This window comes from Urtica dioica, chromosome 2, assembly GCF_054948205.1.
Source record: "Urtica dioica subsp. dioica isolate 48M chromosome 2, U.dioica_male_clone48M_v1_H2, whole genome shotgun sequence".
Lineage (NCBI taxonomy): Eukaryota > Viridiplantae > Streptophyta > Magnoliopsida > Rosales > Urticaceae > Urtica > Urtica dioica.
This window is the reverse complement of record NC_142757.1, coordinates 55717690-55787561: the sequence shown is the minus strand read 5'-3', so window position 1 is coordinate 55787561 and position 69872 is coordinate 55717690. Positions and strand designations below refer to the sequence as shown.

General features: G+C 37.3%; 7 protein-coding genes across 8 annotated transcripts; 5 read left to right on the top strand and 2 right to left on the bottom strand.

Annotated features, from left to right (window-relative positions):
- Nucleotides 1–3724: 3724 nt before the first annotated feature.
- On the top strand, nucleotides 3725–4280 carry LOC149405921 (acid beta-fructofuranosidase-like). Its single transcript, XM_089607903.1, has 2 exons — nucleotides 3725–4049; nucleotides 4276–4280. Exons 1-2 carry the CDS (start codon nucleotides 3725–3727, stop codon nucleotides 4278–4280), a joined length of 330 nt encoding a protein of 109 aa, XP_089464029.1.
- Nucleotides 4281–4546: 266 nt separating this feature from the next.
- Nucleotides 4547–8222, top strand: LOC149405920 (acid beta-fructofuranosidase-like). Its single transcript, XM_089630760.1, has 4 exons — nucleotides 4547–4610; nucleotides 5446–5690; nucleotides 5921–6927; nucleotides 7603–8222. The coding sequence occupies exons 2-4, from the start codon at nucleotides 5577–5579 to the stop codon at nucleotides 7886–7888; spliced, it is 1407 nt and encodes a 468-aa protein (XP_089486886.1). The 5' UTR covers nucleotides 4547–4610; nucleotides 5446–5576; the 3' UTR covers nucleotides 7889–8222.
- Nucleotides 8223–9296: 1074 nt separating this feature from the next.
- Nucleotides 9297–10843, top strand: LOC149405919 (uncharacterized). Its single transcript, XM_089606844.1, has 2 exons — nucleotides 9297–10340; nucleotides 10679–10843. Exons 1-2 carry the CDS (start codon nucleotides 9305–9307, stop codon nucleotides 10711–10713), a joined length of 1071 nt encoding a protein of 356 aa, XP_089462970.1. The 5' UTR covers nucleotides 9297–9304; the 3' UTR covers nucleotides 10714–10843.
- A 20398-nt stretch (nucleotides 10844–31241) lies between these two features.
- Nucleotides 31242–35181, top strand: LOC149405918 (monocopper oxidase-like protein SKU5). Of its 2 annotated transcripts, XM_089630726.1 has the most exons (10): nucleotides 31242–31600; nucleotides 31805–31914; nucleotides 32081–32351; nucleotides 32547–32685; nucleotides 33071–33437; nucleotides 33897–34265; nucleotides 34354–34432; nucleotides 34519–34718; nucleotides 34806–34931; nucleotides 35036–35181. In XM_089630726.1, exons 1-9 carry the CDS (start codon nucleotides 31445–31447, stop codon nucleotides 34903–34905), a joined length of 1791 nt encoding a protein of 596 aa, XP_089486852.1. In that variant the 5' UTR covers nucleotides 31242–31444; the 3' UTR covers nucleotides 34906–34931; nucleotides 35036–35181. The 2 variants fall into 2 exon arrangements, with proteins under 2 accessions (XP_089486852.1, XP_089486844.1); XM_089630718.1 differs by having other exon boundaries at nucleotides 31243–31600; nucleotides 34806–35181.
- Nucleotides 35182–40695: 5514 nt separating this feature from the next.
- LOC149405917 (uncharacterized) lies at nucleotides 40696–41412 on the bottom strand. The gene has a single exon (XM_089607902.1). It carries the CDS (start codon nucleotides 41410–41412, stop codon nucleotides 40696–40698), a length of 717 nt encoding a protein of 238 aa, XP_089464028.1.
- Nucleotides 41413–44920: 3508 nt separating this feature from the next.
- LOC149405916 (protein YABBY 4-like) lies at nucleotides 44921–47483 on the bottom strand. The gene is made up of 7 exons (XM_089604164.1): nucleotides 47110–47483; nucleotides 46843–46995; nucleotides 46600–46738; nucleotides 45699–45747; nucleotides 45514–45589; nucleotides 45306–45386; nucleotides 44921–45212 (listed from the first exon to the last, which is right to left on the bottom strand). The coding sequence occupies exons 1-7, from the start codon at nucleotides 47236–47238 to the stop codon at nucleotides 45138–45140; spliced, it is 702 nt and encodes a 233-aa protein (XP_089460290.1). The 5' UTR covers nucleotides 47239–47483; the 3' UTR covers nucleotides 44921–45137.
- Nucleotides 47484–63247: 15764 nt separating this feature from the next.
- Nucleotides 63248–65113, top strand: LOC149405915 (Pentapeptide repeat-containing protein). Its single transcript, XM_089601506.1, has 4 exons — nucleotides 63248–63407; nucleotides 63517–63718; nucleotides 64317–64617; nucleotides 64692–65113. Exons 1-4 carry the CDS (start codon nucleotides 63305–63307, stop codon nucleotides 64884–64886), a joined length of 801 nt encoding a protein of 266 aa, XP_089457632.1. The 5' UTR covers nucleotides 63248–63304; the 3' UTR covers nucleotides 64887–65113.
- Nucleotides 65114–69872: the final 4759 nt, after the last annotated feature.

Here is a 69872-nt window from a genome sequence, read left to right as displayed (position 1 = left end):
AAAGTTGATGAACTGAAATCATACGTTCACATGGATAATGGTGCTTTGATACCTTAAGTGGACCCAACTTTGAAGGTGGTAGATTTTGTGGGACCCATGACTTGAGCATCCAAAGCAAAAAAAGCAGTTAAACGTTTAAACCTAACAAAGTACCTACACACGAGCCTTGGTGTAAAGTATGGAAAAAATAAAGCGCACAAACAAAATTAACCACGTGAAGTAGCAAATTACTATGCCCTCTAAAGAAGAAATAGTTATTACAAACAAGCTCTCTCTCTCTCTCTCTCTTTTTTATTTATTTTTTTAATATCGCGTACATGTAGCTCCTTGCCAAAAAGAATCAAAGACATGTAACAAAGGACAAAATGGACAATTCGCTCAACAGTCTGTTCTTCATCACCTAAAAAAAACCTCTGTCTTGAGTTATGTCACTCTTAACGTGTTTCTCAATAATCAACCACTCGTCATCTCATCTTGTGTCTCACAAAGATCAAAAGGCGTGAATACTGAAGTATTCAAGGTCACACTATAATCCTAACGCATTCTTAGTTTTCATGATGGGTGTGAGTGAAAACTTGTATGTTTACTTTGTCTTTAGATAGTCCACTTTTTTTTGTGAGCGATAAGAGGTTGGATTTTTTTTTTTTCCTTCGTAATATTGTAACGATCACGTAACTATATAAATGTGAATCAAACACTCGATGGGTGTGTTGAGTGAACGTGAGGAAATCTCATATTTACTTGGAGTCATAGCTGAGATTCACAGATAGATTTAAGAAAACGGCACTGAATGGTTGATCATTTTGACATTTTGTTATTTACTTCTCTGCTCTTATTATTGTGCACCTAATCGTATAATTCATATTGTCACGATATTTGTCAATAACATTATTAGTGGCACAAACCAACTTACTGACATAAGACATATAGATTTCAGTTTTCGATGCAAACAAAACTTGGGTTGCCAAGTTTAATATTTTAATCCGATTGTAGTTTAAGGAGATACACGTGTTAGATCTATGTTATGCTTGTTAGGATTTTCAATCCCTAATTTGATCCTAATTCAATGCAAGAGAACCAAAACTAAAGATTTTAATAGCGGAAGCGTACATGAATCCATGGATTGAAAATACAAAAAAGTGATGGTCTTCTAATTGCAATTTGACTAAGAGTCTGGAGTATTCTTGTTGATGAGATACAAGAAAAGATCGTACGTACTGCTATCAGGGACCTACCATGTTATTAACAACTGTCAGGTAAAAACTAATAACTATTGTTTATTTCTAATTTGACCCCTCATCAAATTAGATTATCATTTATGATAGCCATATAATAACTTCATGATAAATATGTCTTTAAGTTAAAAACCTTATTCTAAATTAGACCACATCAATTTTGATTTAATTAATAATGATCCAACACATTTATTTAATGACATTAGTAGTACCAAAATTATTCTAAAAAAAAAATGAATAAATAACAGGAACAACGTGAATTAGGCATGATATGCCGAATCACACCGCGACCAAATGTGGTTCGTATTGATTCTCTCTCTCCAAAAACACCAATCGCCTACAACTTTACACTATTATTATATCAAGATGATTATTATATTTCACAAAGTTGACTATTTAATTCATGACTGATTGCTTTAAATTTGTTTTCATTCGTTTTCACGATCTTCTTTTATGCTAGTTTTGAGGGAAATAGGCTTGCATTCAAAGGCGGAGCCAGGTGGGGGCCAGGGTGGGCCAGTGCCCCCCCTCAATTTTTGAAAATTATTTTTTAGACCCAAATTTTTTATATTTTTTTTATAATTTTACCCCTAAATTTTACTAATAATTATGTTTTTGACCCAAATTTATAAGTTTTTTTTCAATAATGCCCCTCCTCAAAAATATTTCTCAAATTTGCCCCCCCCTTAATTGAAATCCTAGCTCCGCCACTGCTTGCATTGCATGTGGAAACTGAAAGAGCAGAGACATGTGGAAGAAAGAATATATGGCCAAACCCAAACTGGCCATGGGAAAATAATTATCACCCCAAAAATAAAGTATATGGCAATCTGGGTTTATGTTGTCATTATTATTAGATTTGTTTTCTAGTCAATAATGCTATTTTTAGCTATAATGGAAGGTGAAGGAGAGACCTAATTTTCACAATTAAACATTTGAATTTTTGCATCTCATCAATCTTAATTAGTCGTCACATGGGATGTGGTCTCAAACATTTCTCAACTTTAATAATGTTATGTTATATTATTTCTGAGAAAAGCTCATCACCTCCAATAATGCAATTGTTTGTGTGGTTGGATATGATCATAAACGTCAATCATATGCCACGTAATGCTGGCTTGGCAAAATGCCTTTTGTTCATGTCATTGGATTTAACTGATTGGCCCTGAAGAACACTACTAGTCAATTTTTCGATTATGAGTCACAGTTTTATAGCCGTGTCAAAATTATCCTTTTAATTTAGAGTTAAACTAATGGTGGAGTGTACAATACACATTTTTACATTCAATTATATCAAAATAAATCATTTATTTAGTTTTTTAATAATACAAAATGTATCCTAATGTTATTTATGGTGGGAGACTTCAATATATTAGCGTGGGTGACTTCTTCTTTTTCTTTTTCTTTTTTGGGTGGTTGAAAAGTCAGTGTCTTAGTAATTTATGTGTAAAGTATGAATATTTTACTTTTACATCAAAATCTCGTGGATGTATGATTGTATAAAGCTTGATTTTTATATTATTTTTTATACACGTTTTTTTTTTTTTTTTTGTCTACTTATTTGAAGGGGTACCAACAGCAGTAGCTCATTTTTATAAAAAAAAAAACTTAATAGTTAAATCTCGATTACGCTACAAATTGCTTTTTCGGACACTTAACATTTTTCTAGTATGTGAGTTAAAATCACACAGATATAAAAATCTTAACAAAGTTTAAGGAATTCTCCGTAAAAAAATAAAAATTGAAATGGTTCTAAACTTAATATGTGACGTACACCCTTACGAATTATCATGCCATCTTCTTTCTCAAATTGCAATGATATGACTTGCCAAACCAAAAGAAAAGAGCATGAAAAACACGTGGAACGTAGTAATCCACAATTATTCCCAAATTAAGAGGAGGCAAAATCGCCCATCAACTATTCAATTGTAACTTTTAATCAAGACCCAGAAAACTTGTAAAAAGGCACCCATCATAAAATGAGATTTGATAGTAAACATTTAAAAACAAAACTATACAAAAGCTAATCATTATGCCATGTTAACAAACAATAATAATTGCCACATACAAAAATGACAAAATAAATAAAATAATTACCGATCGTTTAAAGAGTTATAAAAAATTTCCAATTACGCAAATACTATGTATACGAAAATAATTGCACTTGGTATATTTTTTTTTTTTTTTTTAACATTGCACTTAGTATTGTGAATTCACCGTATTGGTTCATAATATACTAGTCTCTCTCTCTCTCTCTCTCTCTGGAATCTCTATATACACTTTTAGTTTGTGAATCCAAACCAGACATAACTCATATTTTCATTCTCTCGAATCTTAAAACTCTCTCTCTCTCTCTCTCTCTCTCTCTCTTCTCTATCTATATCTCTATCTCTGTACGATAAAAACCAACCACCATCAAATCCACATTCTAAAAATACATATAAAAGGTATATCCATTTTAGAGTAACAATCCGTTTCTTGGTTACGTAATGGTAGACTCGCAGCCACTTCTCTCCGGCGGGGCTCGTCCCCATCGCCGGAGTTTCATCGCCACCGCCGTGTGCGTCACTCTCGTCGCCGCCCTTTTCATCGCCAACGTGGCACATCAACAAAACGACAACAATAATAAACCGACGACACAACAAACAACGTCGCTTTCTCGAGGCGTGTCGTCGGGTGTGTCGGAGAAGGTCAACAGGGTGTTTTCCAGCGCCGGAGGAGTCACGCCGCCGGTGGAATTTCCGTGGAACAATAGCATGTTGTCGTGGCAAAGAACGGCCTTTCATTTCCAACCAGAAAAGAATTGGATGAACGGTAATTTTTTTATTTTTTTTTGTTGTTGTTAACATTTTAAGTATATTTGGGAGATGGGTCAAATGAATATTCTCAGCCATACACACACGATCTTGATTCATTGACAAAGGACAACATGCTTTTCGGGAGAATTATTGTCAACTTAATTAATTTATTATTATCGCTTGTTTACGTTGTTTTATTTCCTTATTTGTTTATGTTCAATTATCAAAATATTTGGTTCTAGACTAGTCGTCAGAGAAAGCGAGTCGACTTTTTGGGAAGAATTAAATAATGTGTAAAGACTGAATTCGACCAATCCCGGACGTAATTATTTTCCCTCTAATCACTAGTCCCTCACGACCTTTTTTTTTTAAGGAAATTCACTTGGCTTAATGCAAATTATATGTCACTGTAACTTTGACCTTTAAAATTACTATGTTAATTGTAATTGTGTGGTTAAGTTAAACTAATTTTTTTTTTTGTCTTTTTTTTTTTTTTTTTTTTTTTTTATCTGTGATCATCGTCAATGAACTGTCACTACTCTGGCCACGAATCCCTGCGCTGCTTCAGATCCAAACGGTACGTTAGTCCGTACCACCATTTTTTTTCTTCATAATTTCAAGTAACGTATTTAAGTGACAATTCATCCAACCAGATATAGGCCAAACTTGATCTTATATCAATATTGAAGCTGTTTTTTTGCTTTTGATGCCCATTTTTCTTCCATTGAAAATCACATGCATCACAATTATTAGACCCATCAATTCTATGTGGCCCTTCCCAACTACCCAAACGTGTAACATTAGGATCCCATACACATCTGTTAGATAATCAAGAAAATCTTAAACTTATGAGAAATTAAACTTATGTTAGATTATTATCAACCAAGTCGTATAGTATTAAATAAGCTTTCTCAAACTTATGTTAGATTATTATCGACCAAGTCGTATAGTATTAAATAAGCTACTTGTATTGAAGAAAAATTATACAAAATACCCATTTGAAATTAATTGATTAGTATAATAGTCAAAATTTCAAATTTTCAGCAAAATAATCAAAATTATGTTGTCAAAATTTTGTTTGACACCGAGATTAAAATTTTTGACGATTATTTATAAGCAATTTATCCGTTCAAAAAAATTAATCTTAGGATCAAAAGCGTTTTTTGAAAACTGATTATTGTACATTTTGACTATATCACTAATTTTAGACAAACTTTGACAATTTTACAAATTCATTCATTTAAATTGATTATTTAGCTAAATCATCCTTGTATTAAATAAGCAGGTAGTTATACGCATTTTTCTCTTAAAACAATTATTAAATAACAAATTTAAAACAAAACAAAACAAAGAAATCTATATAATAAAAAATGTTGCGCTAATGATCTTATCTGAAAAATTGATTTGTATAGGTCCGTTGTTGTACAAAGGGTGGTACCACTTATTCTACCAATACAATCCGAACGGGGCGGTGTGGGGTGACATAGCGTGGGGCCACGCGGTCTCCACAGACCTCGTCCATTGGCTTCACCTCCCATTGGCCATGAAAGCCGACCAATGGTACGACGCTAACGGCGTCTGGTCCGGCTCTGCCACCATCCTCTCCGACGGTTCAGTCGTCATGCTCTACACCGGCTCCACCAACGAGTCCGTCCAGGTAAATATGGGCATTATAACCGATTTAAAATTGACTGATCGGTTAATTTATGTTTTTACCGGCTATTTCATAGTTAAAATATTAAAATTAACGGTTAATTGGTTGACCGTTCAAAAAATCACTATGTCAAATCTCTTAACCGTATTGAATGGTTAACGATTAACCATTAACCGTCTAAAATGATTAAAGATTTAACCGGTTAATTGTTTTTTGTCCATCTTTATGTCTAGGTCCAAAATCTTGCCTACCCCTCGGACCCATCGGATCCTCTGCTTCTGAGCTGGACCAAGCACCCGGGCAATCCGGTGCTGGTCCCGCCACCCGGGACTGGCCCCAAAGACTTCCGCGACCCCACCACCGCCTGGCTCACCTCTTCCGGGAAATGGAGGATAACGATCGGGTCAAAGGTCAACCGAACCGGGGTCTCGCTCGTCTACGACACTGTTGACTTCGTCAACTACGAGCTCCTCCCGGGCTACCTCCACGGCGTCCCAACCACGGGCATGTGGGAGTGCATCGATTTCTTCCCCGTCTCGTCCACGGAGGACGTCGGGCTAGACACGTCAGCCAACGGGCCCGACGTCCGCCACGTCGTCAAGGCCAGCCTGGACGACGACAGGCACGACTACTACGCCGTCGGGACCTACCACGAGGGAAACGCCACGTGGATCCCCGACGACCCCTCGATCGACGTCGGGATCGGGACCCGCTACGACTACGGGATCTTCTACGCCTCGAAATCCTTCTACGACCACAAAAACAAGAGGAGGGTTTTGTGGGGGTGGATCGGAGAATCCGACACCGAGCTCGCCGACGTCACTAAAGGTTGGGCTTCTCTTCAGGGGATCCCGAGAACGGTGACTTTGGACCGGAAAACCGGCTCCGATCTCCTCCAATGGCCGGTCAAAGAGGTCGAGAGTCTGAGGCTGAGCGCCAAGGAATTGAACGGCCTGAAACTCGGCCCCGGCTCGGCGGTGCCTCTTGACGTCGGAACCGCGACGCAACTCGACATCGTGGCCGAGTTCGAGCTCGACCGCGAGTCCGTACAGCGAGCCAAAAACGGTACGGAGGACAACTTCTTGGGCTGCGGAGGAGCTTCCCGCCGCGGGGCTCTTGGACCATTCGGCATTGTCGTGTTGGCGGACGAACACCGCTCCGAGCAAACTCCGGTGTACTTCTACGTCGGAAAAGCTTCCGACGGGACTCTCAAGACCTTCTTCTGCAATGACCAGTCAAGGTAATCATCCAACTCCGAAGCTTGGAAATGAAGATGAAAAACTACCATTTTTTTTTAATTAATAACCAAAACATTGAATTTTTTATTTCCTTTTCTTCCTAAAACTAATAAGATTTTATGACAAAGTCAGTCTAATATCTCATGACTACTTTTTTTTTTTTTTTTTTTTTTTTATCAAATCTCATGACTACTTTTCGCCACAAAAATTATTAGTGTCGGAAGTAAAAAAAATATATTAAAAACACAATGTTTTCAACACTTTAGTAAAACGAAAAAAAACATTGAGTTTATTATTATTTATTTCCATTTTCCTAATACAAATTGACTCAATGCATTCTACAACAGATTTTTTATATTTAAAATTAAATATAACTATAATGATTGGGTTTAATTTTTATTTTGGGGCATTAAGCTCTCTATCCGGTACTCTTGTGAGTCTAAAAACCCAATTAGATTTTATGACGAAGTTGTCCGATACCTATGATGACTCTTTGGTTTTGGAAGAAGAAGAAAAAAAATAATTTTTTGTTTAGTATTATCAACGTCTTTGAAATCAAAAATATAAATTGAGTCACGCACTTGACAACATATCTATAACAAATTGGGATTATATATATATATAAAAAATAGTTTATAAAATTATTTGCAAGTAATATGGGATCACATAAAAAACAGGTCTACATTGGCGAACGACGTGAACAAGCAAGTGTACGGAAGCATAGTCCCGGTGACGGAGGACGAGGAGAAGCTATCGGTTCGGGTTTTGGTGGACCACTCGATCGTGGAGAGCTTCGCTCAGGGAGGACGGCGGTGCATCACAAGCCGCGTGTACCCCACCAAGGCCATCTACGGTGCGGCACGTGTCTTTGCCTTCAACAACGCCACGTCAGCCACCGTCACCGCCTCCCTCAAGCTCTGGCAGATGAACTCCGCTTTCATTCGCCCTTTCCGGAGCACCTAATCATATCATCACCTTTTTGCCGTTTTTCATTTTCCATTTTTGCCCTCTCAACTTCAACATTCAATGGTCATCATTTCTAGGAATTAAGGAAGAATTAAGAAGAAAAGAGAAAAAGGGTAATTCATATTATGTTTTTTTGTCCCACATGTTGGGAATCATCAGCCTAATCTCTCGTCCGTGTACAACAAGATGACTTGCAATATGTGTTTTGTATCATATCAATCAGTAGAAATGAAGTGAATGTGTCATATTGCTTGTAATGTTGGACCCGGAAACAGAGAGTTTTAAGAAATACAAAAAAACATAGCTTTGGTTGAGCTGTGTATTGGGCTTATTTTTTGTATCACTTTGTTGGCCGCTTGAGTTTGAGTTTGATCACTTCTAATTCCACGGGTCCAATGACAATGCCCACCATATTAAGAAAATTCTCATAAAATATGAGTGATGTTGAAACGACACCGTATTTGAGATATCCTAGACAAAGAGAAACGACACCGTTTACAATTAAAACAAACAAAACAGATAACTTACTGACCAAGTTACACAGAAATAAAAGAGAAATAACTCTTATCGTCTTGGGTTCTAATTATCTTCTCTAGTGTTAGAGAGAGAAAGTGATGGTATGTTTTGCTTAAGTTTGAGAAAATCTCCCCCAACTTTTGAGTTGAGAAGGTTTATATGAAGCCACGGGGCCTTGGAGACTTAAGGGGTTTTGGAAAATGTGTTTTGGCAATTAGGTTTGACTTTGACCAACGGTCATTCAAATGAGCCATTGACCGTAGTCTATTGAGGACTTCTTCAAATGGGCCATTGGCCATTGGGAAAATCTTCAGTTTGGCCATGAGCCATTGGGAAAATCCTCGGATGGCATATTAGTCATTGAACACTTCTTCGGATTGTCTCACTTCTTATTTTGTGATTTTTTTTGTTGGTATATGATAACGGGTTTGGACTTGCGGCTTTGATCATCTTTGTAAGACTATGATTTTGACTTTGTTCTTGATATCCGGGTACTATTTATCGTTTTTTAGTTGGGTTGTCGTTTTTAGTAACAAAAATGACAACATAGCACTTACAAATTATAAACAAGATGATAGAATGTATAAAAATGGATATATATATATATATATTGTAGAATTATTAGGGCTGTTATGTTTATCTGTTAGTATTTATCTGTCATTTATTTATTTCCGATATTATCTAGTTTGTTAGGTTGTTTCAGAGTTTATTGGGTTGTTAGTTTAGTTGTTTCGTTTCCCTCAGTAATAGGAGAGTTTGGTATCTACGATGTGTATAAAACTGATCATATGATCTCATGAATAAACATATCGAGAATTATCAATCTCTGTTTACTCTTCTCTAAAGTCTTTATGGTATCAGAGCAGTATTAAATAAAAAAAAAAAAACTCGATCTCCATGACCAAATACGGCCAACCTCACGCTCTCGCTTCATCATCCGAAACACCAGCCCTAAACACCTCTGAACAAACCTCACACACCATTACCAGCCATAGGTTAAATGGCCAAAATTACCTTCAATGGTCTCAGTCCGTTCAGATGTTCATCTGTGGCCGAGGAAAAGACGACCACCTCACCGGAGAAGCTCAAGCACCTAAGAAAGATGACCCGAAGTTCAGAATATGGAAAGCGGACAATAATATGGTAATGTCATGGTTAGTTAATTCTATGACCCCTGAAATTGGAGAGAATTTTCTTCTCTATTCTACAGCGTCAGAGATTTGGGAAGCAGCTCGAGTCACCTTCTCAGACTCGGAGAACACATCGGAGCTGTTCGAGACAGAAAATCTTCTACACGACTCTAAACAAGGAGAGGCATCCGTCACCCAATACTACACCACCCTAACCAGGTTGTGGCAAAAGATTGATGTATACGATCACCATAAGTGGAGCTGCCCTGAAGACTCACTCCTCTACACGAGAATCCTGGAGACGAAGCGAGTATTCAAGCTGCTGTCAGGCCTCACCAAGGAGCTGGATGAAGTCAGGGGAAGGATTCTCAGCATAAAGCCCCTTCCATCGCTGCGAGAGGCGTTCTCAATAGTCAGACATGAAGAAAGCCGCCGGAAGCTCATGATGACGAACCAGTTTGCCTCGGGGACCAGTTCACAAGATGTCTCAGCTTTGATGGCTCATGAGGAATCACAAGCCTTCGCTGCCAAGGCTCCATACAACAGGCAGAAGAAGGGCCGACCCTACTGTGACCACTGCAAGAAGCCGGGGCACACACGCGACACCTGCTGGGAGATCCACGGGAAACCAGCCAATTGGAAACCTTCAAGATACTCGAGGGAACCTGAGAGCCAAGCCAACTCAGCATCATCCAGTCCATTCAGCCCTGAGCAACTGGAGATGCTCTCATGTCTCATCAGAAAGGCAAGCCAATCCACCGACTCTGCTACTCCAGGTTCTTCAGGCTTAGTGGCACAAAGAGGTATACTACTTCGAGCTATCCAAGCCTTAACCGCATATCATGTGAATACAAATCTCTCAAGTGTATGGATTATGGATTCTGGAGCATCAGACCACATGTCCAGTAATCTAGATCTTTTCACCAATTATACTCCAAACACTGAGAAATTGTATGTCACTATTGCTGATGGCTCTCACGCTTTGGTATCTGGCACCGGATCAGTAGAAGTCTCCCAACAACTCACATTAAATTCTGTGCTTTATGTACCAAAGTTACACTGTAACCTCTTATCAGTCCACAAGGTGACTAGGGACTCTTGTTGCCTCACTATATTTGATGATGTTTCTTGTTCTATTCAGGGAAAGAATTCGAGGATGATGATTGGCAATGCTGAAATGTGTGGCGGACTCTACCTCCTAAAAGCCGGCAACACCTCCTACAACGTAGCATCCACGTCCATTCTGCAAAATAAGTTAGACTCTTCTAAAAATGATAGAGATATCATGATGAATCACTATCGTTTAGGCCACCCTAATTTTGTTTATCTCAAGAAAATGTTTCCAAGGTTATTTCTCAATAAAGATGCAAATTTATTTCAATGTGATGTGTGTCAACTATCAAAGCATACCCGTAGTTCATATAGCCCTAAGAAATATGCACCTTCTAAACCTTTTTCAACCATACATAGTGATATTTGGGGTCCCTCACGCATAAAAAATATAAATGGGGCGAGATGGTTCTTGTCAATTATTGATGATCACACAAGATTAAGTTGGGTTTACTTGATGAAAGAAAAATCTGAGGCTAGCTCAATCATTATACAATTCCATAGGATGATTAAGAATCAGTTTGCATCAGAAATTCAAATCATCCACTCAGATAATGCCAAAGATTATTTTAATTCCCAACTCAATCAATATTTCCAAACACATGGAATAATTCATATAAGCTCATGTGTACAAACACCTCAACAAAATGGGATAGCGGAAAGAAAAAATAGACATCTCTTAGAGGTTGCTAGGTCCCTTATGTTCACTTCACAGGTTCCGAAATATCTATGGGGAGAAGCCGTGTTAACAGCCACTTATCTCATAAATAGGATGCCATCAAGAGTGCTTAGGTTCCAAACCCCATGTGAAGTCCTCAGTAAGTCATTCCCTACAACCAAACTTATCTCAACAATCTCACCTAAGGTTTTCGGGTGCTCAGTATTTGTACACACATATGATCATAGCAAGTTAGATCCGAGATCTATTAAATGCATCTTTATTGGGTATTCCTCTACACAAAAAGGGTATAAGTGCTACTCACCCCAAAACAGAAAAGTCTATATATCCTATGATGTTACATTCCATGAAAATGTGCCATTTTTTAGCAACTCAGAAGCACAGAAAGAGACACCGGCCTACATCCCTCATTCAGCTCCACAAAATGATCCATTGAGTCTCCTAGACACGATACCTGAATCCCAAAATGACCAAAATGCAACCACAAATGGCCTACCTCCGAGTCCACTTCAGCAAGAGACCAACACATTTCAGCAGCACCAAGAGTCATCTCCGACTCATTCCCTACCTAGAGCAAACGAGATAAATCAAGGTAACATTAGTCCTAACTCATCTATGTCAAGTGTAACTGAAAGTGTGACAGATTTGGACATCCCTATTGCTTTGAGGAAGCCCACTCGTGCCTGCGGTCCTTACCGAATTCAAGACTTCGTCTACTATGGCAATCTCTCCACAAAGTACCAAGCTTTTGTATCCCAAGTCGATCAAGTCATCATACCAGAATCCATCCAAGAAGCAATGAAGAGTCCAGAGTGGAGACAAGCTGCAAATGAAGAGATATCGGCTCTTGAGAAAAACAAGACTTGGAGTATTACAAAGCTGCCAGAAGGAAAGAAAACAGTTGGCTGCAGGTGGTTGTTCACGGTAAAGTACAAATCCGATGGCTCCATTGAAAGGTACAAAGCCCGACTTGTCGCTAAAGGGTATACTCAATCATATGGAATAGACTATCAGGAAACCTTTGCACCAGTGGCCAAGCTGAACACAATCCGAGTCTTAATGTCGATTGCTGCTAATCTTGAATGGCCATTATTCCAATTAGACGTGAAGAATGCATTTCTCAACGGCACACTTGAGGAAGAGGTGTATATGGACTTGCCCCCGGGATTTGAAGATGAAAAATCAAGGAACCAAGTTTGTCATCTCCACAAGTCCCTCTACGGACTCAAACAAAGCCCTAGAGCTTGGTTTGGACGATTTACTCGAGTACTTAAGGACTGCAAATACACACAAAGCCACGCTGACCACACGTTATTCACCAAGCACTCGATACACGGGAAATGCACAATATTGAGTGTCTACGTTGATGATATAATCCTCACAGGTGATGATCAAGACGAAATTAGAAGACTCAAGGAAGTACTCGCGGCTGAGTTCGAGGTGAAAGACTTGGGCCAACTTAAATACTTCTTGGGCATGGAAGTGGCAAGATCCAAAATTGGAATCACAGTATCACAAAGAAAATACACCCTGGACTTACTCAAAGAGACAGGGATGCTGGGCTGCAAACCATCGGATATTCCTATGGATCCGACTGTGAAACTGAATAAGCGAAGCTCGGAGAAAGGAGTTGACAAAGGACAATATCAAAGGTTAGTTGGAAAGCTTATTTATCTGTCTCACACAAGGCCAGATATAAGTTTTTCAGTTAGCATGTGTAGTCGATTCATGAATGACCCATCCGAGGTTCACTTAGAAGCTGTAATGAGGATACTCAGATACCTCAAATCCTCTCCAGGAATGGGTCTACTCTTCAAGAAACAGAGCTGCCGTGATATACAAGTCTTCACCGATGCGGATTGGGCTGGATCCAAGACTGACTCAAGATCAACATCCGGAATGTGCTCGTTTGTTTGGGGAAATCTGGTAACATGGCGTAGCAAAAAGCAGTCAGTGGTCTCGAGGAGCAGCGCCGAGTCTGAACTCCGATCGTTAGCCCATGGTGTGTGTGAAGGAATTTGGTTGAGAAAACTACTTGACGATTTGAAGATCTCAGTGGATGGTCCAGTGAAAATGTTATGCGACAACAAATCTGCCATTAGTATCTCTAAAGATCCAGTTCAACATGACAGGACGAAACATGTAGAGATTGATCGTCACTTCTTAAGCGAGAAAATTGAAGACAATATCATCTCAATGAACTATGTCTCATCTCAGAACCAAGCAGCAGATATTCTCACTAAACCACTGCCAAGACAGCCCTTCAGTGATAATTGTTTCAAGCTCGACTTAATCGACATTTATCGCCGAGCTTGAGGGGGAGTGTAGAATTATTAGGGCTGTTATGTTTATCTGTTAGTATTTATCTGTCATTTATTTATTTCCGATATTATCTAGTTTGTTAGGTTGTTTCAGAGTTTATTGGGTTGTTAGTTTAGTTGTTTCGTTTCCCTCAGTAATAGGAGAGTTTGGTATCTACGATGTGTATAAAACTGATCATATGATCTCATGAATAAACATATCGAGAATTATCAATCTCTGTTTACTCTTCTCTAAAGTCTTTATATATATATATATATATATATATATATATATATATTTCTATTTAAGTACATATTGGGTCATTCTGATTTTTAGTTTTTTTTAACAGATTTTAAGCTTAATTAGTGCAGATAGTTTTATATTTCATGTAGGAAAAAGATTCCTAATTCGATTCCCTTTATAATATTTACTTCCAAAAAAATAAAAAAACTAGGATTATAATTATATTTTATCGTTTATAAATACCTAAATTTCTTAGGCCCTTTAATTAAATCTTATTGTTGTTACGTTGTTTTGTTGGCTCTATTTTTTAGTGCAAGTAGTATGGAAAGATGTCGGATGTTATGTTTCATCTTCTGGATTGACATCTTTCCTCGTGTGTGCAGACAGTATTTCAGGCAAGTTTCCAGTTTCGACAGATTGCTTCGCTGGTGAATTTTTGCTGAGTTATTGCCTTGCTGCTGTCTTCATTACAAGATATCTGCCTCGCTGGAGCCTTCATTGCAAGATATTCTCCGCTGCTATCTTCATTGCTCGAATATTCTCTTTGATGGAGTCTTTACATTGAGATATTCGCTTGAGGCCGGGTAAGGAAACCCGAGATATCTTCCAGGATTGTCCAGCTGCTATAAAAGCCGTGTGCTCTCCCTTAGCAGCTTCGACACTTTTTGATCAAACACTCAGAGCTCTTAGACGTGCAAGACCGGCGGACTGGGAGGCTGTGTGTTTTGGTTTTAAGTGGTGTACTCTCTCAAACACTATTCTACAGATTGAGTGTATGTGAGTTTTGGGTTCTTGTGCTTTTCGTGATTGAAGGTTCACGTGCTTCTGAAGACTGAAGGTCAACCGAGCCAGGAGGTTGCTCGAAGGGTGGAATTGAGACGGAGCTCAAATTCAGGGGGAGTCCCTGTCTAGGTGATCACTGGTAGTAATAGTCTCTAGGTTTTATTGATTTGTTGATTGTAATCAGATATAACCTTGTGTGTACTATTGACTACAAGATAGTGAAAATCTTTTCCACTGGCAGCGTGCCCCCAGACGTAGGTGTGTTTCACCGAACTGGGTAACCATATCCTGTGTACTTTATTTCTGCACCTTTGTTGTTTATCCATATCTGTGTTCAAGCAAGTTGTCGGACACATTGTCAACACATTGTGTGCGACATCTTGCCCTTGCAACTAATCAGAATTTCAATTGGTATCAGAGCAGGCACCTTGATCTCTTAGGTGGTTTCCTGTATTTTCTTTCTGATTGCCTATTATGGATAGTTCCCGAGAAGGAGGTTCTGTCAATCGCCCTCCAGTACTCGACGGAACCAACTATGGATATTGGAAGGCACGCATGACCGCCTTCTTGAGGTCCCTGGATAGTCGAACATGGAAAGCTGTGATACATGGGTGGGAAGCTCCTGTGACTACTGATGACAAAGGAGCCCGTACTGGAACCAAGCCGGAAAAAGACTGGACCCCCACTGAGGATGAGGCTGCCCTTGGTAACTCCCGTGCTCTCAATGCTATATTTAATGGTGTTGATAAAGATGTTTTCAGGTTGATAAATACTTGCACTACTGCCAAAGAGGCCTGGGAAATCCTCGCTGTTGCCTATGAGGGAACTACAAAGGTCCGGGAACAAAAACTTCAGTACCTCACAACCAATTTCGAAGCTCTCATGATGCTCGAAGACGAAACTGTCGCTGAGTTCAACGTTCGCATTCGTGATCTCGCCAATGAATCTTATTCTCTCGGAAAACCCATGACAGATGAAGATCTTGTTCGAAAAACCCTGAGAGCTTTGAGCCCCAGATTCAAGATGAAAATCACGGCCATTGAGGAAGTTCATGACCTAAAGACGTTGAAATTCGACGAATTAATGGGATCCCTCATGACGTTTGAACTCTCTCTTCCTAAGGTGGAAAAGAAACAAAGAGGGATGGCCCTCAAAAGTTCTGTCCATGAACCGAGGGATCAGGTATATTCAGACTCTGACAATGATATTGATGATACTATTGCTATGCTTGCAAAAAACTATGGCAGGGTCATGAAAAGACTTAATCAGATGAATGGGAAAAATGTCTCACAAGATGTCAAGGACAACTTCCAACAACGTTTCCAGAAAAATACTTATCCTCACAGGAATAGTAAAGGTGGTGAACGATCTGGGAAAGGCAAAGGCATTCAGTGCCACGAGTGTGAAGGATTTGGACATATTCAGAAGGAGTGTCCCAACTTCCTCAAGAGACAGAAAAAGGGATACAACGCTACTCTTTCAGATGAAGAAGATGAAGAGAGCGACTCAGATCAGATAAGTAATTTTGTAGCCTTTACTGCTTCTGTTCATACTCATGAGTCTACTAATGAATTTGGTGAGTGCTCTCAGAAATATGTTCTTGATGATGAACTATCTGACGATGCTATGAATGAAGCCTACAATACCCTTCATACCAAATGGGTTGAGGAATCTCAGATTCTAGACAAACAGGGTGCCCTCATCCTTACCCTGACTGAAGATAAAGCTAGACTTCTCGAGACTATTGTGGATCTAAAGAAGGAAGTCAGTCGTCTGAACGGCGAACTCGAGCACATGACTAAAACTGTTAGAATGCTGAACTCTGGGACTGACAGCCTTGACAAAATCCTCACCATCGGCAAACCCGCGAAGAACATGAAGGGACTTGGATATACCCATGGCGCTTCGTCATCCCAGACTACGTTCGTTCCTCAAAAGCAGACTAGCCAGATGTCACGAAACTTGCCTCAACCATCTGGTAATAACAAATTTCATGACATTTCTCGATATCATCAATCTGGACCAAACAGGTCTCCTGTCAACAGACCTCGCTGGGTATGCCATTACTGTGGAAGAAAGGGACATATTCGTCCTTTCTGCTATCGTTTGTATGGGAGAAATGTCCGTCAACACAGGTCCATCCACAGAAATGTCTCTTCTCATCAACAACCTGCTACTCGGCTGGAATGGAGAGTGAAGAATACCTCCTATCGTGCCAATATTGCCTACACCTCTCTGAGCGCCTCCACCGGGAATGACTGGTACTTCGACAGTGGCTGTTCTCGTCATATGACTGGGGATCACACCTTTCTGACCAACATAAAACCTTACTCGAACTGCCATGTTACCTTTGGAGATGGAGTCAAAGCCAAAATTGTGGGTAAAGGTCAATTAAACTATCCTGGTATGTCTTGTTTGACTGAGGCTTTGTTGGTAGAAGGACTCACTGCTAATCTCATTAGTATTAGTCAACTTTGTGATCTGAATTTGCATGTCAACTTTACTCGTGATAAGTGTGTGGTGATTAATGAAGATCAGGATGAACTTATGCGAGGAAACAGATCACGTGACAACTGCTACATGTGGAACCCCGCACCAACCAGCAAGTGTCTCTTGACCAAAGCAGATGAAACCAAGCTGTGGCATGAAAAGCTCGGTCATCTAAATCTCAGAAGTATGCAGAAAATTGTCTCTGAGAATGCTATCATCGGTGTCCCAAACCTGAAGATTGGTGAAGGTAAAATTTGTGGTGAGTGCCAGATTGGGAAACAGGTCAAGAAGTCCCACAAGATGGTGCAACATCTTACCACGTCTCGGGTTCTGGAACTTCTTCACATGGACCTGATGGGACCGATGCAGGTCGAGAGTCTTGGAGGGAAGAGATATGTGTTCGTCTGTGTGGATGACTACTCCAGGTACACTTGGGTTGATTTTATTCGTGAAAAGTCTGACACTTTTGCTGTTTTTGAAGCTCTTTGTAAGAAGGTTCAGAGAGAAAAAGGAGAGAGCATAGGCAAAGTGATCAGAATTCGGAGTGATCATGGGAGGGAATTTGAGAACATAAGCTTTGCTAAGTTTTGTACTGAAGAAGGGATAGCACATGAGTTCTCAGCTCCTATCACACCTCAACAAAATGGAATTGTTGAACGAAAAAATCGAACCCTTCAGGAGATGGCTAGAGTAATGATGTTGGCCAAGAATATTCCACCACATTTCTGGGCTGAAGCTTTAAATACTGCCTGCCATATTCACAATCGAGTTACTATTCGTCCAGGTACTTCCAGCACTCATTATGAAATATGGAGGGGGAGAAAGCCAAATGTGAAATACTTCCATGTTTTTGGTTCGGTGTGTTATATTCTTGCTGACAGGGATCCACGGCGTAAATTTGACCCGAAAAGTGATGAAGGTATATTCCTTGGATACTCTAGAAATAGTCGTGCATACCGTGTTTTTAACAAACGCACTAAGACTATAATGGAATCAATAAACGTGGTGATAAATGATGATAATCATGATGCTACTAACAGTCCTAATGATGAGGATGAAGTTTTTCCCAGTAACCCAGATGACAGGACAGATGTTGCTAACTCCTTGGACGACATCTCCACTGGAAATCCGAATGTCAGGACTGATGCTGATGACAAAGTTAACGACATTGTTCCAGTTGTTCCAGATGAAGGCTCCCCTCCTGAGACTGAACAGAGAGTCCCCTCTCGAAGAATTCAGAAAAATCATCCTGCTCATGAGGTGATTGGCGAAATCAGTGAAGGAATAAAGACTCGTCCAAAACCTTCTGTTAACTACCGGGAAATGATTGGTAATCTCTGTTTCGTCTCTAAGATTGAACCAAAAAATGTTAACGAGGCTATTGATGATGAATATTGGGTCAATGCTATGCAAGAAGAACTGGTTCAGTTTGAAAGAAACCAAGTCTGGGAGCTGGTCCCCAAGCCTAACAATGTAAATGTCATTGGGACTAAATGGATTTTTAAGAATAAATCTGATGAACATGGTAATATAACTCGCAACAAAGCTAGACTTGTGGCGCAGGGCTATTCACAGGTGGAAGGTGTTGATTTTGATGAAACCTTTGCCCCTGTTGCGAGACTAGAAGCTATCAGACTTTTGCTTGGCATCTCATGTCACCTGCAATTCAAGCTCTATCAGATGGACGTTAAGAGTGCTTTCCTCAATGGGTACCTGAATGAAGAAGTCTATGTAGCTCAACCAAAAGGGTTTACAGATCCCAGCTCTCCACAACATGTCTACAAACTCAGAAAAGCTCTCTACGGCCTTAAGCAGGCCCCTCGTGCTTGGTATGAAAGACTTACCCAATTTCTTGTGCAGAATGGGTATACTCGAGGTGGCGTTGACAAGACTTTGTTCGTGAAAAAGGAGAATGGCAATCTTATGATAGCTCAGATTTATGTTGACGACATCGTCTTTGGAGGAATGTCGAGCAAGATGGTGGATCTTTTTGTTCGACAAATGCAGTCAGAATTTGAGATGAGTATGGTCGGCGAATTAAACTACTTTCTGGGCTTTCAGATCAAACAGATGAATGATGGTATTTTCCTTTCCCAAAGTAAGTATGCCAAAAACTTGGTGAAAAAGTTTGGCCTGGAGAAATCCTCTCACAAGCGGACCCCGGCCGCTACTCACATCAAACTCACTAAGGATGAGCATGGAGAATCTGTTGATCAAAGTCTCTACAGAAGCATCATTGGCAGTCTTCTTTATCTCACTGCCAGCCGACCAGATATAGCCTACTCTGTAGGTGTTTGTGCGCGCTATCAAGCCAATCCCAAAGCCAGCCATCTGGCTCAAGCTAAGCGAATCATAAGGTACATCTCAGGCACTGCTGATTTCGGTTTACTATATACCTATGATACTTCTTCTACGCTTGTGGGATACTGTGATGCTGACTGGGCAGGTAGCACGATTGATAGAAAGAGTACTTCTGGTGGATGTTTCTATCTTGGAAACAATCTCATCTCCTGGTTCAGCAAGAAGCAAAACTGTGTTTCCTTGTCCACAGCTGAGGCTGAATACATCGCTGCTGGGAGCAGTTGCACTCAGCTTCTCTGGATGAAACAGATGCTCGCCGAGTATGATGTTGGACAAGATGTCATGACATTATTCTGCGACAACATTAGCGCCATCAACATCTCAAAGAATCCTGTTCAACACAGTAAGACCAAGCATATTGAGATCAGACATCATTTTATTCGAGATCTCGTGGAAGAAAAGAAGATCAAACTCGAATACATTCACACCGAGAAACAGCTTGCAGACATTTTCACCAAGGCTTTGGATGCTAACCGGTTTGAAAATCTCAGATCCTCTCTTGGGTTATGTGTTATTGATCAATAGCAATTATTGTTTATCGAAGGATTTTGTGGTCTTAACTTTTGCGCTAATCCTTCGCTGACTCTTGTTCGTGTTACTGTTGTGTTATTTCTCTCATGGGCCCATGTTTCTGGTTGGCCCATTCGACTGATTTGCCGGGCTATATTGCCAAGTGTTGTCTCTCAGGGCCCAGGAACGTTCAAGGCCCACTTGAAGTTGCGACGTCGTTTTTCTTGCCATGATCTCACCCATGCAGACGGTTGCTCTTCCGAGAAAGAAGGGGAAGTTATTTCCTGTTTGAATTTCGAAATTTCCTATTCTTCTTCAGTACTCCTAAGATTTGTTTCCCGATTTTGCTTTCTTACCCATTTTGACAGTTACCCTTGTGGCAGTTTCCCTAAATTTTTATTCAAAATGGTTGGGACGAGAAGTGGAATTAGCACTACCACTCCTTCTGAGAAAGCCAAGATGAAGAAGAAACATGTCGCCTCAAAGAAACCTGGGGCTGAGAGTAACATGCATGGTGTCCGGGTTCGAGGTCTAAACCCCAGCATACGCGCCGATGGTCAGGCCGGAGGTGCGAACGCTGGGTTGACGGTCCCTCCTAAGAACCCATCTCTCTCTGCCGCCAGAAGTGCTATTTTGAAGAAAGCTGCTCTTTCCATCGCCGACATCACAGGAGAACCAAGCTCCAGCAGTTCCTCCTCGGAAAAGGGACAAGACATTGCTGATCGCGAAGAAGAAGTCAGGTCTGGAGAGTCTCCTATCGAGAGCCCTCATAAGATTGTTCGAGGTAACCCCAAAGCTCCTAATGCTCCTGATGTTAGTTCTAGAGATGAGATTTCGCGTCCTGATGATCATGAGCCTACACCTGAGGATGTCATTGGTGGCATGATGGGCTTGAACAAAGATGTCTCGAAAGATGTGCCCACATCTTCCCAAAGGGAAAAGAGGAAAGGTGATCAGGTTCAGGAAGCTGCAGAAGACATCCTGGCTTCCCTGAAGAAGAAGACTCAGAGAGATGATGATGTGTGCTTGGCTACTCTTCTGTCTGAAAAGAGGAAGAAGATGAAGTCTTCGGAAGAAAGCTCTCCAGTTGTTCCCATCCCGGCTCAGAAGAAGAAAAAGAAAAAGATGGGCATGATCAAGAAACGTGTGAAGAAACCGGCTCAGCCTCCCTTGTCCCCAGTTGTTGAGGATCAAGTGATTGAAGAAGAAGACTCTGTTATTCCTCTCGGGTTGGGAAACAAAAGGTCCGTAGGAGGACAAAAGCTGCCAAAGAATATTCCTGCTGCTCCCATGGATAATGTCTCCTTCCACAAAGAAGACGGTGTTCTCAAATGGAGATATGTCTATCATCGCGCCATTTTTCCTGAAAAGGAACTGTCCACTGAGGCACTGAAAATTGATGCCATTATGGAGCTTCTTCACGACGCCGAGATGCTGAAGACTGTCACTGGCATTGGAGCATTCTATCCGGCGCTGGTCAAAGAGTTCATTGTTAATCTCTCCTCTTCCTTTGATTCTCCAGAAGACCCAGAGTTCAGGAAGGTTTTTGTCAGAGGTCATTGTTTTGAGATCTCTCCTGATGTGATCAACAAGTTTTTGGGTCGAGGGAAGATCATCACTGCTGATCGTGTTCCCTCTCTTGACGTCATCGTGCAAGAAATTACTGGTAATGAGACCAAGGTCTGGCCCTCTAAGGGAACTTTGCCCTCTGCCGAGCTCACCGTCAAGTACTCTGTCCTATATCGCATTGGCATCGCCAACTGGGCTCCCTCCTCTCATGGGTCCAGCATCACCGCAGATCTCGCTCGGCTCATTTTTCAGATAGGTACTCGCTCCTCTTTCGACTTTGGTGATTTTGTTTTTGATCACTTGGCAAAGCATGCCAAGTCTTTTGCAGTAAAGCTTCCCATTGGCTTTCCCTCTCTTATCACTGGGATTCTGCTTGATCAACACAAGAACATCCTGAGGAGCTCTGATGTGGTGGGTAAGCGTCCTGGTGCCCTTTCCTTCAGTCCCAAATTATTTGAAGGGAAACATGTTCAGGATCTTGTCAGACCTTCTGGCGAGACATCTGACGCGCCTGCGAGCAATCTTCACTTGAGTTCCATGACTGAAGGTGTTCAGAGAAAAGTGGTGAAGGAACTCCTTGAAGAGGTTGAGATTCTGAAAAAGACAATCGAGACTCTCTCATCCAGGAAAGTCATGTGTGAAGCTCTTCTCAAAGATCTTATTGCCCCGAGCTCTGCCACCTCGTCTCAACCAGGTCCTGCCACTGGGTCTCATTTCTCTGAAGCCACTGAAGACTCTGATTCTGAAGATGATGTGTATGAGGATGATCAGGATACTATTGGTTGATTCGGTTCTGGTCTGTAATATTCTCTGTTCTAGACATCGTTTGCTACTTTTCCTTTTATGCTTCAGACTGATATGTTTCGTTTTGGATGTTTGTAAGACAGCTCTATCGTACTTTTTCTGCTGAATGATATGCTGTTTTCCTAGTTCTCTTTCCCTTTTCAGGCTTTTGTTCCTCCCTCTGTGTTGGTCGATCCTTGCCTTTGGTATCTTTTTGAGGCAATCAGGGGGAGAGGCGTCATGAGGTCATTTATTTTGACTCTCTTTCTGGTTTTGACGCTTGTATGAGAACTGGTCCTGGAAGTGCTTGCCTAAAAAATAGCCAAAGGGGGAGATTGTTGTTACGTTGTTTTGTTGGCTCTATTTTTTAGTGCAAGTAGTATGGAAAGATGTCGGATGTTATGTTTCATCTTCTGGATTGACATCTTTCCTCGTGTGTGCAGACAGTATTTCAGGCAAGTTTCCAGTTTCGACAGATTGCTTCGCTGGTGAATTTTTGCTGAGTTATTGCCTTGCTGCTGTCTTCATTACAAGATATCTGCCTCGCTGGAGCCTTCATTGCAAGATATTCTCCGCTGCTATCTTCATTGCTCGAATATTCTCTTTGATGGAGTCTTTACATTGAGATATTCGCTTGAGGCCGGGTAAGGAAACCCGAGATATCTTCCAGGATTGTCCAGCTGCTATAAAAGCCGTGTGCTCTCCCTTAGCAGCTTCGACACTTTTTGATCAAACACTCAGAGCTCTTAGACGTGCAAGACCGGCGGACTGGGAGGCTGTGTGTTTTGGTTTTAAGTGGTGTACTCTCTCAAACACTATTCTACAGATTGAGTGTATGTGAGTTTTGGGTTCTTGTGCTTTTCGTGATTGAAGGTTCACGTGCTTCTGAAGACTGAAGGTCAACCGAGCCAGGAGGTTGCTCGAAGGGTGGAATTGAGACGGAGCTCAAATTCAGGGGGAGTCCCTGTCTAGGTGATCACTGGTAGTAATAGTCTCTAGGTTTTATTGATTTGTTGATTGTAATCAGATATAACCTTGTGTGTACTATTGACTACAAGATAGTGAAAATCTTTTCCACTGGCAGCGTGCCCCCAGACGTAGGTGTGTTTCACCGAACTGGGTAACCATATCCTGTGTACTTTATTTCTGCACCTTTGTTGTTTATCCATATCTGTGTTCAAGCAAGTTGTCGGACACATTGTCAACACATTGTGTGCGACATCTTGCCCTTGCAACTAATCAGAATTTCACTTATAGCTTAATAAGACTAACTTTCGCGGGTTTTTCTTGTTTCACGTATAAATGTGTAAATTTTCACCAATAACATACTTATAATTAAGTATTTAATTTTTAAAATTTTAAAATATTGGTTTATGTTTTAAAGTGCATAATTAGTTCAATTTCTTCTATTTTGAATGGCTCGCATGTCCATCTTTCTTACAGCATATGTGCATGGCATAAAATATTATAATATAACTTACGTAGAGTAGTGATTACGATACAAATAATTGTTGAACATGTGCTACCACAGATTGGATTAAGGCATGAACAAGAGTCCAAACAAGTCATATAAATATGACGACATTCCTTGTGCAAATCCAATACAAAAGCACTAAGCTTTTATTGTGTTTTCAACTTTCAACGGCTATTATTATAAATAATAATAAAAATATGCTATAGCTAATAAAAAATACTATTTATTTTCCTTGCATGGTGGTGGGGGAGGATTTGATGCGAAACAAATGAAGATGTTTTCAGCAAATTTGGGTCCTTTTGACATTTGCATGTGATGTGAGTGACACAAAAGCTAAGGCTTGCAAATTGATAATTAAAAAAGCTATATAGCTTAACATATTCATTTCATATCTTTTACTTGCTATACAGAATGGCATTTAACAAATGCCAACAATATCCAACCAGGCATGTTTCACTTGCCTTCTTTCTCGATAGTAGTATATATATATATACATATATATATATATATATATATATATTTATATATAAAATTATATATTATCGTTCACTTATTTATTATATTCTTATCTAACACTCTAAATTTTAACTTTTATCTTCCCTTGCACTATGTATGATACCCATCATAACTAGATTTTGGCATAGATTTCAAATGGAGTTGTAATGCAAGAGAAGAAATAAAGGGTAGGACATTTAAAGTAGTTCAAATTAAAAGCAAAAGCCTAACATGTTTTGGTGTGTGGTTGATCCATTATTAATTCTCCTACTTCAACAATTTAATTAGGTCACTATCATTGCGGGGTCTCGGAAGATTGGTTTTCATTAAGAATTTTAAGATGGGAAAGAAATAAATTATCAGAAGGAATCAGATGAGTCCTCTAGTACTATATATAGTACTTTTGGTTACATTATTATTCTATGAAATTAATGAGATATATACCACACCTAGCTTCTTATTATCACTAGGTAAACTCTTAAGGATTTAATTTATTTTTGCATTCTGCTTCATTATTAATTTGTTGTTACAAATGCACACAAATGAAACTGTTAGCCTGTGAACTTAACAAAACGACTCAATTCAACGCACATACACACAATCACACAAAGAGAACAACGTACTTGTTGACGAGGTACGGTCAAACTCTGCCTATGTCTCTATAACTCCCCTCTAGGAATTTGTTTGTACTAAGTAAATCAAGAACATATACAACCTTCAAACCCATCGTGATACCTCACAATCCGAGGCTCACCAACCTAAAGAAAATGAAGAAGATGATCGGAAATTCTACCATGATATTATCCGGCCAATCTCTCTCTCTCTCTCTCTCTCTCTCTCTCTCTCTCTCTCTCTCTATATATATATATATATATATATATATATATATATATATATTTGAATAACGTACTAATCCTATCACCCTATCTAACAACCATATGACCGATAGTCACATGTTTAACTTGCCGTCTAAATTAATTGGCTATGGTCAAAATTAAGTGATCCAACATAAACTATGAACCTTTAAATGCAAGAAACCCACAAACAGATAACCTATTCTGTCGAAATACAAGAGAATACGATGCAAAATAAATAATAATGTTTGAAAATTCATTTAGATCGAGCACAAATATTCAAGAAAATTAACACACTCGAACTCTCTTTGAAATCCCAGTATAATTTACTCAGAGTGTTTCTCATGTATCTTTTCTCTCAAGCTCGTTTGACAACGACCTATGATGATGACACTGTTCATGAAATGCGTGAAGAATGAGTTCGACCATTACTAGACATTGTTCCTAGAAAATGATAACTTTTATATAATTGTAAGTAAATGTGCGTAAATTGTGTGTTAGAATTGTGATTAAATATTGTGTTGAAAAATGAATGAATTCATTGCCGGAAAATTATATTTTACTGTGCATGAAATAAATATATTTTAAAAAAATGTAAAAAATAAAAAATTATGGCGCTCAAAAAATGAGCAACATTAATATGTGGAGCAAAATCTTAGATGTCGCTCCACTAACAAGCGACTTTAGAAAGCGAACACATCGCTCGACTACGCGGCACTGACATGACAGAAGGTAAGACTTCGCTTTTGAAAATGCAAAGTCTAATGTCATTAGATTCAACGTCGTTAAAAATTATTAACATCTTTATTTAACAGCTTTAGACGTTAATACATCACATAGGATAGGGTTATTCATACAACCAAGTAAATTATTTGAAAAAATGCTTGCCCGTTGACACTAATTAAGCAACATTTGCAATGGTCACTGGTTAGACTGAGATTCCTTTTTAACACATTTAAATTATTCCTTCCATTTTGAGAATCCTCACAAACACGGTGAAACTTAAGGAAAGTTGCACCCTTTTTGGTGCCCAAATAGTATATTTTTATTCATTTCCCGTTTGCAAGCGTAAAGAAACATGCATGCACTTCATTTGCATACGTGAGTCATTGCACAATATTCACTTTTTAGTTAACCATATTTTGCTAATGCTTTAACACAACTAATTTTTTAATAGCTTACGTTTTTGTTTGATTGACTTTGACTAGTCTCGTCTTAACTATCGCACCTTTTTTTATAAAATTTTAAACTACCATACTTCTTGGCTTGAACGACTCTCTTATTATATTTTAATTTAATTTTTTTTTTTTATCAAAAGACTCCATGGACTATGTAAAAAATTAAAGGGTTGATAATAATAATATAATATGAGACATGAAAATTCAAATGTTGGAAAAGCAACGGTTTGGAGATAATAAGAGAGAAGCTTATCCACTATGATGTGATATGAATCGGTGCATCGTTGGCACGCTACAAAAGTTCTGCTCTTACACAGCCCCACCACCACCTCTCTCCTATTTCGCATCTCGAGGCCAAGGTTTTTTTTTTTTTTTTTTTTTTTTTCATAACTGTTACCATTTTCTGTAATCTTTGTTTCTTTCTAGTTATATTAAAAAAAAACATCGTAAAATTAAAACAAAATATATGACAAAACGGGTTTGGATTTTGGAAGAGTGAAGGATGAAGATTCATAACTGTATATGTTGTTTCATTATCATCAATCGCGATCAGAGACGAATTAAGGAGTTACAAGAAGTTCGTATGAGACAATTCACTGTGAAATGAAATCAACCAATAACAAATGGGAAGCCACCAAGCACACCCCTTCTCATTTCCAATCACATTCTTACGTTTTACTTCACAATTCACATATATATGTAATTGTGTATATATAGACGTTATATACCATCTCTTGCGTATTGATTGGGACCCACAAGTTACGCATTGGTTCAAGATTGTCAATTATGTGGCGCTTTCACACAGATCCGAACGTTACCGTTGCCGATCCAAATATGATTTATGTCTTATTTGAGGCAAAGCTTACATGTACTAAGCATTTTCTAGAACTTAAAAAATTCACTTTTGCTCTTAGATTAAATAGCAGAAATTGAACTATGAAAATAAATCATTTGTGTGTTGTTTGATGAATCAAATTGAATAGATTAATAGAGATTAATTTTCGGTGGCCCCATTAAAAACTATCCCTTCTAATTTATAGAGATTTAGAATGGTGAAAACTAAAAAAATGAGTAGATATAACATTTATTACTATAATTTGTTAAATAAAAATATAGGAACAATATAGTAATTTTAGTAGATTAAACAACCACCATTCTTCTCTATATATTTATTTATATCAAACAATAAAATGATTGATTCTAATATTTTCTCCCATTATACCGATCCATTTTTAAAAAATTTATAATCAATGACTTTTTTTTTCACTTCTCTTTCATTATACTTAATTGAATTTAAAAAAAAAAAGAGAAGTGAAAGAGAAAATGGATGGATAAATTAACAACATGGCTTAAGCCCAAATATAAAGACTACGGGCCGGACCCATAAAGTCAAGATCCTTGGCCACGAGACCAAGTCCACGACAAAAAAAGGGTCCATAGCATAAGAAGTCAAATGCCAAATCTCAAGTCCACGACACATGGTTAACTTTAAGTTCATGGCAAAGAAAGATCTGACAACCTTAAGTTTCAAGGCAAAAAAGGTCGGGGGCATGAGAAATCATTGGCCAAATCTTAGGTCAATAACATAAGAAGTCTTTTGATAAACCAACATTATTTCTACGTCAAAGAAGGGTCTGAGACATGAAGAGTTCTCAACTAAGTCTCAAGTCCACAACATGAAAAATCCTCGACCATGCCAACCATAAGTCCATGAGAAAGAAGGGTTTGGGGCATGAGGAGCCGTCGACATGAGAAGTTCTCGGCCAGGTCTCAGATCCATTGCAAAGGAAGTCCTTAGAAAATCGCATGTCCACGTCACGAGAAGTGTTCGGCCACACCCATCTTGAGTCAACATCAAGTCACAATCAAATCTCGTGCATGGACAAGAAATCCTCGACGCGCTAATCCATGCCAAGACGGCATTCGTGGTGCGAGATCCGCGACTCCTAGTCTGCACCAGGTCCTCGGCGCGACTCTTCACTCGTGCTACGCTCCTCACACGACGCATGTACTCCCTCCTTACATAACAAAAAGCTTACGGTGTAAAATTCCTGCCGTGCCCTTAATGTACACTTCTTGCACGCCAAGTTTGAGGAACGCTCGTGTGCCACGGCATGCGCCAAGTCCTCGACCCGTCCTTGAAAGAATCTTCGGCCATGAGAGGTCATCAGCCTTAAGCACACGTCATTCGTGGTGCCAAGTCCTCAGAGCGCCTTAAAAAGAGTCATCAGCCTCATGTCCTTGTCCACAACACGCCAAGTCCTCGGCGTGTCCTTGAAGGAATCATCAGCCTTGATACAGTCCTCGTCCATGCCACTCCAAGTACTTGACGCATTCTTGAAGGAGTCCTCGACCTTGAGATGTCCTCATCCTCGCCATGTCAAGTCCTTAACACGTCCTTCAAGGAATCATCGGTCTTGAGAGGTTCTCGGCCTCAAGTCCTCGTTCATGCCATGCTAAGTCTGAATGCATCCTTGAAAGAATCATCGGCCTTTGAGTCCTCGTCTATGTGACGCCAAGTCCTTAAAGCATCCTCGAAGGATTCATCGACCTCAAGTCCTCGTCTATGTGACGACAAGTCCTTAAAGCATCCTCGAAGGAGTCATCGACCTCAAGTCCTCGCTAAAGTATAACGTTAAATCCTTGCTAATAAGTGTGTTTCGTATTCGTTAAAATCTTATTTCCCGGCTTGAATCTAGCTAGTTCTCAGGTGTTTCTGATGGTTTTGATGTGATTATCAGGATTTACGAAGCAATCGGGAGTCGAAATGGTTCAAAACGGAGTAAAGAAAGAAAATTGGTGAAATTTTTGTGTATCGCGCGCCACCATGCGATACGCGTGTTCCGCGCAAAGTGAAATCCCATACCTTGCGGCGTGAGCCCTTCTCCACGCGTCGCGAGGTGTCAGCAAATTTGTCGCCAAAGTCTCCAAACGTTATGCGCTTCGCGCACTTCCCAAAAGTTTCGAACTCGCGACCTTCCTCTTGCGCGTCGTGCACCCTCTTCTGCGAGATTCCTAGGCTACAGATACTTAGGTTATAACGGAGACGTTTGTACTTTCTTATGTTCAATGCTTGCCTTGTTTTTATGAGTTAAGATCGAGAGATAGAATTTCGGCATAGGTTTAGGTTGTTAGATGCTCAAGAAAGGTTTAGTGATATCGTTGTGAACTTGACTAGCAAAGTTTGAGTGTTTAAATCGTGCAAAAGTTTTGAGAATCCAAACCATTGAATAGACTAGTGAAGCCATGATCCTTACCTTCGCATAACCGTAAAACCATCGATTAATTGCTTTGTTTAGTTTCTTGTCAAAAATTTGTGACAACCTTTTTCCCATCTTTCGAGTTAAATTTGTTCTAGTTAATTTAATTTATAATTAAGCTTAGTCCTCGTGGGTTCGACATTCGTACTTAGTAATCTATATTACGTAGGCGACACGTACACTTACGTGTGCGAAAATATCGCAACACTCGCCAATTTTTATTCCTCGGCCAAGCCACCTCTCAATGACCGATATGCAAAAGATTGTTGACCTCGTTTTCATTCCTCTCCTAGTTTCCTTCAAGGCCCAACCAAGCCCCTAGTAGCCCCTATATATATCCCCTCAACCAGAGCCGGTCCGAACTCATTAGGGCCTTAAGTGATTTAATATTTTGGGGTCATTCGATAATAGTAAAAATTTAAATATAAAATCAAGTTTCTCGGATTAAGTATATATATAGTACATGTCTTGCTGGATTGAGTATATATAGTATATATATCTAAAAATTTGCTTGATAGGGTGTATATATAGTATATATCTAAAATTTTGGAACCCAAGTTTCTTTGGGCCAAAGGGAGGACACATGATCAAATCCCGGCGGGAGCAATGCCCATATTTAGTAATTTATAGGATGTGTTTGTGTAGTTCTAGAAATAGATACTTATATTTGTCCAGCCCCCCATATGTGTAAATATCTTATCTTGTATCATTGGCTACTTATAAAACCCTCCCTAAAAAAAATCTAAAATTTTGGGGCCCAATCAAGTAGGGGTAGGTCCAATCAAGCAGGGGCACTAGGCCCATGCTTTGCAAAGGCCGACACTGCCTTCAACAACAAGTTGATGTAAGTTGCTCTTAACTTGAGAAAACTAGGTCAAAATAGTTTCTCAAAGCCTAAACTCTCTCTCTCTCTCTCTCTCTCCAAAATTTAGAGACAAGACTTATACTGTCCACTTCACAATAAGCAATCGACTAATGCTGAACATCAAAGAGCGTGTCATGAAAAATTCTTTCACGTTTTTGTAGCTCACTTTCTTATGTGTTTTAAGTTGCATAGAACATAAATCACTCTTAGACGAGATAAGATCATCGCGATCGAAGACTTTTACCATCTTTGATCACACGTGTGGTCATAAAACTTAATCTTATCTTAGATCGAACAGCATGAGATATTGAATGTTGCTTAAAAAAAACATAACCGATATTTCTATACAATTGGAATATTATTTCTTAAATAAAGGTTAAGACGCCTTCTCAATGTTTTGATTTTCCAAAGCTAATAGTCAAATTACTTGCCATGAAATCTCAGATCTCCTTGCTTTAGACAAGAGTCAAAGAATAAGCGTGTGGGTTTTGTTTCTTTAAATGTGTGAACTGGCTATTGGCTGTAACCCTCTATCTTTCTCTCTCTAGAAAGTCACCCATTTGTGTCTGTGATGACCGACATAGCACACCAGCGTAGAGGATCTCAAAAGGAAAAAACCAACAAACCAAAGTTCAATTTCAACAAAAAATAAATATAAAAAGAAAAATAGAAAAACCCCGGTTTTCGTCCCCACCCAGATTGTAAAGTCTTGAATTTTGTATTTAAAAAATAGTTAAGAAAAAAAGAAAAGAAAACACTAGAAAGGAAATTTCAAGAAAAAGGCCGTTCTTTCAAACTCTCTCTCTCTCTCTCTGCTTCACTGGTTTCTTCTCTCTGTCTCTGACTATGTAAAATACAGAGCAAAGAAAAGCTTTGAGCTTTGATAGAGAATCATTTATAACCTTGTTCTCATTCCTCTTCCTTCTTCTTCTTCAAGCGGTGAGAGAAAGAAATGGCAATGGAAACAACAGCAACAAGGAGAGTGTTGAGCATTTTGATAGTGCACATTTGCTTCTTCGTGAGCCTCTCTTTCGCCACCGATCCGTACGCTTTCTTCAACTTCGAGTACTCTTACATCACAGCCTCTCCTCTCGGCGTTCCTCAACAAGTAACTTCCTTTTTTCCCAGCTCTTTCTCTCTCTTAAACACTCTCTAGCTCGAGCTGAGCTTGGGTTTTTCTTGAAACTCGACAATGTGAAATGGGTTATCGCTAGATTTGATAAAGTTTCAGCCTTTAGCTTCAGATCTACTAAATGTGCTTGCTTTTTCTGATTTGCACTTGGTGTGTCTCACTGCATTTGCAATATTGCAGGTCATCGCCGTAAATGGCAAATTTCCAGGTCCGACCATTAACGTCACGACAAACAACAATGTCGTTGTCAATGTCCGGAACAAGTTGGATGAGAGTCTCCTCGTTCATTGGTATGACATATCAGCACTCTTATTTATCTTGTTCTTCACTTACCCTAAAGCCATTACCAAATGCCATGCATTGCCTAGCTAGGTGTCATTTGTAATATGCAACGTTGAAGTTGAAGATTTATTAGATAGGAAAAAGAATAAAGTGAGTGACTTTATGGTTTGTTAGGGCGGGTATTCAACAGAGGCGAAGCTCGTGGCAAGACGGGGTTCTTGGGACAAACTGTCCGATCCCGCCGAAGTGGAATTGGACTTACAACTTTCAGGTGAAGGACCAAGTTGGAAGCTTTTTCTACTTCCCGTCTCTCCACTTCCAGAGAGCCTCCGGCGGATTCGGGGGATTCATCATCAATAACCGCGCTGTGATTCCCGTTCCCTTTGACACCCCCGAAGGAGACATTACCGTCACCATTGGCGATTGGTACACAAGAAACCACACGGTGAGTGCAATTCTCAGACCTTTACTTGCGATATAAGGTAATGGTGCGATAAATATGATATTCATGGGGCGTTGCTGAAGCTTGTGGCTTTTTCCTGTACTTTCAACGTAAATTTTGCGTGTTCTTGTTCTCGTGTTTGCTTTACCGTTGTCAATTTGTGATACAAAGTGTTGTAATGGTGGTTTGTGTGTGTAGGCTTTGAGGAAGACCCTCGATGCCGGGAAGGATCTCGGGATGCCCGACGGTGTTCTCATCAACGGAAAAGGTCCTTTCAGATACAACGATACGCTCGTCCCCGAAGGCATTGACTACGAAACATTTAACGTTCAGCCAGGTCACGATTCAAATCGCTCGTAATTTATGTTTCTTTTGGTAACATATCTAGTTTTGTTATAAATCTTTTGTCCCTGTATTTGACTATTTTTTTCTCTGGTTGCTGAATTTCCTCGTTAATGTTATGTAGATGATTTAAAAACTCCTCTGCTAATCCGTAATCCTGGCATTTAATGTGACGTAATCTGATATATTCTGACCTTTATTGTTTTTCATTATTCACTTTGGGAGTCTTTCCCATCTTTTCGAACTCTCTTCATATGTAGCCTAGCCTATTTTTCAAGACCATGAATCTCTCTCATCGGCCGGTGGTGTTGTCCCATCTTTGATCTCTCTCGTTGGTTGTTACTCGGTGACTAAAAATTTACGGTTGAATTGTGGAACAGGAAGAACGTACCGGATCCGAGTCCACAACGTGGGAGTGTCGACGAGCCTGAATTTCCGGATCCAGAGCCACAATCTGCTTCTGGCGGAGTCGGAGGGGTCGTATACGGTGCAGCAGAACTACACGAGCCTGGACATCCACGTGGGCCAGTCCTACTCGTTCCTCGTCACGATGGACCAGAACGCGAGCAGCGATTACTATGTCGTCGCAAGCGCCAGATTCGTAAACGAGTCGCGGTGGAGACGAGTCACCGGAGTCGCGATTCTCCGCTACTCCAACTCCAAAGGCAAGGCCAGCGGTCCCTTGCCCGAGGGTCCCAAGGACGAGTTCGACAAAACCTTCTCTATGAACCAAGCCAGATCTATCAGGTTCCTCTATCTCCCTTAACCCCTATCAATTAGGGTTCCACCGCTCCGGTTTATAAATGTTTTTATCTAATCCGGTCAAGAATTTTATATCAGTGTATTATGGTCGGGTCCAGTTTCAAGAATTGAGACCGTGTAAGACAATTAAAACCTACTAACTTAGATTGGACAGCTAAATTTTGTAAAAAAAAAAATTGAATCGGTCCAAATAAGACCGGACCAATCTAAAACAGTTTGGTCCGGTTTCGATTTTTTTTTTCAAAAAGTTAAAAACGGTCCGGTCCGGTTTAGAGACCGACTTTAGACCGGACCGGACAGTGCAATCCTCTAGTCTCCATTAATTCGGCCTCTCATTTTCCCATAGTCCACAAAGACATTGGTCTCCATTGATTTCTGAGATGGAATCCCATGATACTTTTATGGATCTTCTTTGACGTAGTTTCTATGCCGAAACTCTTGTAGATGGAACGTGTCGGCTAGCGGGGCCCGGCCCAACCCGCAAGGCTCGTTCAGATACGGCTCGATCAACGTGACCGACGTTTACGTTCTGAAGAACACACCGCACGTCCAAATCAACGGGAAACGGCGTGCGACTCTGAACGGGGTATCGTACGTGAATCCGCCGACGCCGCTCAGGCTCGCCGACTGGTTCCGAGTGAAAGGAGTGTACAAGCTCGACTTCCCGAGCCGGCCGGTCGCCACGGCAGAGCCGAAGATGGAGACCTCGGTGATCAACGGGACGTTCCGGGGGTTCATGGAAATCATTCTGCAGAACAACGAGACGAAGATGATGACATATCACATGAACGGATACGCATTCTTCGTCGTCGGGTATGTTCTATACGATTGTGTTTGTCCTCATTCACTTCCTATCCTCGTGAATGTGATCTCATCGTAACCGAAATTTCACTTGTTACAGCATGGATTATGGGGAATGGACCGAAAATAGTCGCGGAACGTACAATAAATGGGACGGAATCGCCCGTACCACAGCTCAGGTACGATATATGTTTATATATATATAAAATATTTAAAAATAGTGGTCTAGTTAATTGGTCTGAATTTTATTAATTTATATTTGAAGGTCTACCCGGGAGCTTGGACTGCGGTTTTGGTGTCCATGGACAATGTGGGTGTGTGGAACATCAGAACCGAAAATCTGGACTCGTGGTATCTCGGCCAAGAAACTTATATTAGGGTTGTCAATCCCGAGGCGACTAACAAAACCGAGTTGCCAATTCCCGATAATGCCCTCTTTTGCGGCGCTCTCGCCAAAATGCAAAAGTATACATGTTTCTCTTGTGCCTCTTTTTGTTTGTATGCTTGTTAAACCAATGAGACTCACTGTCTGACTCTCACTCATTCTCTCAGGCCACAACACATCATTAACTCGACCGCGATGAACAAGTCAAACTTGATTCTGACGCTTCTGCTGATGATGATCGGCTCTTTGGTTTCGATTCTCCGCTGATCTTCCCAAGTCGATTCCACTGTGAGGTTCGTGATTCTCGTGTGTGTGCGAGTTTTTATTTTCTTTTCTATCCTTTTTTTAGGCTTTGTAAGTTCTTCTCTTAGTGTATTGTTGATATGAACATTTTCAGGGGATTTTGACAGAGCATTCTTTTCCATTATTTTATCTTTAGATCTTTGTTTGTTCTTCTAATTAATTGGGTTGTTGTCATTCTTTTGATTTATGTACCACCATTAACGATACTTGATTTAATGCAAAACGAACTTGTACCATGAATATATTGTCTTTATTATTATTAGTTTTAATTTGCTTATAGGACATGATAATCCGCTAATATTATTATTATTATTATTTATACTATGCCAAGAACATGGTGGTCCAACATTTTTTGCACCAAAAAGCGATTGTAATAAATCAAAATCATCAAAACAACCTACTCTTCCATAATTTTATTACTGTTTTTATTATTTTTAGATGTTCGCTGGAGATTGTAATCCAGAAGTGGAATTTTTCTTCTTAAAAAAAAAAAAAAGAATTTAATGTGGCAGTTTTGTCTGTGTTGTGCCAGCTTGTATTGCTTTGGTTGGTTGTGTTTAATAATGTTTGTCCAAAATCTAAATACAGACAGGAAAAAGGAGATTCCTGTGCTGATTAGCTGGCATACTCTCCTCTGCCATATAAAAACCCCTAAGAGATTTTAATTTTTATTCAAGTTCAAGAAACTATACGCATCTAATTTAATTTACTATACTCAAAACGAATGCAAACCAAGATTTTTTTTTGTTCCTTGTAATCTAAAAATATGGTGTATATTTATAGAAGAAACAGTAAGGTTATGGATTAAAACACACATACCAATTAATACACTCTGCCCATCACAAAGAAACTAAAATTATGTGCTATAATTTGCGTGGCTGTTTTAAAACGGGGCTTTAATTAACCTAGGATTTTTTTAAATTTTTTTTTTTTTATCTGAAAGTCTTACTTCATATCTAGGAATCCTAGGTGGCCAGCCCCGGCTAGGATCAAGATATTTAATTGACCATAGTTTTTTTATTGATTCAATCCCATGAAGTTGATTGATATCTGAAAAAAAATGTTGAGAAATCACCTGAATTAAGGCAAATCAGCCAAATACAACGCAATACAATAATCCAAGCAAATACTCAGCACAATAATCACTAATTTTATGGGAAAAAAATCTCGAGACGCGATTAAAAAATCACAAGATAAAAAATTTATAATTGGTACACCAAACTCATCTCCATCGCATAGAAATTCATACACTATTATCATCATATGAATAAAGTTGGTGGAATACCGAAATCGTATATCTAGAGAGTGAATAAAAAGAAAAAAATTACATAGAAACAGGGCCGGCCCAAACTCACCGGGGGCTCTAGGCGATTCAATATTTTGGGACCCTATAATAATAATAAAAATTTAAATTTTCAGGGTAAAAAATGTAAATTTTTTAGAAAATGGGCCAAAAGTGTAAATTTTTAGGGTAAAAAATGTAAATTTTCTTAAAAATAGACAAAAAGTGTAAATTTTTTGGGGCACTTTCATATATGGGGCCCTAGGCCTGGGCTTAGCCCGCCTTAGCCCAAGGCCGGCAGTGCATAGAAATGACAAGCCTATCACAATGGAACTCCCTCCATAATTGAGCAAACCCCCTCCTTTTAATCACCCAAAATCTTAAATTTCTTCTTCTTTTTTCCTTCCTCTCCTCTCTCTCCATTTTCTTCTATTTTTGTCAATTTTTTCTTCTACTGCATGTTTTGACGATATCACCAACGCACCAAAACCAAACATTTTGGAAAATGGTCACAATTAGTAACAGCTTTGATACTTTGGACCAATATAAACTAAACAATTTTTTTGAACACTTCTACTAGTAACTGTAGACATGAAAGTATACAGTTATCATAAATTGTAAATTTATAAGTCTACAAATAATAATTGTAGATATATAGGTCTACAGTTAGTAATATAAATGTCAAAAAATATAGTTTGATTTATTTTGATCCAAAGTATCAAAATTCCTACTAGTTGATGTTATTTTTCCATGCATTATAATTTTTTTTTTTTTTTTTTTTTTTTTTTTTTTTTTTTTTTTTCTTTTGATTGACAATGGGCTTTGGGCCCTTGTTACTCTTAGCTCACATGCAAGTAGGTCTAACCCAACAAAACTTCAAGCTTTATTGCAACCCTTAGTAATCGCAATATACTTTTTGCGGTGAACCGCCAAGAGATTGCTCATCTCGCAAAAGTAGCTGATGGATGTTACAAATAACATGTCGATTGACCATTTTTTAGGAGAATATGAGAAAAATATATACGTATTAGATAGAGAGTGAGGGTAAAAAATTAGAGAGCATACGTGTCTGATTGAGAGAATGTTAAAAATTTGAGAGTACATGGGCTAGAATTCAAATTTTTTGTTAGAACTATGTCAACGAAGTTGTGTGATGCTCAATCATATGGTATCATAAGTCGTATCTATATGTGTGTAATGTTGCTGAATCCTTATAGTAAAGTGCAAAATATTCTTTCATTTAAAGTGTATTTGGTACTGAGGTATTGGAATATAACATGGATACTCCTAGATTTGATCTCATAAAAAGAACCAAATTTGGTATATATGAAAAATGTGCAAAAACTCACGTCTCTCTCTCTCTCTCTCTCTCTCTATATATATATATATATATATATTTATTTATTATGAATATTATATATATGTATATAGATATCTATCTATTTCTGATCCTTTTGTTCATATATTATATGCAATTCATCTTTTGAAAATTATACTGTTTTAGAAGGAGACAAATGAGTAAATTTGAATTTAATATGAAGTTAACATTCTTTTTAATATTCCTTGATTCTTTCCTACAATATCAGCAAATATAATTCTACTTATAGAGTCAAACACTGAAAAGCCGGTTAGAAAAACGTACAACAATAAAGGACTTGTAAAACTAAAATTGATTATAATATTTATGCTGTTGACCACTACTTACTAAAATGGTAATAACTTATGATAAAAAAAATGTCAAATGGTCTGAAAACTTCACCGTTATAAAATAGACACTATGTCATACCCAAATCCATAACTATTTTATTAGTTTATTACTGTAATATCTTAGTTATATCGCTTTTTTATTTTATATTTTATTTTATCTCTACATGTTATAAACTAGTAATAAGTGATTTTACTATGATAACTTATGGTTCGAACTTAACCGGGGAACATGAATTTATAAGTGCACGTCATTAGTTGTTTAACGGTGCTTTGAATATCGTACTGTTATATAATCTTAATTGAAACAAAGCGCCAAATAGATACTATGCTACAACATGGTGGTCCAACATGGTTGTCAAAAAACTGCTTCAAAATCAAAATAATCACATGTTCTCATTGTAAAAACATCAAACCAGCCTACTATTCCATATTCAATACACCCTTCTGATATATATATATATATATATATATATATTTTTTTTTTTTTTTCATCAGGCACTGATTTTAAGTTACTGTTCTTTTCTACATGTTTCCTTAACTCTCTCTCTCATGACCTGAAATGGAATTTTTCTTCTTCAAACGTATACATATATCGGCTTCAAAGCTCATGTACCAGTTTTGTCTGTCTCATGCCAACTAGCATGGCTTTGGGTTGTTGTGAGATTAATAATGTTTGTCCAAAATGTAAATAGAGACAAGGATATTCATGTGTTGATTAGCTGGCAATGTTCTATTCTTCTGCATTTTGAAAAGAAGATATTTATTGAAGTCTCGTCCAACGTTGTAGTTATTAAGCTCGAAGATATTTCCAATAAAAAAAAAGGGGGACATAAATCAATGACTTTGAATGAGTTCTAAATACATGAATGACTACACAAACTTTTGGGACAACAATCCGAACGGTGTTTAGTACAATTATTGTTAAGATGAAGTGAAGTAGTCACGTTATTGTAGCATCAACATCAAAGAGAGCAAGACTTGGACTCTCCTTTTTATAATCAGAATATATGTATGTGTGAATGACTAGGAGCAACTAAAGTGCTCTCCAAAGTGAAAGCGTCAAGTTCAAGTACCAGCAGTGCTTCTTTCAGATTACTCATCATTACTTGTCCCTCTCTTTCTCTGTCTAGAGAGAGGGACATAGAGAGAATTGGATTCTTGACATAAACTTTATGTTTGATCCAAAAGTGTTAGTTATTGGGCAATGCAAATATATATATAGATACATAAACCCTTTTTACTAGTGGTCGCATCCAATGTAAAATCCTCAACTTTCCTTATATTCACGCTTTCTTATTTATGCTTTTTGCACTACAAAGAATCATATAGAATTAGGCTTTACCACCATTTCGTATCACCCAATAAAGAAAAAGAAGGAAAAAAAAAAAAGGCTTTAACCATGCACTACCACTATACATTGCTATTTGGAGTCCCTCTTTGATGCATATTTAACTATTTTGTTTGGAAAAATACCTAAGCCGACCAAAAGATCTGAATGTTTCCCAATCCCAAGTGTTAAATAATCCACACTCCATCAGACAATTCATACCATATATATGTATACACACATGATATGACAGTTCATACAATAACATATATCATGACACTATAACCCAAGTTTCATTGAGACAAGTGGATAATACCACTTCTCTTCCCATATTTATTTAATCTTGGGATATGTTTACGAGGTAGCATAATAGATTTTTATATTTATCCAACCCCTATATACCCCTATATTTGTATATATCTGCTCTTGTATCATTGGCTAAGGCTAATAATGCTCTCTCTAAAAAAAAATATCATGATGACACTACGATGTGGAAAAATAAATGTTAGCTTCATGCATGGACATGCATAATAAGTTCGGACATGACTAAGCTAGTGTAGGACATCCCTAATACTACCGAATATATATCAAGCTAATTTCGAATAATGTCAAAGAACGAAAAATATATTAATTAAAGAGTCATTTATCTCTTTCAGGTTATTATGGTATCTTTCTTCGCTTAGCTCACATTCTCTTCCTAACACTAAACAAAATGGCTACTGGTTGTGTTAGAAAAATTAAGCGGAGTAACACAATTTGAGATGATAAAAATTGAAAAATCAGATCAAACACAAAATCAGAATTAACTTATGCATGAAGTTATCTCGTAATTTAGGCGCCAAGAACAAAACACACGTGATTTATCTTCGGTTTAAGTTAAAACATCCATAATCCAAGTTAAACCTTGAGAGAGTCCCACTTATGGATCCACTAATTACAGCTGGAGTACAGTTACGCTATGTTTAGACCCAAACCAAATGATCTCGAATCAAGCTTTGAACCTGATTCCAATCCTCACATCTTGGTTTTCTCTCTGCGTTTCCATGAGATCAAGACCCTCTTATTGATCTATGTAACACTCAATGTCAATCACTCCCTCTCACTATTTGCTTTGATTACGTATGTCAATGGTATGAAAACTCTCAACCAATCCGAGTTGTGTTTATATAGACACACATACCTGGTAATTATAAGGACTTAACAACTTGAAGAATAACTCCAACTAACTCTAACTAACTTAGACTAAGAGTTGTGACGTGGCTTGATGACGAGGCATATCTCTCACACGTTGAATGATATGTACATTTAATATACATGTTATATATATATATATATATAAATTCAATGATATATATATATATATATATATATATATATATATATAAATTCAATACCATATTACACACATGAAGTAAAAAACGAATAACGAGCACATATACTAGTAATCAAGTTCGGTGATGAGAAGAACCTGAGAAACTGGTGGAATAGGCTCCATGAGAAGAACCTGGCCTCGAGCATGAGTGTAGTTCTCATTGAGTCCCATGAGAAACTGCATAACATACTCGGACTCTGTAAATTCGTTGAGCTTTGCCTTTCCTCCACAAACACACGCACAAGTACACTCAGGCTTGAAGTCACACAAGTCTTGATGAATAGACTTCAGTCTTGTGAAATAGACTCCAATCAAACTCTGATCTTGAGACAAGTTCACGAACTCTCGCCTTAATTGAAAGATTCTTGGTCCATTTGATTGTTGAAACCTATCTTTCAGATCATCCCATATATCCTTCGCTGCACCACCAAACAAGATACTAGATGCGATTTCTTTGCTCACCGAGTTCATAATCCAAGCGATTATGGTGCTGTTGTTCCTACTCCACAGGCGAAGAAGATCCGGATCCTCAGACGACGGCTTCAAGATCGATCCATCAATGAATCCGAGTTTATTATTTGCCTCAAGAACGATCAGCATAGAGCGACTCCACGGCATGTAATTCTCACCAGTAAGAACATTGTATACAAGGATACCTCCAGAGGAATCGGAATGATGAAGGTAATAGGGAGATAACAGATCTTCAATTCTTGACCTAGGTCTTGAATTTCCACCAGACGCGGCGACGATCGTATCCTTCGATGCAAGATCTGATTCCTCCATTGACGATGAGGACTCTTGAGCTCGGAAATCGAGACGGATTGAAAAGATCGGCGGCGATGAAACTCAGAGTTGGAAACCAGAAAAAGAATGAAGAGAAAGAAGATTCTCAATCAATGTGATTGAGAGTCAGAAGGAATGTTTTTCATTAAAAGAATTGAATTCATACAAACAGCCATTTCCAAGTATTTATAATACCGGGAAAAAAAGTCAAAAAGATTAAAAGAGAACTACAAGTCGTTTTTAAAAGAAAGGACAAAACGACAACAAACTAATAACAACTCCTGATCTTCAATAATGATGGAAAATAAATCTCCAAATAATCAATAAAGGTATACTTGGAACGTAGAACGTACTAAGATCAATGAAATTCCCATATTGACGTTAGGTGTAAAATTGATGATCTCGTTGGTAATTATAGCTAGAAATCAGTCGTTAACCAGCCAAGAGTTCTCTCAGATTTGGATGCTTCTATTTCCATAGAAATGCCAAATTATTGTTTTCACTATTTATGGATAACAACGCGATCATACAATGAGGCACTGACAATGTGAACAGACATATGGCAGCGTGAATGAGAGCGATCGTGTACCTTATTACAAACTTACAAAACAAATACCATTCATGTTTACATTATTTATTTTTATGCACGTACCATAGCGTACACATTTAAGTATTATTATTATTATTATTATTATTGTTATCGCTATCATTATTTACTCGCGTATTACGTGCGTACAAATAAAGAAATAAATAAACGCAAGTTACAAATAAATAATTTATTACAACTTAAACGCCCATAAGTTCACTATTATGTATTACTTTTAACTTTATTGAGAACTGTGATATCAACATTACAGGTTACGAAAAACATATTAACACAAATAATATATAGTATCTCCGTGATTCTAGATTTCAGACAAATAATGTCCTATACACACGTCATACTTGGATATTAGTTCCACCAATAAAAGTCCTTCCGAGATTACAAAGATTATAAGTTATCGCATGCTCTATTTTCCCGCTTTGATTTTTCTTCTCAAAGTTGTCTTAACTTATTTTTCCTCCCTCGAACCCACTATTTGGCCTATAATAGCGACACTTTTTTTTCCCCACGGGGTATGATTTAAATCACCATAAGGAAGTTTATATAACACACACAAAAAAAGGAATAAAGCAAATAGAGTGGGTACCGCTTAATAAATTTATGTTCGCGAACCTCCACATTAGTTTTAAGAAGAAACAAAACCGAACAACGACCAATAAAACCAATAATCTCCGGAACTTTGTGACCTTTTTCCTTATACGATGTGGAATACTTTATGTCTTCATTAGAGTTCATGTTTTGAAGACACAAGATGGCGGGGAAAAATGCGCGATACACATATCTGTACGTCACGCAATTTTATGGGTTTTTTTTTAATGAAAAATAATAATTTTTTCATATTAAACATCATATTTAGATTAATTGATTCACACTAAATAGTCATATGAGGTTTGATAGTTAAACTATATATACTAACGTAACAAAGTACTACGTATTACTATTGTCACAATACAAAACATACTTACAAGACATGACAATAAAAACTAAAATTACTCGTTACTATCGTCATCGTCTGACTCAAACTCCTTTCTGAACTTCTATTTTTATAAAAACTTTACTTGGCCTAGTTCTTTCCTCAACTTCTTGTTCTCCTTGTGTACGTTCGTCCGAGGTGAAGCTATATATCAAAGATTTCTTGAGTAGAACCAAAATGCAGTTTGCGAGGTCTAGTGCTACGTACACTATTGACTAGTGATCTTATACTCTATCATGTTCGAAGTGATAGAGTTCATGATACTTAGTTCTATCACAAATTGTCGTTGTCTTTCAATATGTGACCGTTACTCAACTTGAGTATTCTTCTTATGTTATCAAACTTATGAATTTTCCACTTCGATCTCATTAGATGGTTGTGAAGCGCATTCTTAGATTCATGTTGGCACTGTTTACTTTGGCGTACACTTGAATCATTCCCCTACTTCAATGTCATGACCCAAATGGGGTCTGATCTAGGTGATAGGAAATCAAATTTCTACTAATTTTTTTTCCTCGAGTCAAACTCGGTGGTGACTTCGAGCTCCAAGAAGCAACATGTGTTCCCCATATCTTCCATAAGGATTGAGTTTTGCACTCGCGAGTGTTGTAGCCAAGGTCACATGGATCAATTCCCTAGCTAGTAACTATGAATTGTAATACCTTCTATCGCGTATACCTAGTGTTTGGTGTGACAATCTATCGAGAATCGTACTCTTAATTACGAGTTCTTCCTTTTCATTTTCACACCAAAAACGCGTAGATGGACTTGTATTTAGTTTGTGACAAGATGAGTTCAGGTGTTAATAAGAGTAGTATTACTAATCAATAAGGTTAAATATGTAATGTGTTGACTAAGACTATCTCACATGCTCCGACGTCTTCCCTTGCTTGGCCTCCAAACTGAAGGTTGCATCCTACTCCATCTTCAATTTGTAGGATATCAAGGAAAGCTCTCCTACCGGTCATCATCGTGTCTTTTTATATGTAAGTGCTTACTACACAAATGTTTTGTAATCTCTAGCCTTAATTGCATTACTATTTCATTGGTTTAGTGTGCAATGGTATGATTATGAACTGGCTCAAAGTATGTTTCTCACAAGATGAGTTAATAGCATCTTAATCTTTTGGATTTCTTATTCTTTGCTTTCTCAAAATATAAGTTTCTTATGAAATCATAACATATAGTATGATTTTATTATTTTGCGATGAACTGCGAGGTTTGTGTTGATTAGGACAATTTTTTTTGTCTTCTCCAATACTCTACTCATGCATAAAAAATTATCATGAAAAAGCAAACAAGAAGCAAAGTATATATAATTGATTCAAAGTTGTACAAATCGGATTCACAATAATGTAAATAACAAATTAATAATTAGAGTTATTAATTTTTAGTGTATCTATTCAAATATCTCTTCAATTAGTTAGCTTAGTAAAAACGTATGATAAGGTTATTATGCCGATAAAGAGATAAGTTTATATTAATCACCTAATAAAAAGACAATCTCATTTTTTTTTTGAATTATTACCAAATAATTAAATTACTGAGATTGAAAATAATGATCATGCATACGTTTTGATATGAAAGAAATCAAATTTTATATGTAATATGAAACTGAAATAGCATCTTCTTAATTATTATACAATATATATATATATATATATATTGAGATATTACTTATTTTAATTAACCGTAATAAAATAAGAATTAAAAAGAAATGATAAAATTGTCAAACGATGTCTGTCTTTGGGTACATGATTTGAAGGACTAATTAATCAGACTGAACTCAACCAAAACACTCTACATAAATAAGGTGGCAGCTACTTAGGAAGTGGTTTGATTAGCATACAACTAGATTAACGAGCATTAATTAGCTAGTAAAACACAAAGATACTACTGTCTTTAAGCGCGCAATTCAGGGGATAAAAGTAGGAGCTAAAAAAAGAGTGCATATTTATCTAGAAACAACGATATAAACATTAGATTAAAATAAATAAACGGAAAAAAAGCAAAGCTTCTAAGTACTACGGACTAGCTACCCTATGGACTATATAATAATATTTTAGGGTGCGACGAAAAGTCTTATTAGACTTTTTTTTAATTATAACAGGCATATATTTAGCAGAATAGTGGATCGCTGGGTGTTGATTAGTAAGGCGAAACACCGACGTGATTGGCCGAAGCGAAAAAACCCGCGTCTTTTATCAGAACATCCTCTCCTTCCTATACATAGGGATAGGGTTAGTAAATATTAGAAGATATATAATATTCATAAAGGGAATCAAGATAATGTTAACCCTAAGAAAGAAAAAAAACCTGCTGGCGAGCATTTGTCTTCTTATTGGCAGAGGTGTGATCAGGCATGAGACCAAAGTGGATGTGTGGAAAGTGAGCCCACTGACACAGACAAAACAAATTCACACATTTTCAAAGGACCCCACAATTTTTAATAAACCCTTTATTTGGTATTATATATAATTGTTAATATATATATATATATATATATATATATATATATATTTACGTTCTTAGCAGCTGCGCTGAAGGCTTCTCTGTGAGAGATATCAGGGTTTACTGACTTGATGCGTTGGATCTCGTCCCTGCAACACAATATACACCACCATTATATATTGTACATATGTGTGTATATATATATATATGTTTGGGTAAAATATATGTATGTCTAAGCAGTGTCTAATTAGTACTCACTTGATGAAACGGTTGTAGGCAGATGGAACTCGTTGTCTCTTTTCCGGAGCTGGACAACATAAGGCCACACAATATACTTTCACATTTTAATAAATAGAAACCTTATATTATATGTATCATCTTATCTTATAATTACACAAAGATAAAACACCTAACTTTTTATGGATTCTCATCTGCTGCCCTAAGTAACCCCACACCCATCTATTTATGTATCTCTCTCTCTCTCTCTCTATATATATATATATGTATATATTTGATCGTCTGTCTATTCAAGTCTTTGTATAGATTTGAGAGATCAAGAAGCTGGTCCCTAATTTTCACCTTTTGTTTTTTAGGGGAATCAATCAGATCACATTGCATTGCACCACATCAAAATGACAGGCTAAGAAATCATGAATACAAATACACATATATATATATATATATATATATATATATATATATATATGTATCCAGAATATAGTGATATATTTTTCTGTCCCATAAATTCAAGCTGTATGCACATATGTACATCTATCCAGCTTAGATGTACTGGATAATTACAACACATCTCTGTCAAAACAATTTAACCTAATATGTCTAATACCTTCAAAGTACATAAAAAAAATTAGTGTAGGTATGTACTTGATTCTTGTTCCACAAAGAAATAGTGATTGAACAAAAACATTCAAAGAACTCAAAAGATATAAAAAAAAAAAAAAAAATTGGAGTCTCTTACTCTAGAAAAAAGAAAAAGAAAAAAAAAGAGGGGATCAACTATAGAAACACAAAAAAAATGGTTTCATATATATTTTCCCATATAAAATCAAAGATTTAAAGATGAGATAAGAAAAAAGGTTAGGGTTAAGTGAAATGAAGAGGATATATATAAGACATGGAATAATAAATAATATTAACGTACGTCGGTTAATAACAGGTGGCCTGGAGAGGATTTCATCGTGGCTTCTTTGAGGAACATGACTCAGCCCAAACTCATGACTCATCATCATGTTTGTCGCTCCGCTCATCCCAAAGTTGGGTGCTTGGTTTGGCATCTCTTCCTGCGAACACAAGATTGTCTGCTGAGCATGCAAAACGACAAAAAAAAAGAGTTGAATCACACACACACACACATATATATATATATATATAGTGACGTACGTACCAGAAGATTGTGAGGAGTGAAGAAAGAGTGGCCGAGATGAAACTGGTTCGGCGAAGGCAAAAGCAGGCCTCGCATGTTCACCGGCAGAAGAGTCGTGCAGTGTCCACATCGGACCGTGACGGTCTTGAACAAGCTCGAACACGGAACACTCACCTATACATACACATATAGGATATATATATATATATATACACAGTGTGTGAAGAAGATGAAGAAACCCTAGCTAGAGATGAGTAGAGAGAGAGAGAGAGAGAGTGAGAGACATACAGCGAGGACAGTGTCGCAAATGTTGCAATGGACGTAACAGAGCTGGTCCGACGAAGGAGGAGGAGAAAGAGGAGAGAGGTGGTCCAGCGACAACGTCGAAGCAGAAGAATTGGAATTAGAGGATGACATGACTTGATGTTTGATATATTTGATTTGATTTGATGAAATGGGATCTTTTGCTCTTCTATTCTATTCTTCTCTTTTTTTTTTTCTTTTCTTTTGTGGGCAAAAAAACACTCTCTGCCTCGTCGATGATTGGTCTTGTTTTGATTTGATTGATTGATTGATTTGATTTGATTGATGGAGTGACAGCTTAACCACCACCTTGGATCTGCTTTCTATTTTTCGGTTCAGAGAGAGAGAGAGAGAGAGAGAGAGAGAGTTGTGTTTGATGAGAGAAACTCCTCTTTTAGTCTTGGCTTCTGTTTATAAATATATAGAAGAGAGTTGATGATGATGATGGTGATTGTGAGTCATGGTACATACATTATGTATCATCAATATCTCCGTGTATATATATGTATATGTACGTACCTGTATGTATGTATGTATGTATAATACAAGAGAGAGAGAGAGAGTGTGGTTGGCATTCCCGAGGGTGAATATGGGAGGAGAGAGAGAGGCGGCAGATGTGGGGGAGAGGAGCGAGAAAGGGACGTGTGCATGGGAGTGATATTGCTTTCACACCACTCACAAGTTGTTTTCACAACTTAAAGACCATCTCTCTCTCTCTCTCTAATCTATATACCAATACCCCAATTATATAATACAAATACTCTCTCTCTCTCTCTCTCTCTCTCTGCCTCAATTTCCGAACCCTAAAACCACATAAGGCTCTCTCTTAAACCTCCCGGACAATAAGCCTCTCTCTCTTGAAACCATCTCTCAGACTCCTCTCAATCTCTCTCTCTCTCTCTCTCTGGACCCCAAATCAAAATGCCAATCAAAACACCATAATAGCCTAATCATGTGTACTCATATACAGTCCAATCAATAGCTTGAGTTCCCAAATATATTATACATGAGATGTGAGGAGAGCGAGTTTTCGTATCCGTTATGAATATTTCCGAAATACAAACATCATTTTTTAGAAACTTAAATTAAAAACATCATTGGGCAGATTGGCATGTGCTTTATCGCCATTAACTTAATTCCTAGGTTATAGGGTAATACAGTTAAGATTAATATTTCGATCAATTTCAACTTACATTTCCGGTTAAAATCATAAAAGAAAGTAGTTAATTTTATCTTACTCGTAGCACATCACATGGTCATGCGTGAAAATATGCTTCCGTACTAATAAAAAAATTTATTGATGACAAATACTCATAAAAATTTATTTGATGCACTTTAATCATCAATCTTTAAAAAGTTGCGAAAAAAATCACTAATGTTAATAATTTGTGTCGTCGTCACTACTTCAACCGTTAAAGTTAAATGCAATGACAAATAATTTGTGTCGTAATTTTGATAAAAATACAAATAATAATCTTTATTTTTATTATGTTTAAATAAAATAATAATACAATATCTATTTTTCCTCTCTCTCTCTCTCTCTCTCTCTCTCTCTCTCTCTCTCTCTCTCTCTCTCTCTCTCTCTCTCTCTCTCTCTCTCTCTCTCTCTCTCTCTCTCTCCAATTACTTACCCTACATCTTACTCCCAACAACAACAAACAAAATGAATACTATTGATTTTGAAGCCATTTGAGTCTTTGGAGGATCAATAAAATAGCACCAGTGAATGGAGTAAGGAGGTGCTCACTTATCGGCTAAGAAATCGCGTCTCAATTACAAGGATCGACAGAATCTCGCACGGCAGTCCGATGTCGCTGCAATTCTCCAGCAGACGACATTGTGCGACGTTAAAGCGTAGTTCCTGCGGAACAGCCGATCCACAACGTCGCTCATCGGATGGGTTATGGACAATGTAATATATAGAGAAATGTTTAACTTATTAAAATATTAGAGTTATGAAGAATATAATTTTTGGTGTTAAAAATGCAGTCTTGGGTTAGAGATGAAACACTGTTTAATGTGATAGAAAATGCATTTGAAGTACAAAAAATTACATTTTTGAGTTTTTGAATTCGAGATAGTCTTGGTAAATATCCGCAAGGCATGATCTATTAGAGGTGTTGAACCTACTCGGTGCCGAACTGACGACTGAAAACCTTTTGACGATGATTTGCGGATCGACTTGCGCTCAGGTCGACCTGGGGTTTGAAAAGAGGTGGTAAACCCCATTCTCAAGGGCTTTTTTGGGCGAAAGTTATATTGTAAAAGTTATTAGTTGATGATATTTTGAGAATTTCAAGTCTGTCTGTTAGCCCTAAAGTGTTCTCTATAAATATGTTATGCGCCGATGTTCTTTGTTGAGCGTAAGAGAGTTGTAAACACTTTTTATTCTTTCTTTCCTGATTTGAGTTTTTAAGTGAGAATCTGCAACGACAAAATGAACGTAGATTTAGTATTGAAAGTTAACCACTACAAATATGTGTGTGCTAATTTTGTTATTTGCGAATTTTGTTTTATGATTTTAGTGGGATTTGTGTGTCGAATTCTAACATGATCCCTTGTATTCTGATAGTCAAGTTTAATCAGCAATTAATATACATAAAAAGGAATATTTATGAAAACCAAAAGCGTGTATTTTTTAATATAAAAATATAACCTTTTACTGATTTGACCACTCAATCTCCCTCGGGGTTAACGCACATACAGATCCAGAATTAAGTCGTTGGAGATCTGAAATAAAGCACATTAGGCTATATTTCGCTTTCAACATGCTTATTGATGGAAGTGTTTAAAATTTGAATATTATTAGGTCTGGACGATATTGCCATATAAATACATATTTGTCTGTAAAAGGCCAGCAAACTTTACATTAACTTTCTTTTTTCCCTCTGTTTATAATTAAACACATTTATTGTGTTGCATAGGAGTTACACAGAACCCATTCCCACTTGTGATTCAATAAAAAGAGCTTTCTTTTCTTGGGGAAGAGAAAAAAACATAAATGACTATGGGATCGGATGGTGATGGTTCTGATTTCTGTGACAAACTAATTAAATTACAGCAAATTAATTAATAATGAGTGAAGGGTGGCTATTCCTTCAGCTCAATGTTTCCACGTTTCTACTTTCAATCTTAATAGAACACTGTGAGATAAAATTTAATAAAACCTAATGACAAAGTGAAAAAATAAATTCGCCATCACTGTAAATAATTCATTGAGAAAAAAACTATTAGATATGAACTACGAAAACCTATCTCTTTCACCGGAGTTGGTGTAGATATCGCCAAAAAAAAAAAAAAACTAGAGATGTGTGGACGGGAAGGAATAGGCGTGGAAAAAAAATTCTAACAAAATTAGCAAAGAGTAAGCGAAAAATAAAAAAGTTCAGGAAAGGACAAAGGTGGTAAGAAGGGGCAAAGTCTGTCCACTGAAATGGTTCCTATGCAAGAAAGAAAAAAAAAGTTTAGTTTTAAAAGGTGACATGAAACCCCAATTTATTTGACGACAAAGAATATATATAGACCATAAAGTGAGCCCATAAATAAAAATTGTACTATAGACTCAAGTCTTATTTGATTCGTTGTTCTTCTCATTATAGTAGATATATATAGGGCAATAGATTTATGAACACTTTCGGCGTAACAAATATCCCTCATTAATAACGACCCACACCTTATCCTAAACCTAATTATATAATATAAATATATGGTAAATCAATTTGTTATATTTTAGTTTGTCATTTGGGTGAAGGTTAAAATCTTAACAAAAAATCAGATAATTATAGTCAATTAAAACGTTTGAAATTGTTAATATAATCAATATTTCGTAAATTTTAAGTAAATAGTTATAAAGATAACGTGTCATTCCTGATTTACCATTTTATTGAAATAAAATGATGATATATTTATGTCAATTTACTTATATAAATGATTATTTATATAAAATTTACGAAATATTGATTATATGAAATTATAAATATGTTTATATCTAATGAACCTAAATTTAATTACTAGATCACATTGGCAGGCAAAGGAGGCAGTATTGACACGATCACTGACCATGCACAGTAGTGGTAAATAATTATAGTTGTCTCTCTCCATAGTAATAAAAAAAAAGTTGGATTGAAATAATTTTGTTATCCTGTTATGTTGAGAGAGATACAAATAATTATTGGTATGATATAATTGGAATATACATGTCACACACTTCCATATGACCAAAGATAGCACGCTTCAAAGAATGTAGTCAATAAAGAATCTCATATTCTTACTTTATCTTATTTATGTACAGTACTACAAAGATATGTAGGATCGGCTGACTATATATATACACGTGTCTAGATACATGTATATTGTGTGTATATATATATATATATATATATATATATATATGTTATATAAATATATGTGTGTGTGTGTGTGATCACTATAGTTATTAGATTATATTGAAAAAACAAACAAACAAAAATGATTATAGACTACGCGTCACATAGGTTTTTCAAGACCATTTGTAATTTTTTTAAAATTTTGAAACTATTTAAAACCAAAAATAAACATGAGCTTACAAAAATATAAATCAACCTCCAAAATTTACAATTTAAATATAAAAAAAAAATCGAGTCAAGGTAGGAAACTTCCTTCATCAAGTTGGTCGTTTAAATCATATAAATTTTATATTATTTCAATATTGTAAGCCTATGACCCTATGACCGCACGTAGATTAGGCGAGGTGAAATCTTCTCTTCTCGCCGTCTTTGCCTCGTCAAAAAAAGAGGTTCCTATTTTTTCGTCACTTCGTGAATAGTTCGCCTTCATGTTCGTCGTATTTTTCGGGTTCTTCGTAATCTTCGGATTTGCCGAGTTCTTCGTGTTCGTCGAGTCCTTCGAGTTCGTCATTTTCTTCGAGTTCTTTGCGTTCTTCGTGTTCATCAACTCAATTCAGTTGAACTCAATGAAGGAAATCGTTCTCTTTGGCTTCATTCTTAACACTTCTCTCTATAGAACTCTTTCATGGTATCAGAGCTGTAATCCGGTGTCGGAAATCGTTGCAATGGCGTCGCCGGACAAAAGCTCAGCAACTACGATCAATCGCGCTTCACAAGCGTCTCCAGTCACTTTTGCACATCCGATTACGTCAAAACTCGATTAGAACAATTTCATTTCATGGCGGACACAAGTCCTCGTCGCGATCAAAGGTCATCGTCTTCAACAGTTCATCGAAGCGAATCACGTACCTCCAGCGAAGTTTCTCTCAGTACAAGATGAACGGGTCTCATAATTCAACCCTGAATTCCTTGACTTCGATCAACAGGACAGTCTCATTCTCTCGTGGCTGTTCTCCTCTATGACTGATAGTCTTGTATCTCGCACGATCAACTGCGAAACCTCGGCACAACTGTGGTCGAGTCTCCAGACCTATTTTGGGTCCCAAACCAGAGCCAAGATCTCTCAATACAAGACAGCGCTGCAACATGCCAAGAAAGGCGATCTCACAATCAACGAATTTCTACTCAAAATTTGAAATTGTGTTGATCTCCTAACACTCGTTGGACACAAGGTCCAACAACAAGAACACATCGATGCAATTCTTGGTGGACTTCCATCAGATTATGAGGTGTTTGTTACTTCCATCAATCTGAGAGTAGAGCCTTACTCAGTGACGGATCTTGAAGCCCTCCTACTCACTCATGAAGCTCAGCTTGAGAAGAAAAACAATGAGTTCGATCAGCAATCAAATCAGATTGTGGCTAACTATTACAATCCTAGTGGACGCCAACAATATCCTCCACAACAACGCCAAAGCTTCAACAACAATTACAACCCCAGAGGAGGACTCGTCAACAGAGGCAACACAAGAGGACGATGCAGGTCCACTGGAAGGAATTCTTGGTCAAACAACAAAGTTTAATGCCAACTGTGTGGCAAGATTGGACATACTGTGCTTCAATGTTTCTACAGATTTGATCAAAGTTTTTCAGGACCACAACAACTCAGGTCTGACCCTGGCACACAGTTGCAAGGGAATGTGGCTCATCTACACAGCAGTCAAGATCAACATCAAGAATGCTCATCCTCAGTGCAGACAAGCTATATGCCATGACTGCCACAACATCAATGACCCAGCATGGTTCCAAACATCTGAAGACACAGAGTGGTTCCCAGACTCAGGGGCAACTAACCACATCACGGCTGACATGGCAAATCTCACTACTGGGGCAGAATTCTATGGCACAGATCAAGTGCACATGGGTGATGGTAAGGGTCTCTCTATAGCTCATATTGGTCAATTTAATTTTCAGTCCCTTTACTACCCTAATAGAGCCTTAGCACTCAAAGAATTATTGCATGTATACCAAAGATTACCAAGAACCTCCTGAGTGTATCAAAATTTGCTGGTGACAACAGTGTGTTCTTTGAGTTCAGGCCCAGCACCTGTTATGCGAAAGACATTGCCACTCAGTCAATCCTCATGAAACGCCAGCTCAAGGGTGGTCTTTATGTGTTTGACAAATCACAAATGCAACCAAGCAATCAGATAAAGCCAGTCAACCACAAAGAGCTCTCTCAAGTGTCAAAGTCCCTTCAGTGTCTACCAAATTCGTCTATTAGTTGTAATATAGCATCTATTCCTTCTCATGTGTGTAATGTAGCTTCAACTAGTCCAGATATTAGTGTTTGGCATAACAGATTAGGTCATGTGTCAGACAAGATTACAAAACTTGTACTGCAATCATGTAACTCAAACCTGATCAATAAAGTGCCTACTTTTTCTACAACTGATGTCTGTTCTGCTTGTTGCTTGGGCAAGTTACACAAATCTCCTTTTCCCTTATCCACAACCACATACACTCAACCCTTACAACTCATATACACTGACATCTGGGGACCATCCCCTACCCTATCCACAAATGGCTATAAGTACTACATTCACTTCACAGATGCTTACTCTAGATACACATGGGTATACCTTCTTAGAGAAAAATCAGAAGCACTTCAGTCCTTTCACCATCTGAAAACCCAAGTAGAGTTACAACTTAACCACAAATTTAAGGCCATCCAAAGTGACTGGGGATGGGAATTCAGAGCCTTTACCAATTTGTTAAACGCTGCAGGCATAACTCACAGAATATCTTGCCCACATGTACACGAACAAAACGGCCTAGCTGAGAGAAAACACAGACAAATAGTTGAAACAGCCCTCACTCTATTAGCACAAGCCTCCATGCCCTTCAAGTTTTGGGATGAAGCTGTCATGACAACAGTCTTTATCATAAATAGACTCCCATCATCAGCTATAGACCACAAGATACCTCTAAATGTCGTTTTTGGCAGAAATCCAAACTACACCAATCTCAAAACCTTTGGCTATTTGTGCTTCCCTGATCTAAGACCTTACAACAGACACAAGTTTGATTTCAAATCCTCTGCATGTACCTTTCTAGGCTACAGTTTGTCTCACAAAGGATACAAGTGTCTAAGCAAGTCAGACATGATTTACATTGGAAGAAATGTTATTTTCAATGAAAAAGTCTTCCCCTTTTCAAAATCCAAACCTGACAGCTGTTCCTCATCTCATCAACAAGCTGGACTCTCAGTTCTCACTGAAAGACCTTGGAGAAGTGAGCTATTTCCTTGGAATTGAAGTGAAGAAAACAGATGGTGGTCTATTTCTGTGCCAATCCAAGTATATACAGGACTTGTTGTGTAAAGCAAACATGCAAAATGCTAGGTCCACAAAAGCTCCACTCACAACAGGCCACAAGTTCTTGGACTATGGCAGCTCAGAAGTTGAAGATCCACATCAGTACATGAGTATAGTAGGAGCCTTGCAATTCCTACTCATTACAAGACCAGAGTTAGCCTTCAGTGTCAACAAGGCGTGCCAGTACATGCATAAACCTCTTGAAGATCACTGGAAAGCTGTCAAGAGGATACTCAGATACTTGAGTGGCACAGCTGACTATGGACTCCATCTCACACGGCAAAGCAGCCCTGATATGCCACTTAACTTGACTGGGTTCAGTGATGCCGACTGGGGTTCTGATATGATTGGAAGAAGGTCAACTTCAGGTTACTGCTTGTTCCTTGGAAGCTGTCCAATCTCGTGGCAATCCAAGAAGCAAAGCACAGTCTCTCGTTCATCAGCTGAAGCAGAGTATCGAAGCCTTGCCTCACTAGTGTCTGAGGTCATGTGGACACAGAATTCGCTCAAAGAACTACAAGTCAAGAGCAGTCGAATCCCAGTGCTGTGGTGTGACAACATCAGTGCAATTCATGTCACTGCTAATCCAGTTTTGCACACCAGGACTAAGCATGTGGAGTTGGATCTGCATTTCACCAGGGAGAAAGTTTTGGCTCAGCAAATCAAGGTTCAACATGTTCCCACCGCGGATCAAATTGCTGACATTCTCACTAAGCCAATCTCAAGTAATGCTTTTGAGACTATGACTCAAAGTCTCTCAAGCATGTACGTTGAGTTTGAAGGGGGGTGTTAGGGAGTGAGAGCCACATCACAACGTCACAGTCAATGACACAAACACCTGGTGCATTGACTGTGACTCACCTATGCAGTTAGCTTATCAAAGTTAGAAGTTAGTTAGAGTTTGTTACGTCAAATAGTTAGATGTAATTCAATATATACTCTGTAATCAATTCAGTTGAACTCAATGAAGGAAATCGTTCTCTTTGGCTTCATTCTCAAACACTTCTCTCTATAGAACTCTTTCATGGTCGAGTCCAACATCTTGTCGCTATAAAAGATCTCACAAGCCTTACGCCAAAGTCGTGATCGAGAGTTAAACGTGACATGCTGATGATCCTGGTTGGGATCGCCGATGGTCACGCGCGTGTCGCCAATGTGTTTTTGGCTCGTCGAAGGTTCGAAGTTCAAGCTAACGCCAAAGGCGTGGATAGTCTTCACGAACTCATGCCGAAGATTCCATGACTTGTGCTTATGCCGATGGTATAAACTATGTCTATCCTGACGACAATCTTGCTATATATATATATATATATATATATATATCCATGATTGCATGCACTATCACGTGTGTATTTGCTGATGTATTGTGTATGTAAACATATTTATCTTTACATACAAATTCATGCATATATATATATACTTTGGGATTTGGCTTGAGCTCTTTGTTCGTGGGCTTTGGCTCTGTGTATGAGCTCGATGTGTTATTTTTTGCTCTTGGATGAAGTTTTTACGTGGTATAACATTATCTTAAGTATCAAGATAGAAATTTAGAAATAATTAACTTGTTCAACCAAAATTACTAGGTTTAAATGTCTTAAAATTAAAGAGAATTTTTTTTCGTTCAGTCTAAAATTGAAGTTTGAATTCTCAAAACAAGAATGGATTGCTTGTGAATGGTTTACAATTTTAGAATACACTAGATTAGCGAAAAACCCTTTTAAATAAAAGAAATTTCAATTTGTATTGAACATACAAATCTATGAACTGTGTAAAAAAGTTGACTGTTAAAGGATTTCTTTGGTTTTCTTTTGAAAGCTAAAATTTGTTCTCCTCTAGCGCTAATAACATGAAAGATAATAGATTTAAGAGCCATGAAGAATGGTAATCCTGCACTTCTTCAAACCACTCGCACTTAATAAGAATGGATCTAATTAAAGTAGAAAATTGGCGTACAGAATCAAGTTTTAAGCTTATCATAGACTACAAGCCTATCTAGGGTTTACCTGACAAATATTTTCTTTAAAACTGGAAAAGTACATATATGTATGAAAAAAATGTATGTGTATTTCTATGTATACACCTGTATGTACTTACGAACAGTTCCTTTGGGGTTTAGTAGTAATAAGAAGGTTCACTATCTACTTCTCCTAATTTCCAGTGATTTATATATTACCAAATTTCAATGTACTTGTCCTATTACACAAGTCTCAGTAATCATTAAGTATGCATATAATTGTAAGTCTATGTTAATACATGAGTGTATTGACTCTATTTCTTTTACTTTTTTTGTATCCAAGTCTGATCGAGTCCGGAGACAATTACTTCTATAAAAATATTGATGAGTGGTGTTGTTAATGCTGAAATGAATTAACCTTTAGAATCACAGGTGCGTCACTCTAGGATTGAGCTCTATGATTTGCACGTGTGAGTTAAATCGTGGTAGAAAGTTTGAATATGCCCTCGACGTACAGAGGTTTTCGACTTCGCACACATGATAAAATATATAAAGTAAACTAAGAGGGCATAAAGTCATTTTCACCAATTCACTCCCCGACGCCTCAAAATTAGTTCGATTTTTATGTGAGTGAGAGTCTAAGCTCGTCTCTTTTATTATGAGAATTGGCATTTTTGAACGTGCGGCTAAAGACAAGTATAATTTTGTTAAGTCCCATGAACAACTTATCTTTCTCTTGCGCGTTGATGGTGTTTATATAAATGTCTTGGGAGATTATCGACACCTCTTCTCATCGGAAAGGACTCTATGAAGGGTTGATCAAGCTCATGACACCTGCCACTCCTACTGATGGTGCGTCTTCCTCTAAGCATGCCGCTCCTGCTGAGGATCCCACTGCTGCTCCTATTGAAGAAGTTGAAGATGAAAATGTTGAAGAATCCGGTGATTCGGAAGGTACTGGTGATGGTACTTATGGCTCTCTTTCTCCAAGACTTTGATTTGTTACTTGGTCTATACTCTATTTGGAAATTGTATCTGTTGGTGTACTGTTTCTTTCTTCCGGTTATTTGCTGATGGTCAGTACTGTTTAAAACTCTGGTTCTTGGGCTGAAGTGTGTTGATCAGTCACTCTGCTTCTAGTATGTGTGTTCAAACATCTTTTATTTCGGATTCGTGGTATTTCTGCTGTGTATTTCAGTATTCTACCCTGTGTGTTTATCAGACTTGTGCCTTCCTCTATTTTGGTTGATCATTGCCTTTGGATTGTTTTTGAGGCAATCAGGGGGAGAGGTAGTTAATCGTCATTTGTTTTCACTTTTTTATTTATTTATTTATTATGAGTCTCTTGTTGGAGTACATATTTATTTTTTTACACTTTGTCTAATGAGTACTGCTATGGAAGTGCTTGCCTAAAATATAGCCAAATGGGGAGTTTGTTATTACGTGTATTATTGACTTTTTTTTAGTGCAAGTTTGTTCGGAAAGATGTCTTGCAACATGTTCCAGGATATGTTGAGACATCTTGGTCACTTTGTGCACAACTCTATTGCTAGCAATTTTTTCTGCTTCACCAAAATGATTTGCGGAAGATCTTCTTCATATATTTTATTCGCGTGACTGGGTATAGAAACCCTATTTCGACTTCCGGAGATGTTGACTATAAATAGAAAAGGTTATGCAGTTAGTAGTATTGACGCATTCATTCACACTTTTAGGATTCTTAGATGTGCATGATCGACGGAATGAGAAAACTACCGGTATGATGTGATTCTCTAAACACTATTCATGTTCCATTAAGTGTTAGAGAATTGTTTGGGTTTTGTGATTTCGTGATTTGAGTATTCATGAGCGTTGACACTGAAGATTATGGCAGTGAGATTATTTTAGATTCAGGGGGAGCTTGAGAAATTCACCAGTAGTAGTATGAAAAGAGCCTTGTAGCGGGGATTGTTCATATAAGTCCATTGTTGTACTATTGACTACTTTTCATATAATGAATTTAATTCTTTGTGTTATTTTTTTTGGCGCACTGCTTTATAAATATCCACCAATTGCATCAGAATAGATTTTCGTATATATTGACTATATACTGTGTGCGACATCTTGTCTCTGATTAAACAAAATTTCAGAAATGCCCCTCGGAAGGGGTAACTCGGCGCAACCTTTACTTTGGTCTCAAGATATAGTACACTTTTAGATGTATTAAGGACACATTAAATTTCTATCATTTAATTTTCTACAATTTACATTTATATATGCAAATTATACTTGTACGTGTATGGTGCTTTACACGTATAAGAGTATTACTATTATAAAGTATAGTATTATTATTTTCGAATTTTTTTTTACTTAAACCAATACTATAACATCACTGGGCCTCAGCCTCATCCATACTTTTCTTCAAAAAAAAATTATAACCAGGAAACGTGAAGAATAGTTAGGGCGATGACGAGGTTTGTGTCGTCAAGTGTTTTGAAGACTTTGCTTAGTTTCGCCTACAAGTGTATATAAATAAGCTTTTGCTTTATAAAAATTTGTTTATATTTCAAGTTTTTGTTCGTTTATCTTTGAACTTGTAAAATAAATAATCGAGTGTGCACTTTGAATAGTTCTGTAAAGCTTATTCGTTTATTTTAGTTGTATTAGTTTGAATCTCCAGGGTTTAGTAGGGCGTTTATTACTTTTCACTATAACTCTCATTCTTTTGTTCTTTCTTTCTCTACACAAAAAAAGGGTTGACAGTTAACTCATCAGAGGATAAGCTCAGAGGAAACTATGAAGCAGGTATAAGATGTGATAGTTTTTCTATTCTCTTTGGAGAAGGGTATCATTCGGTTAAAAACATATTTTAATTATTGATTTGACTCAAAAGACTTTGTTAGCCTATAATGCATTAAAGTTGAGAAAGGTATACGTATATTGATTGGTAAAGTAAACACAACAAGAGGTCAACGCTATAAGGTTTATCAGCACGACAAGAAAAGATAGGTCTACTTAAAGAATTCTTTTAACTTATATTTACCGGTACGATCAAACTCGACCTACCTAATCTATTCTTTTTTTTTTTTCAAAGTTCAAACGAGTTAGAGCTTTTCATTTCATAGACACGTGGCATCGCCTCTGCATTGACAGCGCATATCTACCCCCTTGAAATGAAAAAAAAGGGTAGGGACTAGTATAAATTTGGCTCTTGTTTTCTGAAGTAAGAAAATTAAAAAATTTTGATCGAAAATGAAACTGGCCCTTCTTTGATCTTTCCTTTAAAAAATACATAAAAAGGATCAGTCTTGATGTAATCTAGGCAATATATATACATATATATATTTGACAGTTGCTTGATGTGGATAATATATTTGACAGTGCTAGTGATTTATTAATAAGAATTTAATTTATCGAAGTAATTAAATTTTTATCTTTTGCTAAGTTGTAGTTAGTTAGTAGTGTTAGCTCAATATTGTAAAATATTATGCAGGAATAATAATTAGACAAATAGTAAAGAAAAATTTATGAAAATAATACTAAATAAAGTAGACAACGAAAAGAAGGAAACGCCAAAAGTAGAAGGACCGAATACAAACCTCAACCACTATACAAGGAAAAGAAGAAAATGCTTATGAATATTGGACAATTTTCTTATGTGATATTGTTCTTTTACAAGTATTAGACAAGCAACCACTTCTTCGGATACAACACATACAAAGTAAACGTTGCACTTCACGGCTCGACTTTGGCGAACTGAAATTTGTAGAACTAATCATAAACTACAACGAAAAACAACACAATTTTATATGCATAGTCTTAAGATTTTTTGACAAAAAATCCATGAATGTCCATTCATTTCAAAACATTAACAATTTTGAAACTCGGAGGTTACAACTATTTGAACCTGGTCATTCAATGTAAAAAGTATTTGAAAACATTCAAATATTTGATTTTATATGAGGGGAAAACGTTCAAATATTTGATGAAGGGAAAACTTTAAATTCTTGATTAAAAAGAGCCGTTTCAAAACGTTTCGGGCCTCCAAGCATCTCAAAATAAAATAAAATGAATGGTAGTCAACAACATAGTGAATATATTTCCTATATAAAGTCGAAATTCAACCAGCGGAGGTGAATGCTGAATCTCCAATTAGTGAAATTTATGACCACAGCCCTCATTTTTACCCACTTTTAACTTGCTTTGACACATTGAGTAGGAAAAAATCGTTCGCCTTAACCTCAATTAGTTTTTTTCAGGTACATTGACATACGAGCATACCAAAGAGTATACCTATATATATATATATATATGGTCATGGCATATACATATATGTGTTTGTGGGGTTTGCATTGCATGGATTAATTTATGTGCATTTATTCGTGGCTGCATGTACGAATGAGAGGAAAAGCAATCACTGGCAAAAGCCTGCGAGCTATTTTTTTTTTTCTGTTTGTGGGGATCACGAGGATCTTTGAAACTCTCTCTCTCTCTCTCTCTCTCTCCTCTCTCTCTCTCTCTCATATGCGTGTCTGTAAACATGGGGTTATGGTATGGTTGCGTAGAAACCGATAAAGTTGAAATTGAATGTTGATCCCTGTTATCTTTCTTTCTTTTTTTGTTTTCTTTTGCGACTTATAAATACTATTTGTGATTCTTCTTGGCTTCCTTTTCATTTGTGTCGTTAAGTAATGTATGAGTTTTAAAGGGAAGTAGGTCATGAGTAGTACTGTATGAATTAGGAGATCATGTTACAATTTGGTGCAATTTGTTTGGATTAATAATGCATGGGCTACATATTATCAAGGGTGTGTCTTTCCTATTTTCACTTACCCCCCCCAAATAAAATGGGCTTAGCTTTTAGACTAGTAGACTCAGAACTCACTTTTATTATGGGGAGAGAGAGAGAGAGAGAGAGAGAGAATATAACGTAGCTGTATTTTATATATAAAGAAGGTCGGCTGATTGGCTCAACTCGCCACCTTCTAATTGCTTTATAGGGTTTTACTAGAACTACAATATCTGTATGTTTCGCACGCTTAAATTAATTATCAACTATTTAGATTTTGGTGTCACATTTTGGATTTCGCACAGATAGTAACAATTATAGATTTATTATTTGATTATTCATTCTTTTTATTATTATTATTATTATTAGAGAAGAGAATTGATATTCAATCAAAATTAGTTTTCAAGGCTTATTATTTATTTATTTATTTTTGTGCGGAACCACGAATTTTTTTATTCATGACCTATTATGGAATTCATGGTTTCACGTTTGATTGAGATATAGGAGCACGAACATATCTATAAGTATTCAAGACAAGTAAAAGGGTTCCTAATATAAAATACCTTATTTTCAGACGATTAAAATATCTAAAGTTACGAGGTGTATTCTAGATATATATATATTTTTTAAAAGGTATGCTTATTGAACTGGACTCGAGTTTGTTTCAAGTTTGGGCCTTTTTATTTGTATTTGGGCCCTGTGCTTCACAAGATGAGCCAAACTTGCATGTCAATGGACTTGAGAAATTTGAAGTTTAGAACTAAGTAACATTTCCTTATTAAGCACACAATGATTTATGTCCATTCACACATATAATGGTAAGTATACAATGTTTTTTAAATTTTTTTGAAAACTTAATTAGTAACTATTTTCAATAATACCAAATGAAATTACGTTGTATTAATACGTGTGTTGTATACTTAGTTTATATTTGTAATTATTGTGAAGACTTGTTGAAGATGTTTCTACATGCTTCATGTAACATGTGACTTAGTTTGAATCGATTAATGCCCATATGAATAGCTCATTTATATATTGTTTTGGTTTACATTCTTATAAGTGGATTGGATGAATATGGATTGAATGTTAGTACGTGTGTTGTTAGTTGTTTTTATGTTTATGGATTGAAATTGTGACGACGTCATTGAAGATGTTGATATATGCTTCATACAACATGTTATTCAGTTTGATTCGATTGGTCTTAAAACCTATATGAAATAGTCGCGAATACTTTAAACTGTGCGAATACTATTTTTTAGTGGCGAAAAATTAAATTAGTCGCGACTAATCACAGTTATATATAATTTTTGACGACTGTTTGTTTTTCCGTGATTAAAGACCTAAGTCTTTATTTGTTATAGTGTGAGAAGCAGAGTGATGCATTTAGTCTTGATTAAAAAGGGTCAACGAGATCAAAATTGGAGTTAATCATTTATTCTTCATTTAATCATTTATCATTAAAAAGGGTCAACGAGATCAAAATTGGAGTTAATAGTAAATTGATTAAATGATAAATGCATATAATTAATTATGTGTTAAAATTGTATTTCATATTGCATTGTCGTTATATCCCTTATTACTCTTGAGAGTTTTTACACAAGAAGTTATTAAAATGTTTATGATATGAGTATGATCAAGTACGTGGCAGTACAGTAGCCAAATAAGAAAAAAGACACGTGTGATGATCCGAACCAGTCCCAATGCAAACAAAGTATCTTATCCACAAATCGTGAGTGTAAGCGAGCGAGTCGAAGAAATGGCGTTCTGTGCGATCTCTCCTTTGTCACCAACGCTCTCTTCGTCAAATTCCAAGCCGTTTTCATCACTGCAGTGTAATCACGAGCAGGCAAAGAAATTAGGTACGTATGCGCATATATAATCAACTAGTATATATGCAATACACGTGTCATGTGTACTATATACGAGTGCTGTGTGTATATGTGTATATATATATATTGAAAAAGGAAGATTTTGTGAGGAAGCAAAATGAGGAGACGAATAAGCAGCCACAGGCATGGCAAAAACTGGTCTCGTCAACGGTGTTGACCATCGCGGTGGCGAGCTTAGGAACCGCCACGCCATCGATGGCCGATCTAAACAGGTTTGAAGCCGCCACGCGCGGCGAGTTCGGGATCGGCTCCGCCGCACAGTTCGGCTCGGCTGACCTCAAGTAATTACTACCATTCTACTCAATTAATTAAGTAATTAATTAGGGTATGCTTTGAGAATCTGAGCATTTTTATTTTGTCTATTTAGAAAATCGATTGAGATTTCTAAATAATCAATAACCAATGTTTGTTTGATAAATTTAAGTAAATAGTTACTTTTAGACACAAATCTTAAATAAGTAGTCACTTTCATATACCAAATGTTAATTATTTACGTAATATTTATGTTTGAAAGTGACTATTTACATAAGATTATCAAATGTTGATTATTTAGCAACGTCAAACGTTTAAATTATCTATTTTTCTAAATTACATAAGATTTATCTAGGAAAGTTGAACTTTAGGGGAAAAAATGCGAGAAAATAATAAGAAATATGTACAAGTAAATGTGAGATTTCATTTTAGTTGTTAATACAATGGATTTTTACAAATGGGTCCACAAGTATGTTAATTTTTACTCTTTTTACCAATGGATTTTTATAACTTCTAAACACAATAGAAGAATTTTGATTTTTCTTTGTATTTCTATCAAAATTTTGATTCTCATAATAAAAATTCCGATACGATACAAAGCCTTAATGTGTGATTGAAACAATTTAGGAAGACGGTGCACGCGAACGAGAATTTCAGACGCGCGAATTTCACATCGGCGGATATGAGGGAGTCGGATTTCAGTGGCTCGACGTTCAACGGGGCTTACCTCGAGAAAGCCGTTGCTTACAAGACCAACTTTTCCGGCGCCGATCTGAGCGACACGTTAATGGATCGCATGGTTCTCAACGAAGCCAATCTTAGAGACGCGGTGTTGGTGAGGTCGGTCCTAACGAGGAGCGATCTAGGAGGCGCAATTATCGAAGGTGCCGACTTCAGCGACGCCGTGTTGGACCTTCCACAGAAACAGGTATTTGATGAATATGTGTAGCTTTGCTCTACTAATCAACGGTGATCGATGAATATTTATGTATACATATATAGGCATTGTGTAAATATGCGAGCGGTACAAATCCGACGACGGGGGTGAGTACGAGGGCAAGCTTGGGCTGTGGAAACAATAGACGCAATGCCTATGGAAGCCCTTCATCTCCGCTTCTCTCAGCTCCACCGCCCAAAATGCTTGACCGTGACGGCTTCTGCGACGACTCTACCGGCCTTTGCGAGGCTGCCAAATAGTTATCAAATATTCCAATATCAATTTCAAGTTCATCACTTCAATGACACAAACTCTTAAGTACATAGAAAAGCCAATTATGCATCTCTTCTCACCCTACTTTTGGTCGTTATTTTATTTATTTATTTATTTTGTAATTAATTATAGTTGAAGAAAAAGGACTTTTTCCTTCATTTTACGTTCTGTCTTGAATTCTACACTAATAATGAAGAGATGTATTTCAGGATGATGCGTCAGCGTAATATAAATAAGACTGATGCACATCATCTTATTGTTGCTGAAAATCATTTTTGAATTATTAATTGAAATTATATATGTATTTAATGTATGCTGATGACAATAATGTTAGTGATTATATATATGATAAACTAGATCATATAACAATTAGATGCACAAAGGTAAAATAAGGAAGTGAATAAGATACATGGTTGGTAACTCACTTCGGTAAACATAAGCATGGATGATGCTCCTTGTGGAAGGGAAATTCACTAGTCAATGATAGAAATAGTACACAATGGTTTTAGTTGGATGATCAATATTTCATTGCATTTTTTCTAAGATCACACGTGAATTTAAACTCAGGCTCTCTTAAATCCGAGAACCCTTCACTTACACTAAAATCACTCATTAAATGTTTAATCAACATTTGTAATTGCATGTGATCTTTACAATATCACGAAACACAAGGTTAGCCTATACATAGATAATCGAATTCGCACTATGAACAAGTTTTCGCTAAAAAACCTTCGAAAAATTAGAAGGTGTAATTAGACTCCGATGGGCAGAAAGGGTTTTTTTTTTTTTGGTAGGAGTCAAAACCTAACCATGATGCTTATCTCTGATTTTCTTGTAGAACTTGGAAAAAATAAAAATTAGAAAAAATACCCACTAAATCAAATCGGGCATGATCTACCAAACATGCTATAACATGTGTTTCCATGATGTTAAGAAAATAATTTAGGACATATTTGAACAGTTTTTCCAAACTACAAACTTAGCAAATTAACGTATCAAAAAACTCTCGTATTTTGGTTTTCGTAAGCAAAACAAACATGGGAATCGCAACAATCGTCAAAGTAGCCACCAATCAAATCCTTAAAGTGAATAGGAAGCTAATCACAAGGCCTAAAAGTTATACATATTTTTCCAAGCACAAAGCAAGTCAAAACACACATGTCAAAAATAGATGACAAGGTTATTAATTGTCTCTCCCTTTGTTTGCCTCAATAAAGTGAAATGCAATTAACACAGAGACAAGGGGAGGAAATGAAAAAATAATTGCATGATTGAAAATCTAACATGAGTACTTCACAAGCACCAAGAAGACATGATATAATAGCATAGAGTAAATAAGTAAGCTAAATATTAAAGACCCAAAAGAGAAAATGTTGAAGTAGACGATAAACAAACAGCAATTCACCTTCAATCTCTTAACCAGCTAGACCTATACACCCTCTTCATCTTTATTATGATCCAATCGATGCATCTTCAACTTCATTGGAGGATTGCGTCAAACTCTGCGAAATTTCGTTCTCCTTCATCCTCATGATTGCAATTTTGATTACATCAACACGAGACTTCAACTCCTCAGTCAAATTGTTGGCAACAAAGCCAGGTGGCTGAGTAGACATGAGAGGCACATTTGCAAACTCACGTGGCATAAAGAAGAAGTAGGCCTCACAATATGAACGCGTTAGAGAATTACTTGAAAAAAATAGACATATCAGAGAAAGATACAGGATGGGAAACTAGATGGCATAGGATCTAACATGACAAAAATTTAGATAAAGAATAAATTGACTGTAGTCACAGGAAGCACTTGTGCCAACCTAGTTGATGATATCGCAAGAGTGAAGACTCACTAGAAGAATGAGTATATGGGGTCTAGTTCTTCACACCAATCTTATGTAGAATTGCATACTTCACGCTAAACTCGGCATGTAGGCATTTAACTGCTCACCAACCACTCAAAATGACTGCAACCATCAATCTCTCTAACAATGTCTCTAAGAGGAGGAACATGGTCCCTAAAGATAGGTACAACTCTTCTCTGAACTCATTAATTACCAGACGAAAGAAATTAAAAAAATGGCCTCTATCAGAGACATATTCAACTTTTACCAGAAACTAATTAATCACCAAGAGAGAGAACTTAAGGCGATGGCTGCTAACACGTAACTTGTGGAAGTCCACAAACTCGGGATCATTAATCTTCTCTTGCAGATTGACAATGAACTCCCTCAACTACTTCCCATAATATGGCCCAACATTAGTCACTTTAATGACCATGATCTATCTGCAGGCGATAAATTCTGCAGAGAGCTCATTCTTGACAGCAATGCTCCTATGGATTACGAATTTCCACTTACCAACATCAACCATATAATGTTGCAAGAAATGCCATCCAATACTTTAGGCACATCATGAGTATGCCCTTTCTTGTTTCTAGTTTTCCCTGGCACTGTCACATCATCTTCCAAGTTGTCTTATTCCATGTCACCAAAAACCTTCTCAACATTACGAGATTTCTCTCACTCTCTTAAACAACAAATTTCGTCCTCTTCTTCGCAAACTTCTTATTTTCATCAATAGTGTTTCTTCTTAGCAGGTTCGAACTCAGTCATTTTTCTCTCTCTATATTGAATAACTAACATATACAATCATATATATGTAAATCGCTAATCAGGATGCATGTCTATGTATCGAAATCTTGATGCTTGTCCTACTGATGATATTTCTCTTTGTGCTCATCCCTCTAACCTATCCGCACTAGAAATGTAATATTGTAGTAGTATGATATGCTCCCCTTCGCGGATTTTATTTCGTTGGTAATCATTGACTTGGATCTTTTCACTTTGTTTGAGGACGTGATACTGATGCAAATCGTTTAAGAAGATCTCTACGATGAAGGCATGGTAGTTTTTCATGAGGCAATTACACTATCCTCTACTAGCGAAGACGTTGAAAACTTCGATACCAGGTTTGCTATGTTATGAGGCATGACCAAAGTTTTAAAACCGGGGATTTTGCAGATTAAAGGTTCTCGATGAGCTCATCCATAAAAGTCACCATCGAGATCCCTCTAGGTGTCCCTTGGTTACACTACTACAAAACAACTTTTAGAAGCAGTGTTTGGATTAGAAGCGACATGTCGCTAGGTAAAGTATCACCGAGATTTAGGAAAAAAAAACGTTGATTTAAAGTCGTTTTTTTTAATTTAGAAGCAGCATGTTTCTTCTAATATTTTTTTTCCGCAACTTTTAGAAGCAGAAGAAGAAGCCTCGGCTACTTTGTTAATTTCGTATGCACTCATAAGCGTTCCTCTCAGGATCAATCAGCCAATCGTTTGAAGATGGCCATGCCTAACCACGAGAACCTCCATCATGAAATATGTCTCCCTCACCTCCAAGTCTTCTGGCAGACTTTGCTCAGTGGCCTGCTGCTTTGCTCGTCAACGAGCGTTTCCATCCTACCCTATGTTGGTAAAATATATTCAAATTAGATGAGTAAATATTATTTAAACAAGTTATTCTCAAACTTACATACAATCTCTTGGACTCTGCCATGACCCAAACACCATTCTTGATGTAGTCTTTTTGATAGTTTGCAAGCAATCCTGCCGGATGCCGTGTTCGTCTTTTTATAGAATTTACATGTAAACAAATGAGATATCAAAAATATTTTTAACTAAAGTAAATGCAATTCATGTTCTCAAAGAGGGTGGCACTAAAAGACAACGTCCCTGGCCGGCTAACACTAGACTTATTCGCTCGGTTCTCAGAGGTTTGGGATACTGTTTTCTTGCATACATGAACTTAACTGGTGAAACAAAATATCTTAAAAAATTATACAAGTTTGAAAAATAACTGACTTTGTCTTCCGGAGTTTCGAAATGATCCAATACCTTTTTTCCCAAATGGCAAGGTAGACATTTGAGGGAGAGTTCTTCAAGGGATCGCTTGATCACTGCCACAATTTCCTTGAAGTGACATCATATCTAGTCTTCAAGACTCGTAGATGTTGTTTGCTTTGCTGATGATATACCTTGATCGATTTCTTCTCATACCGTCCAAGGACTCTCGTCTTGGGACCTAGGCGTCTGATTTCGCAATACATGTGCATCTGATCCAACTCTTCCTTTGTTTCTGCGGTGATACCTCCTTCAGAGAGAGAGAGAGAGCTCGATGGAGTGAAAAAATAAATCTCGAAATGAATGGCTAATAAATGAAGAACTGACGAACTGAAGAAATCGTTTGGTTTAAAACCTAGAATAGACGTGACTACTCGCGTGTAAATATTTATTGGCATAGACGCAGAAATTTGTGTCTACATTTTCGATTTCTACATTAAAGGGCAATTTTTCCTATTGTTTCTTGTTGAAATTTTTTTCATATAGTTCATGATGTGACTTACCTTGTCTGTCTTAGAACGAAATAAAAAAAAAACGTGGCAACCCATGTCTAAATTTACAAATTGTAAGAGTGTGTGTGATTATAAGATCTGATCCTAAATCAAACCACATAAAATTATAAGTTTTAATTCAAAAACTACATTACCACACACCCGATAGACTCGCATGGTGAAAATTTTAAAACAGGAGATAGCAATTAAGAAAGACTCCCTAATCAAATAAGGTTGTGAAAATCAACCGCTAGTAAAGATATGCCAACAATTTTACTTGCCCTTTTATTTTATTTATACATAAAAGAAAAGTCTCAGCTAATTATTAAAAAAAGAGTAAAGAGTGAAACATCAATAAATGGATAAAATAGCGCTTGTCTCCTTTATGTTGTTCACATCAAAGTTTGTGCCTTCTTAGGCTGTCAAAATCTCTCTCCGGACTATAATTGTCTATCTGTTATAATGCATCTCGTATTATAGTGAATACCATATTCTTTTTTACTGTGCAATGTTAAGCAAGCTCTATATATGATTTATTCTCGTCACAAGTAGTACAGTCTACGTATTCATCTTTTTATTAACAATCT

Bases quoted from the DNA above. Each gene is read 5' to 3' on its own strand.
- LOC149405921 (XM_089607903.1), top strand. From the start codon at position 3,725: ATGGTAGACTCGCAGCCACTTCTCTCCGGCGGGGCTCGTCCCCATCGC.
- LOC149405920 (XM_089630760.1), top strand. From the start codon at position 5,577: ATGAAAGCCGACCAATGGTACGACGCTAACGGCGTCTGGTCCGGCTCT. The intron at 5,691-5,920 runs GTAAATATGGGC...CTTTATGTCTAG, and splicing joins CCACCAACGAGTCCGTCCAG to GTCCAAAATCTTGCCTACCC. The intron at 6,928-7,602 runs GTAATCATCCAA...CATAAAAAACAG, and splicing joins TTCTGCAATGACCAGTCAAG to GTCTACATTGGCGAACGACG.
- LOC149405919 (XM_089606844.1), top strand. From the start codon at position 9,305: ATGACCAAATACGGCCAACCTCACGCTCTCGCTTCATCATCCGAAACA. The intron at 10,341-10,678 runs GTATACTACTTC...TGTTCTATTCAG, and splicing joins AGGCTTAGTGGCACAAAGAG to GGAAAGAATTCGAGGATGAT.
- LOC149405918 (XM_089630726.1), top strand. From the start codon at position 31,445: ATGGCAATGGAAACAACAGCAACAAGGAGAGTGTTGAGCATTTTGATA. The intron at 34,266-34,353 runs GTATGTTCTATA...CACTTGTTACAG, and splicing joins TACGCATTCTTCGTCGTCGG to CATGGATTATGGGGAATGGA. The intron at 34,719-34,805 runs GTATACATGTTT...TCATTCTCTCAG, and splicing joins GCTCTCGCCAAAATGCAAAA to GCCACAACACATCATTAACT.
- LOC149405917 (XM_089607902.1), bottom strand. From the start codon at position 41,412: ATGGAGGAATCAGATCTTGCATCGAAGGATACGATCGTCGCCGCGTCT.
- LOC149405916 (XM_089604164.1), bottom strand. From the start codon at position 47,238: ATGTCATCCTCTAATTCCAATTCTTCTGCTTCGACGTTGTCGCTGGAC. The intron at 46,739-46,842 runs GTACGTACGTCA...TTGTGTTCGCAG, and splicing joins TCACTCCTCACAATCTTCTG to GAAGAGATGCCAAACCAAGC. The intron at 45,590-45,698 runs GTGAGTACTAAT...ATTGTGTTGCAG, and splicing joins GCCTACAACCGTTTCATCAA to GGACGAGATCCAACGCATCA.
- LOC149405915 (XM_089601506.1), top strand. From the start codon at position 63,305: ATGGCGTTCTGTGCGATCTCTCCTTTGTCACCAACGCTCTCTTCGTCA. The intron at 63,719-64,316 runs GTAATTACTACC...GAAACAATTTAG, and splicing joins TTCGGCTCGGCTGACCTCAA to GAAGACGGTGCACGCGAACG. The intron at 64,618-64,691 runs GTATTTGATGAA...ATACATATATAG, and splicing joins TGGACCTTCCACAGAAACAG to GCATTGTGTAAATATGCGAG.